The 71,846-nt window shown below is 43.2% G+C and overlaps 3 protein-coding genes across 3 annotated transcripts in view; 1 reads left to right on the forward strand and 2 right to left on the reverse strand.

Moving 5' to 3' along the window:
• The first annotated feature begins 27,447 nt into the window (after positions 1-27,447).
• SELENOP (selenoprotein P) lies at positions 27,448-36,772 on the forward strand. The gene is made up of 5 exons (XM_090276140.1): positions 27,448-27,479; positions 30,568-30,783; positions 31,563-31,775; positions 33,253-33,370; positions 35,914-36,772. Exons 2-5 carry the CDS (start codon positions 30,581-30,583, stop codon positions 36,514-36,516), a joined length of 1,137 nt encoding a protein of 378 aa, XP_090132266.1. The 5' UTR covers positions 27,448-27,479; positions 30,568-30,580; the 3' UTR covers positions 36,517-36,772.
• A 490-nt stretch (positions 36,773-37,262) lies between these two features.
• Positions 37,263-59,768, reverse strand: CCDC152 (coiled-coil domain containing 152). The gene is made up of 9 exons (XM_090276141.1): positions 59,715-59,768; positions 57,626-57,714; positions 54,194-54,299; positions 50,318-50,386; positions 44,591-44,655; positions 41,591-41,693; positions 39,951-40,078; positions 38,179-38,262; positions 37,263-37,624 (listed from the first exon to the last, which is right to left on the reverse strand). The coding sequence occupies exons 2-9, from the start codon at positions 57,710-57,712 to the stop codon at positions 37,502-37,504; spliced, it is 765 nt and encodes a 254-aa protein (XP_090132267.1). The 5' UTR covers positions 57,713-57,714; positions 59,715-59,768; the 3' UTR covers positions 37,263-37,501.
• An 11,475-nt stretch (positions 59,769-71,243) lies between these two features.
• The window catches only part of LOC150008146 (dnaJ homolog subfamily A member 1), a 2,744-nt gene continuing 2,141 nt past the window's right edge, over positions 71,244-71,846 (reverse strand). Inside the window, exon 2 of the mRNA XM_090278869.1 lies at positions 71,244-71,617. The gene's annotated coding sequence lies outside the window, so the exon portion shown is untranslated. The remainder of the gene's footprint in view (positions 71,618-71,846) is intronic.

Consider the following 71,846-nt stretch of genomic DNA (forward strand, 5'->3'; position numbering starts at 1 on the left):
ACCTATAGAAGGTTAGGGTTAGCACCTGAAAGTCTTGGCTTGCAGAGAAAAACCCGTTTTGGCTTGAGCTGAGGCTGTGGACGTGACTTCACTGCCCCCAGGAGAACTGGGAACTTGAGCAGAGGAAACTGGGCAGAGCGGCAGTCCTCAGTGGGGCGAGCGCTGAGGTGCAAAAGGGTGCAGGTCAGAGGTCAGGCAGAGACACCATGGCTGTTTCTGGCCCTGTCGACTGCAAATATTGACTAAATCTCTAGACAGTTTTTATCTCATAAGCAATACACCCTGGACTTTGAAACCAAATGGTTTTCATGGGGTAACCCAGCTTGTACAGTGTGTTTGCTATGATTTTTCAGATTATAGCAAAGCTTTTATTTGTAAGCGACTGTCTGAGTAGATATGCGTGAGGAACCTGCACCGAAGGGAGGTGCATTGGGGAGATAGGGTAAAGGTTACAATGTTAAGGCCTTGGCCCCCAACATGAAATTCTCCTACAGCCTCTCTGGCAAACCCAACAGCGTACATTCAGTTCCCGAGCCCACAAGGAAAGCACTTGCCACACTGCTCCGGCACCTCGGTGGGACCATGGGACCAGTTCGGGCCAACAGAACACTGGTGCAAGAGAACGCAGGTCCGGCTGCCCGCCGCGATGTGCCACCCGCTACAAAGGCCAATACTCAAGAGGCAGGTGCTTGTAAAGGAAAGTGGTTTATTTTCAGGTGCTGGCCACCTGGAAGGTGGGGGCTCTTGTTTGAAAGCCCCTCTCCACCTCTCAGTGGAGGCAGAGGGGAACAGAACAAAGAGATCAAAGGAAGGGGTCGCAAAGTTCTCTACATGCAGAGGATCACAGTCCATTCTGATCTGGCAAGTGACGGTCTGGTGTGCGTCATCCTGGGTTAGCCACCCTGGCTTCATGTCACTCTGGCTTCCCGTCATCCCGGCTCCACGGATGAGGGTCAGCACATCCCCCAGAGCTGGGATGCCTGAAGGTCGGAGTCTGTCTCTTTTGCAGTTAGTCCCTAGGATTCTTATACAAACATACCGTTCATCTACAAGCTACATAGTGGTCAGAGTCAGCACGTACAGAACAATGTCAAAGGGATGGTGGGGCGGGTTACAATTCCCCGCAGTTACAATTTTCCGCTGTTACAGTGGAAGTGATACAGGTCACCAGGATTTCCTGGATCTCCTATTCTGTTCCTCACCTTTCTAGGAGGCACAGCGCAGATGGAGGGGCCTGGATCCCTGGGTCAAAGCTTAGAAGGAACCCACCGGGGGAAGCCACCCACCCAGCATCAGAATGGGAAGCAGACTAGAAATAAAACAGCGTATGAAACCACTGAAATGTTAGGGATTTTTGTTGTTGTTGTAGAAACTAGCATTAATGACCCTGACTGGCAAAAATGACCGATGTTGAATCCTATTATTGGAGTAATGATGGCATTTCCAAGCTGTCATTTCTTTTGGGGAGTTCCTGTTAAAGGGTAACTAAGACATCTAATATGCTAAGTGATCAAAAGTCCCGATGACATTGGCTAAGGTTAGGGACACATGGAAATGCATAGATTCATTCATTCATTCATTCATTCATTTACTATTGAATGAGTTCAGTGGGCTAGATGCTAGAGGTACTGACAGTCTTTTTGACTGGTAGTTTGTGAAGGACTTGTTCGGGGGCATGGAGAATTTTTTAGATTTAAACGAGAAACTCCCACTTTCTGGGGTGCCTCCTCCCTAGTTTTTATTCCTCAGTCACACCCAGGAAGGACGAGGAAAGGGTTCCAGACTCTGACCATCTGAACTCACCCTTTCTGGCACAAGTGGACACGAAGCCTTGGCTGACAGGCCCGGGCTGCGGGAGGGGGTGAGAACAGGAAACCCTTACGCACCCAAGGAGGGTGGGCGCGAGAGGAGAGGTGACCCATTTCTGTGAAGAGAGGTACGATAGGAGCCAGGAGGCCTTATAGGTAGCTTAGGATTCCTTGCCGTTGAGATCTGTTAGAAGGTCTTGATGTCTAATAATGATCCCTGTGTATTAAAACAAACCAACAAAAACAATGCGATTTCTCCCACCTATAGGTAAATGTCCTTTGGAATTCTTACAGCTTTCTTAGTGTGATGGAGATTCCAAATAACAGGGTGAATGGCTGAAGCAGAATCTTAACATATATATATGTTTAAAGATTTTATTTATTTACTTTTAGAGAGAGGGGAAGGGAGGGAGAAAGAGAAGGAAAGAACATCGATGTGAGAGAGAAACATCGATCGGTTGCCTCCCGCATGCGCCCTGACGGGGACTGAACTGCAACCCAGGCTTGCTCCCTGACTGGGGGATCGAACCTGTGACCCTATGCTTTGCAGGAGGACACCCAACTGACTGGAGCCACACTGGTCAGGGCAGAATTTTAAAATATTATGTAGGCAAATTCCATATTTATAGAAAGAGATGATCATTTTAGCGTAGACATTGGTTTCACTTTCCTGGATGGGATCACTTGAGTGGCCTCCTGTCAACGATCAAAGGCGGACCGCAGGGCTCTCCTGGGTCAGGGGAGCAGGGCCTCTGTGCTGGATGACGAGAGCCCCTTTCCTGGGTGCAAGCGGCAGAGCTCTGCAGAGGGGGAGCCAGTGCGTAAGGAGATGAGGCCTAGCCGCAGACGAGGATCAGCACTGCCCAATTCCCGATCACGGTGAGGCGGGTCTGGATAACCTGTGAGGCTGAACTGGAGTCCTGAACAGGAGGGGACCGCGTGGAGCCCCAAGCAGACCTCCCCAGCAGGCCGAGAACACCAGGCTCAGTGCCGGCGCCTTCGGGTGTTGACCAAGGTCTGTTTTCAGGGCAGTGAGTTTCAGGCGGGACCATCTCCAGATGACGCACTTACCCAGGCGTAGTTCCAAGCTTCTGCAGGAAAAAAAAAAAAAAAGATGGCTGGGCATCAGAGGGTGGATTTGGGCCTGAAATGAAAGAGCTGGAACCTTGGAACTCTAACCCAGAGCAGGGAACAAGCAACGAGCAGATGGAGCGGAGCCAAGGGCTGTGCTAGAGGACTGGTGAAAATTTCCCGTGGTTCTCTCTCTTTCATCATCAGATTCTTGGGAGCCACGTGTGCTCGGGCCAGGGGGTCGGGGCATGTACTGTGTTGGGGGGAGGACATTCTGGACATGAGAGGCACAGGAAGCTTGGGACAATTAAGGAAAATAAAAGCAGACTATCTTGGCCTTGGGGATATATCTGAATGAAGAATGTGATGGGAGTTGAGCTCCTAAACATATATGCTAAAGGAGCACAGGGTCTGTGGCTGTGGGGAAACATACTTCAACAGCACAGGGGTGGTGGCTGCCTTTGAGCTTGGTCTGGCCTGAACGGGGGACCAAGACGAACAATACGTCCGTGGCACAATGAGATCTAGTCACCTGCCCAAGCTAGTTTTGAATCTACGAAAACCGAAATCAAACAGTTCCCATGGCTACAGTGGCTTAGAGGAGCAAAGCCATTCATTTAAAACGGGCCCTGCAAAACTTTATACAGACCTCGTTTCAGAGAAAATCCAAATTTCCATCATTCACTTAAATTAGTTTTACAGTGATGGGAAGTTCGCTCGCTCCTCTTTTGTCATTGATATTTTTATATTTTTGGGTATTGAGTTTCTGGTTTATTTTTAAACCAAATTTGAAAAATTTTTCATTATTTTAGTTCTTAAAATGTTTTTCTACCCTGACCCCACCCCACCCCAGTGAATCCAATGACACATATAGACAGGTCACTTGAAGTTCCACAGGGCTTCCCCACTTTCTCAGGGATTACTGTCCTGCACACCTGATGTACAATGTTTTAAAACCATTGGTACACATGCAGGGTAAAACTAGTCCCCAGTGCTCCATCTTGGCTGGAATGTGAACCCTCAGTGGTCACTGTCCAAACCTCTCTCAAAAGACTGAGGAAGCTTCTCTCTCCCAGAAACCCTCAGGAAATACCTTCTTTTGGTCCATCAGTCGTTAATGGTCACATGTTCACCCCGAACCCATAACTCTTGCAAGGAGAAGGGACTGTGATTTTTAAGCGAGGCCTGAACCACGTGCCTCATGGGTAGGAAAAGCAGTGGAGTTCATCTCTCTCAATGCTCGAGCTTCACACCCGCAGTGAGAGCGGCCTTTTGCCCCAGATGATTCTTTGATGTGAAGAGCTGTCCTGTGCTTTGGAGGCTGTTCAGAAGCATCCCTGGCCTCTGCTCATGAGTTGCCAGAAGCAGCTCTATCCCAGTTGTGACCATGGAAAATGTCTCCAGACACTTCTCAATGTCCCTGGGGTGGGGACAAAATTTCTCCAGGGAGGGAAGTACTGCTCTAAGAGTAGAGACTCCATGAGGCAGTGTGAGAACCAGATGAAGGAGGGAGTAGTTGCCAAAAAAGATGGGGCCACCACAGCGGTCCTTGTAATATACAAGCACCATGGCTTATAACACAGTAGATCTACAACTTGTTTGCCTATATATTAGGCGTAATGTGTGATCCTTAGGCACTAATGATAGGCAAGTTACAGATAAATTAGAGAATCACATTAGGTATATACATAGGCACAAGACAAAGGATAAAACCTTACACACATAGTGTGTGTGTGCTATTCTGTGTAGATCAAATCAGCACATATTTTGTTTCTCTTGTAAGATTTTCAATAACTGGACTCTGTTTCTGGCTTAGATTAGGGTAGATGCTAGTGAACAGAGCACCTGACACGTTTAGGGGACCGGAAAGACTGTTTTGGGGAACTTCATTATTTTCTAATAAGTATCACATGGTGCTCAGTCAGCACAGGTGTTCTCCCAGGTGCAAAGGCAGGCAGCTGGTGGGAAAATAGAAGATAAACTGCAGTGCATTTGGCTGAGGCCCTGAGAGGCCTGCCCACCTGCCCTCTCTCTGATCATAGACTCGCTGGCAGGTAAAGAAAGAAATGCAGAGCCCTGACTGCTGTGGCTCAGTGAATTGAGCGTCGGCCTGCGAACCAAGTGTCGCTGGTTTGATTCCCAGTCAGGGCACGTGACTAGGTTGCACGTCAGGTCCCCGGTTGGGGGCGCGAGTGAGAGGCAACCACACAGTGATGTTTCTCTCCCTCTCCTTCTCCTTTCCCCTCTCTCTAAAATGAATAAACAAACAAACAAATAAATTATAAAAAACAAAAAGAAAGAAATGCAGGTTGTCTTCTAAAGTACCGTTGCTGAAGCTTTGAAAGTTCAATGGAGATATTAGGATCTCTTTATTCCTTCCCTTTAAACTTCTATTTTTTAATAAAAGTATTACTTTCAGAACACGTATTTTACAAAAGCACATTTATCTATTTATATTGAGATATAAATGACATACAACATGGTGTAAGTTTAAGGTGCTGATTTGATACATTTACATATTGTAGTATGATTACCTCTGTCGTGTTAGCTAATGTCTCTGTTAGATCACATAATTATCATTTATTTTTTTGTAGTGGGAGAAAATAAGGTTTAGTTTCTTAGCAACTTTAAAGTACTGTTATATATCTTGATTTCTCTGGCCCTCTTTTTTTTTTTTTTTGTACATCGAAGAGATTAGACTGCTATTCAAGGACTCTTACTGCCCCTCAAAGCAAATGTACCTGTGGCCAGACTGTTAGGGCCATCATCTGTCTTTACACCAGCGATACGCTTGACTGTGATCATGCAGACACCCTGTGTATCGGTTAGTGAGGAACGCCCAGTTGGATCATGTGCATGATAAACACAGACCGAGAGACGTGGAAAGGACTTTGAATGGCTCCTTAAGATTACTCTTCTGGGATCATGTAAGGGATAACCTCAGACTAGCCCTGCAGGTCACTGTGACCTGGTGGGACAGGCAGGACACTTCCTATGAGCAGGACAGTCCTCAACACAGTTCCTATGTGTTCAAAGTTCAAATGCAAACAGGGACACTTTCCTTATCCTTACAAAAAGGGGGAGGAGCATAGCTCTATCTGCTTGGTAGGAGGTGAGGCCCTACTTTAGTGAAGGTTCAGTGATTGTGGCATCTGTGATCAATTAAAAGCATTAGAAGCTCTTTTTAAAATTTAATTGTAAAATATTTCAAAAATACAGAAAATATTACACCTATTAAATTAACAAATATTAATATTGTCATATTTCCTTTAGATCTTTCTTTTTCTCTATAGAAATTAATTATACTTAGTGATACCCTTTCTTATACTTACTTAGAACCATGATTTTAAAGTTCTTTCCCTTTGAAATTAGAGATTAAAATTTTATTCCTATAATGGTTATCCTTACATTAAATAATACTGTAAAAAGTAAAAACTGACCTCTCATCTTGAGTTCTTGTGACACTAAATTTTACTGTATGATTTAGTGTTTATTGTTTTAAATATTTTTCTGCACATCATTAATATCTTCCTGCATTTTGACTTCTGCACATTAATTTTTATTACTTTGCCTCTCTCCACCACACCCAACCCTGGTACAGTGTTGACATTCCAATAATGATTCATTAAGTTCTCTTCTTCATTGATTAGTGATAGATTAACTGATGTTTAACTTCCGAGTTGTCCTGGCTGGTTTGGCTCAGTGGATTGAGCGTCGGCCTGCGAGCTAAGTGTCGCTGGTTCGATCTTCCAGTCAGGGCACATCAGAGAAGGAAAACTCTGACTCCAAAAAACCTCCGCTGCCTTGCGGCATACCTCTTCAGGGGAAAGGCTAAGGGAGTAAACCCCGACAGAAAATCCGGAGCCGGAGTCCCTAAGGCGGTTTGACGTTGTAGTCAACACCGGCAACTCCTGCGGCGCACCTGAAGCCAAGCTGTATTGACTCCGTCTTTCCCTTGGACCCTTCAGCTGCGAAGAGAGGGGGGGTCTGCTGCATGGGCAACAGCAGACCCTCCATATCACCCTGCCCAGGCTCTGTAGCTTCAGCTTCACTGGAGAGGACACTCCAGCGTCATCGCAAGATGTCGATTCAACACGGGAGGAGACAGATACCGTGTCACTCCCGAGTCGGACTGCACAGCCATTCTCGGCGGTGCAGATAGACTCTTAAGAAGCTACACCATCGTCTCTCGAGACGGACGGCTGCCGACGACGAACTTCCGAGTAAAGTCATTGTATAGGTAACATTTACCTTCTTTGAGTTGAATACTGTCACGTGACATAGTTTTAAAGTTAGTGAGTGAATAAGAAGTACAAACTTTTAGTTATAAAATAAGTAAGTCATGGGGATATAACGTACGCCACAGGGAATGGCATCAATAATATCATAATAACTTTCTGTGGTGACAGATGGTTAATAGACTTATCGTGGTGATCACCTCATAAGGTATATAAATTAGACCCACTATGTTGTACACCTAAAACTAATGTCATATTGTACATCAACTATAATCAAAGTAAATGAGTGAGTACAGGTTAAATTCTCCTTTAAGTGTAACTATAGCAAACAACACATTATGCTGACTTGTTCTTAGAGACACAAAAGTACTAACTTAGAGGGTAGCTTCCTGTTCTTTAGGAACATGTGACCTTAATCTGCAAACCTTAGCACATTTGAAAATGGTCTATTATTTACTTATTGCACAATCTCAAATCCAGGGCCTTGGAAATGTTAATATTTTCTGGAAATGCCAACAGACTTTAAAAAGATAAGAGCTGCAAAAATAGTCAGAAGTTATCTACATTTTTGCAGATTGAATTCCATTGCACAAGAAAAGGCCAAGATGAAGAACTTGGAGTAGCGATAAATGAGCTGGGGGGACAGGAGCTTAGAGTTGTAGTGACACTGTGGTGCAGGCCAGCAGATCTCGGATATGGCTACAAATCTTGCTGGGTCTGCTGTGTCTCCTCTTTGAAACCAGATTTTTAGGACTTCTGGTCAAGATTGTGGTGTAGGCAGACATGGCTCACCTCTTCGCACAACCACATCAAAAGAAACTGCAGGCTAGAAGGGATTCACAAGAAATATTCAAAATCATGAAAAGCAGGCACCTGCAACCAAGATGGCTCTACCCAGCGAAGCTATCATTTAGAATCAAAGGGCAGATAAAGAGCTTCCCAGACAAGAAAAAACTAAAGGAGTTCATTGTTACCAAACCATTAAAGGTTAAAGCAAGTGATTTAAGAAAAAGATCAAAACTATTAACAATAAAATGGCAAAAATGCACATCTATTAACAAATGAATCTAAAAAACAAACTAAGCAACAAGAACAGACAGAACCATGGCTACAGAGAGGGATTTGATGCTTGCCAGATGGGAGGGGGTGTGGGGGATGGGTGAGGAGGTGAGGAGATTAAGAAGTACAAGTAGGTAGTTACAGAAGAACCATGGGATGTAAAGTACAGTACAGGAAATGGAGTCGCCGAAGAACTTATACGCACGACCATGGACATGAACAATTATGAGGGGATTGCCTGAGGGAGTGGAGGGTGCTGGGTGGATGGGAGGCAAAGGGGAAAACATTAGGACAACTGTAATAGCATAATCAATAAAAAATAATTAAAAATTAAACCAGATGATTACATTTTAGGTAATCTGTAATGGTGCTTCCAGTTCTAAGATTCTACTGTTCATTTACATCAACAACTATTCAGATAGAAAGAATATATAATGGTGATAGAAAATGTTAGCCCAGAAAGATGTTTACATGAAGAGGAATAAACTAGTGATTTTACTTATTTATATTTAGAAAGTAGGGAAGGGAGGAAGAGGAGAGAAACATGAATGTGTGGTTACCTCTCACACGCCCCCAGCTGCAGACCTGGCCTGCAACCCAGGCCTGTGCCCTGACCGGGAATTGAACCGGCACCTCTTTAGTTCACAGGCCAGTACTCAATCCACTGAGCCAACCACCCAGGGCCTAATGCTCTTTAGATAGAGGAAGGACTTAAACCTTCAACTTAAAAGCTTGAGTTTCACAGCTGACTATTTGGCTGAATCTGAACTGAATTGAATATTTATGTGATTATTTCATTGTTTAAAAAGACTTAGATGTCCACAGATATGTCGTATTAAACATTAAATAAGTGAGACCAAGATATAAGTAGATGGGTTTCCTAGAACTAGGAGCTCTTGCACAGTTCTCAATGAGCTGTTCTGTATTCTTCATGGTCTCTGTGCCCAAAACTCTACTGTGAAGGTGTCACCTCGTTGAGCCCAAAGTCGAATGGATATGGATGGCAGCTGTAGCTAAGAATGACAACAGTGGCTTTGTGACCCTGCCCTGGTGACCAGCTCACAAGCCTTTCCCCCTCCTTTGAGGTTGTAGGTGCTTGCTTTCTCTGCCGGTGTCTCACGTGGTCCTGGTCGGTATCGTGGGGTGAGTGGGCTTGTTAGCTCTTTTACTTAAACGATATCAAGACTTATTCTTGTTATAGAACAGAAAGAGTCTGTCCACCCGGCCCTGGCAGGGTCACACACTAAACACTGAGAGTTGCCGTGCAGAAAGACTGGCTATTTTATTATGAAAGGCGCCACCCAGGAAAGTGAGGAGCTAATGCTCAGAAGCCTGAACTCCCTGAACCAGGGTTTGGGGCAGCTTTTTAAGGGGCTGGGGAGACCGGTGTGTAGAACTTTTGGTGGGGCGAGTTTTAGGTGGACCTTGGAGCTTGGCTCTTTGTAGTAAAGGAACATCAACATGGAATCGCCCTGGAAAACTAATGCTTTGCTTCTGAAAGGATTCCAGTGTCCCAGTGCTGGTTCTGTCCCAGTCCTTGGGTTCCGCCGCAGGGCGCAGACCGTGGCTCCGGGTGCAGATGAAGGTCAGAGTCCTCTGCGTGACTTCAGGCTCTGGTCTGCTGTCTCTGAAAAGCTCCTGAGCATCTCCTTCCACAGGACAGGCCCGTTCCCAGCTGGCTCTGCGGTCACGCTCTGGCTGAGTGTGTGTGGGGAGGGTAAACCACATGTGGGGAGAATAAACTAACAATGTGGCTCTGAGGGACTTAGAAGATTCATGGAAAACTGGGAACGGCTGGGGGCGACACGTTTCAGGGAAAGAAGAACGACAGCGTCTGGGGAGCAGAAGCACCAGCAGGACCCTGGCAGCTGTCCTCTCGCTGGCTGTCCCAGCACCGGCGTTTGTCCCCTTCGCTAGAGCACTGCCGGGGTTGCATTTAGCCAAGCTCTTCTCTCTGCTTCTGGGTCTGGTCACTACACTCAGCGTCCGCACCTGAGGGTGTTCTTATTTCCCGCTCCAATACCCCAGCCAGAGATCCTAAGCCTCAGCTGCACTCCTCATCTCTGTTCTGGCTGAGTGCAGGGAAGAGTTAAATAGCAGGCCTGAGACTCTTACCTTCGGAAGGGCCTGCTGGTGAGGCCGGCCCTTGGCTGGTGTCTGGGTGTTCCTACCCTTCTCGGAACCGAGAAGGGTGGTTCTCTGCACCTACCCTGTCTATGCAAACAATGTGATTTATGACTTTGGTCGAGTTGGGACTTCCGTGAGCTTCCATTTCATCACCTGTAACATGGGGATGATAAGAACTTCCTTCCCTCCTTTTCATCAATAATATTAAGGTACGATGGCACTTAATGAAGTGCCTGGAACACAGTAATCAAAGAATAAGTGCACTGTATATTTTTATATAGCCTGTATTTTACCCAAATGGGATCATTCTGCATGTTATTTTTGCAATCCATTTTTTCATGTTTGGTACAGTTTCATCACTAGCTATTTATCAAGTCCTATCTCTGGGCCTCTAAGTGCCCCAATACACAACAATGTCTTTTCTGGTCTCATAGTGTTTTTATTTGAAGAAGACAGGGAGCTCTTCTTGTCCTTAAAATGGTTTTATCCTATCAATGCTCAATATATTGGTACTAAGTAAATGAATGAATGAATCTAAGATAATGGGGCCTTCACTTCGGGCACAGTTTCTGTATTGAGTACCTATTGCTGCATAACAAATGATCTTGAAATTAGTCATTTAACGTTGTTAATGGACATTTATTTTTCCACAGTTCCTGGAGTCAGGAGTACCTCTGCCTTATGGTGTTTCACGGGCCGCGGTCATAGTGGTGGTTGGGGCTGCAGTCCCATCTGAAGGCTCGACTGGGGAAGATGTAGCTCCAAGCTGACTCCTCTAGCTGCTGGGGAGGGTCATCCCTTTCCTGGCTGATGTGCTGAAGTGAGGGCCTCCCTCAGCTCCTGGCTGTATGGGCTTCTCCATAGGAAAGCCCACAGCAGAGCCGCTGGCTTCCTTCAGCCTTAGAGAGCTAATATTGGAAGTAACAGCCATCATTGTTGACATATGTCACTCCTCAGAAGTGAGTCACTATGTCCCGCCCACACCCCAGGAGAGGTAATTACAAAGGACGTGAGAACCAAAGGAAGGGGTCATTGTGGGCTTGATTAGGAGCTGCCTGCCACAGCCCCACTCTTAATCAGCATTTTTCTTGCTGCACTTGGTACTTTTCCCTCAAAGAAGTCAGTTATAACCCATCGGAACAGGCTTCTGGGGGCCCTAGTTCTGGGCTGGGTATAAACCCAAAAGCTGAATGATTGATTGTTGATATAACTTCATAAAGTCTCAGAAAGATTTTAACATGCATTCCTGCTCCTCTTTCATTTGTATTCCATTGATTGGGCTTCCACTTTTATTTTGAGTGATTATCCTGGATTTTCAGCTGTCTTTACGCCGTAGGCCAGACTAAAACTCTGAATTTCTTATCGATGCATTACCCACAAATACGACTCCTCCTCCTGTGTCTTTGAAGGTTATTCTGGTTTCACGTTGGTCAAACTCTCTAAGTCCATCCACAAACCAAAAGGAGAGAACTCTGATTTTGTAGAATGTTAATAGATAATCTTGATTTAGATTGAGGGATTTCTTAGAGCAGGGGTAAGAAATGTTTATTTAGATTCTTACCATTAGTTGTGAATTCAAAACTGAACAGGATGTGCCATATCAAGCAGGTGATATTCCTTTAGTGGAGACAGTGAGACTCTTACCCAGGAACTGGAGGTTGAAGGCCTGGCTCTGACTTGCTGTGTGATGGGGGGACAATTGTTGAAACCTCTGCTTGGCGTTTCTATAGCTGTAAAGTGAAATGAATAATAGTGACGTTACAGCATTATTTTAAATATCAAATCAAATCAAGTCAAATATCTCCATCAACACATTAAAAAACTACATTCTGTCATCATAACTAGGTAATCTATTTTTTAAAACTGACCATCATATGGACATTTTGGATATATAAAAATAATAACATGAATTAATGTTAAGTTTTTTCAAAAGTTAGCCAAAATATGGAGAGGCCCATTAGAGTTGTGGTTAAGACCAGAGTCAGCAGAGACCAGCTGTCAAGTTTGGAACAATTTATTTGTTGTATAACTTTGGGCAAATTACTCAACTCTTCTATGCTTCAATTTTTATCATCTGTAAATGGGTATAAAGTACCTGTCTCATATGATCAACAGAAATCAAATAAGTCAGTAGATATAAACATGCTTAAACTTGTAACTGGTACATAGTAAGTTCTCAGTAAAATTAGTTTTCTTTTGTGCTCATGAATTACAACAATATACGAGTGTAAGCCTTTAGGCACAGATGGCAGTACATTTGTCGGGGTATAGTTAGGCTAGATGACATTAGTTCTTTTTTATTTTCTGTAATACAAACAGCTAGCCCATACTAAACACTTATGTGAAGCTGAGCGCTTTATAAACACTATGTAAATCTCATGTCAATCTTATGAGGTATTTACTGTTCCCATTTCAGGATGTAGAAATGGGGGTGTAAATTGGTTAAGTAATTTTCCCAAATATAGTTTTGGACTAAAAATGTATCCTTAAATACATTTGCTAAATTCCCTTCTATAGTGATGTAATTTAATCAACAAATACTTATTGACTGTCTGCTCTGTGCCAGGCACTTTCCTAAATGCCAAAGCTATAGAAGTAAGTAAGACACCCCAGAACTCTGGTGTTAGTGGGAGAGGGAGATAATAAATATGTAAATAAATAAACACCCAGGAAACCCCATTATGGTGTGAGCTGTGCCGTGGACTGAAGTGAGAGGAGGTGGCAGAGTAACTGGACAACTGTTTTAGAAGCAAGTGAAGTCTCTGTGAGGAGGTGACACATGAGCTGAAGTCTGAATTACGGGATGGTGGAGAGGTTAAGAGCAGGGAGTTTGGAGTCTCTTGCTAGCTGAGTGGCTTTGGAGGAGTCTGCAGGGAGGGAAGACTGCCTGGACCAGGGAAGGCCTTCTCTCCAAGGCACTGGGAGAACCTGGTCTGAGGCCAGCCTCATTTGATTGCTCTGACCAAGGTCATGGCCTCCACTCCTGGGGACCCGGGTCTTGGAGTTCATGAGCCATTTCCCCAGGTGGCACCCTAGTGAGATCAAAGACGCTGGACATACCACTGTAATCCCCAACATCTAGCAGAGTGTGGCTGCTGGGCTGATGCTCAATACTTTATAAACAAATAAACAAAGGAAGGAATACAGCCAGATCTGTTGCTAAGCAACTTTTACCGTCTCATGTGGGCCCAGCTCACGTGGTGTTGGCATTGGACTAAACGATGCTTTTTGTGTAAGTACAAAGTGGCCACTGTGCACCTCCGTGGGCTCAGCAGGGTCACAGGGAGGGGACGCGTGGCTGCTTCCTGGAGCTTTCTTCAGCAAGGAAAGAAAAGGAAAAGAAACGCATTGTTCCCCTCCCTCTTGGCCTCTCACTGTGAGGCATCAATTTTGTCTTAAGCTTTCCAGAAACCTCACCCTTGGCTCAAGAACAAAAGAAGAAAATTCCGGGCTTTTTCTCAGAGTAAATGCAAACAAGATTTTGAGGAAAGTCTTTCGGACCCAGGGAGATGGAACCTGCTGGGATCTGCCCGAAAGCCAGTCGTGCAGCTGTTTCCCCCGGGCTGCCGTGCCAGCGTGGCTCCATCCTGTCCCAACCCAAACACGGGCCCTTCCCAAGACTCCTGACTCCTCCTGATCAGTCACTTCTTTGCTTTTCATAGTGACCTCAAATAGCATGACTTTAGGGGAAAAAAATGGACTCCCTTTTCTGAGGACAAGAAACCACAGACAATACGCAGTCCTGGTCACCAAGAGCACAAAGCATGAGTTTTGAGTCTCCCTTGACTGCGAGGAGGGTGGGCTGCAAAGGCTACAGACCGCGTCCCACTCTTGGCCCTCAGGAGTTCACAATTCGGAGGGGTGATAAAAAATACACAGATAGCTAGAGTAGAACGCATGTGATTAATACCGAGAGGGGAAGGGATCCCCAAAATGCTGTGAAGGGTCCAAGAAGGCAAGGACCTCTGGGCCCACCAATTCCTGTGTCGATCCTAGGACCGAGCGGCTGGGACCTGCTACTTCCCGGGCCGGGCAGGCCAATCTGGGCAAGTGACGAGGGGACAGGAGATGAAGAGGATCTTGAGCACAGCGCGTTCCCTCTTCCAGCCTTAGGTCCATTTCTGGTCCATTGCCTGGGTGTGGGTAGGTGGTTAAAACATTGTTTTGTTTAATAACTAAGAAATTTTGCATTTATATTATAGAGAGTACTAATGTTCAAACCTATGTTGGATTAGTAGCCTTTCAAAACTTGCCATTGTTAGGGTATCAGTTCCATGGTAGTCAAACGCTAAAGAAAAAGAAGTTGATCACCAAAATAATTTTATAAAAACTCTCAGCTATTTCATTCATCTAGAGAATTCCTCAGTTTTAAGGACCCTGACCCCCGAGCACAACAGGAAATGGGAGAACCCAACCTTTCAATGTTTCTGCGGCCCTCAAGTTCCCAAGCAAACGCTGTGTTTGCTGAGTAGCGTCCATGTGCAGAGAACTGGGCTCAGCGCTGTGGGGAGACCTGGAAGCGCTATGACGGAGGGGCCTCACACCCCCCAGGCTCGGTTGGAAGCTGCTCTGTCCAGCAGAGGCTTCGTGACCACGGCGGAACAAACTTTTACCCAGGACACTTTGTTATATCTAGGGGAAGGAAGGTGGCTGCCTCTCTAGTGGAGAACAGCGATTAGACCTTCCCTCATGTCTTTTATTGGGGATGATACACATGAGAGATACAAGGTCAAGATTCATGACTCATCAATAGTTTGGAGGCGTTAGGGTTATAGCTGACAATAACAGATTACATGTACGGGTACAGGGGGCACAGTGACCAGTCTGTGTTGATGGTTTATCAAACATCTTGGTGCCACACTGGCATTAGGTGCAAGGTTTCATACATTCCTATCTAGAGACTGTTTATGTTATACTACAGATAAAGAAAGCAGAGCAAGTTCTAAAGCATAAAAGCATAATAAGCAATTTTTCAAATCTAATTCCCGCGGCAACCCTCTGAGTGGTTGCCAGTCATGTTCCGTACGCAGCCTTCTGTTGAGACTTAGAGACAAGCGTGGCCAGGATGCTGGCGCCTCGTCATGCTCAGGTCGGGGTGACAATTCCCTAAACCAGGAGAAGTGGTCACCCACAAAGCACCACCATTGTCCCTACAGCTTCTTATCTGCCTGCAAAGTTAGGGAATGCAAGTTCAATAACAGCGACAGAAAATCACACAGCAGAAGAAGAGACTTCAGGCTTATATGTGGCCTTGAGTCGTGTAAAATGAAGTGTGACAGGCGCTATGAGGACAGAGGTCTCACGAGGGCTTTTGGGCTTCGGAGCCATTGGACTTAGTTGCGGTTTGAAATAATAACAACAGGTACTATTTTGTGCTGGGTGCTTCCACGTACAGTATTTTCTTTTTATTATGCTACCACTGCATTGGAAAAGCACTAAAGCACACTTGCACGCCTAAATAAATAGAATTCTATACCTAGCCCATGGGTTGGAAGAGTAAGTTTATAAAAATTAAGTTTTTTCTCGAGTTGATCTACAGATTCCATGCAAGTCCAATCAACACCACAAAAGGCTTTGTTAACACGTGTTTTCTTTGTCAGTCCTCACCACAGCCACACAGCTGTTAAGTGACTGCTGTAGCGTCAAGCAGAAGCTTATTTTTTCTCATAGAGTAAGAAGTCCAGCCCTGGCTGGTGTGGCTCAGAAGACTGAGTGCTGGCCTGCGACCCAAAGGGTCACTGGTTCGATTCCCAGTCAGGGCAGGTGCCTGGGCTGCGGGCCAGGTCCCTAGTTGGGGGTGAGTGAGAGGCAACTACACGTGGATGTTTCTCCCCTTCTCATTCTCTCTCCCTTCCCCTCTCTCTAAAAAAAATAAATAAATAAAGTCTTTTAAAAAAAAAAAGAGAGAGAGAGAGAGAGAGAGAAATCCAGGATAGGCAGTCTAGGTGGCTTCAGGCCTCACCCAGGGGCTGGGTCCTGCCGGATTCCTGCTGCACTGCCCCCAGGTGGTTTCCACCTTCATGCTGCACAATGGCTGACCCAGCACAGGTGCTGCCTTGACATCCCAGCAGGAAGTTGGAACCACAGTGCCGGTGAATGGAAAGAAAAACTTCCCTAGGTTTCCCAGCCGGGCTCCGACTTCCACGCCATCCCATTGGTTAGAACTGGGTCGTAGAGACACCCCAGCTGCAGGATTGGCTGAGAAATGGATGCTTTCTGTTTTTATTTATTAGTTTGAGCCAAGAGCTGCTTAAAAGCTCGGGAGCTGTGGAGTGAAGAGCATGGAAGGAAAAGGACGTCGGATGGCCACTAGTGGGGCCTCCACAGGGTTCTGCTGCTATGGTTCTCATTTTCCGCATGGAAAACCCACGCATTGAGAGTTAAGTAACTCGCTCAAAGTCATAGAGTTAATAAGCAGAGAAGCTGGACGCAGATGCAGGCAATCTGATTCCAGAGCCTGAACTTCTCACCGTGTGCTTAGACTTGAACTGGGGGATAGAGGGAGAGGCCTTCTGAGGCAGGGCCACGGCGGGGGCAGGGCCAAGTGCGGGTGAGGTGCTAAGGCCGGGAGAGGCAGCCACACCACGGGATGGTGGGAAATGAGGTGGGGAAGGTCATCTGGGTTCATTCCATCTGCCTGGCTATGCCTTCATGGTCATGAGCCTTGTCAGTCCTGGGACTGAAATAATGATGACATAACCAGGCGCATGTTGTCACAAAGTGACAACCTTGTCCAGAAGGCCAGAGCCGAGTCAGCTAATACTGTGAGCAGGGTTAGTCCATTAGGAGATGCCAAATGTGAGCAGAGCCAGGAACCCACAGTGTGTGGCAAGTCCAAGGTTGAAGGTGGAGCAGCCAAGTTTTGGTCCAGGCCTGTTTTGAGATGCAGATGCCTCCAACAACAGTCTTAAAGACACAGAAGCTGGAGGCCAGGGTCTGGGCCTGAGGTTTGGGGTCAGGAGGCGAAGAACTGAAACTGGAACATTACGTCCCTACGGCCTGACTGTTTTTCCAGCAGTCATCATCCCTCCAGCCCCTTTGGGACGTTCCCGGCACATTACGCAGCACCAGCTTTCAGCCTCTCCCGTCAAAGACTTAACATTGGAGAGGACATGATGGCCCCAGACCATCAGAGCCCTGAAGACACACAGGGAGCTGTTTCCCGCGGGAACTTACACTTTCATGTATCAGCTCTCCGTCGCCATCTCACGGGGTAACCGGGATGGGGACACAAAGCAGAAGGTCGAATTCACAAGGGGAAGCTATGCAGAATGTCTGGCCTCAGTGGTTTCAGATTACTGGCTGTTCTGGGCAGGCAGCTTCTGAGAGCAAGGCTTGTGCCATGTTCTTTAGGACGTGGGCAGCTCCGCAGGAGAAGGTACCACCTCTCTGAGGGGCGAGCTTGCCAGCTTAGCAGTGTCTGCGCAGAGCTGGGGACACTGTTCAGGAGCGAGGTTTCAGAACTGTTTTCTGCACGGAGTTTGAGGACTTCAAATCTGCATCTGAAATCAGCCTGAATTCAGGCTCCAAAGAGTCATCTGAGAGCCTTCTGTCCTCAGCTGGCTGAGCGGTAGGAGAGGTTCTGCAGAGGGTCTTCTCTCTTCAGTTGAAGAAGCCTAGCAACTAAGGTATTTTGGACAATAATAACGATGACCAATTTCCCCATCCAAGAGAATGGAATTCAACTGCTGATGCTAGGCATTTATTTCAATATACCAGGCCTCAGCATGCATGTGCCTTAGTCTTAGAAATAAAAACAACACCTACACACACATATATATGTGCATACACATTTATGGAGAAAAGTAAATTCGTGTATTTTGTAGCACTTGGACTCTGGAACTTTGAAACTCTTGAGTTTGAATCTCAGCTTCTCTACCTTCTACACTCAAATCCAGGCAACCTACCAGACATCTCTTCCTCTACAAAGCAAGAGTAACAGGCTGTTGTGAGGATTAAATGAGCTATTGCCTGTAAGACACTTAGGGTGGGGACTGGCACATGACAAATGGTAGCCATTATAGTTCTATCCATTTTATAAAAAACACCTGGGCCCAGGGAAGAACTAAAAATCACCCTCATACCAAAGGAGACCGCTGGCTACTTTTGAGAGTATCTTCCTAGTCTTTCTTCACATGCTGGTCTGCTGTTTACTCTCACGCTGGAGTCATGCTCCAGCATGTGTGTTCACACGCATGTACACATACACGCACATATGCTTTTTTATGGTTCTTGTAAAGGTTAGGATCTGTGCCGTAATGGTTAGATAATCCTGCACAAACACGTATTCAGAGTTAAGCACTGCAGTAAAAGTTAAAGCTTGCTCTGATAGTTATTGTGCAGTCATTTCTCAAAGGAACAAATATTTTGCCATTTGTCCATGAATTCTCTAATCACGGAAAGTATACAGGGTGGGGGCAGAAGTGGGTTTACAGTTGTGAGTACCTGAAACAGAGTTTATTCTTGTCTTATTATACACTAATTATTCCATTATTTTCCACATGAACAGCGGTAAGCCTACGTTCGCCCCATCCTGTATATTCCACTATTGGTTGCTTTGCTTAAATATTTCTCTTTCTCTGTTAGAGCAACACGGTAGCTCTTAGAACTGAAACGTGTGACTTACTGACACAGCCAGGGCTTCGTTTCCAGGCAAAACGAGGACGTACCTCATCACTAGCTCTAACTGTAAATTACTGACGAACGGCCAATTGTTTTCTAGTGGTTCCCAGGTCCCTTTACCCACCGTTATCTGCGTCTGCCTTCCTGTCCTTCCTCCCCCACGTGGAGAAGTCATTTTGTCGCACCTGGACCTCTGCTCCCTTGTTAGTCATTGAGGGGATGAACTGGTCTAGGGCAGCGAGGTTCAGCTGGTGGGTCACAAGGATTTTTACACCATGCACTGCCTGACTGTTTAGTCAGGGGCACTGACCTCTCTTCCCTAAGATTGTCAAATAAGAAAATGACGACAGCCCACACAACAGTTGTCTGGTGTGAAGGAATCAAAACTATGCCTATTTTTTTTGTCAGATCAACAGAAAATATACTTTCTGGAGTGCCACAGAACTTCAGGGATTAGCTTTTGTGTGCCGCGAGGTGAAAAAGGGTGAAAACTGCTGGCCTAGAGTGGTCTCTCTCCCTGCTCTGAGTTCATGATTCTAGGCTTTTTTTTTGTGGTTAAAAACCAGAGATAATGTTCTACAAATCAGAAAACTGTAAGTTTCCAGGGAGGGCTGTGGGGTCGTGTATCCCGTGTTTCTGCTCTGTCCTCCAGAAGGAACGTTTTGTCCCCAGTGTCTCCCCTTCATCACGTGATGGCCCCCACAGGCCTGGAGACCCTGCCTGTTGTTGGTGAGCCGCCAGGCCCAGGAAGCACACGGTAAATGGCGTGTGATGACGACAGTGTGACTCCTGGCAGTCTCCATGGTCCAAAGCTCGGAGTTTCATCATTTGACTCCCTGGGACCTCCTTTCCTTAGTTCCATGACCTCGTGTCCCTGAGCCACTGTGTGATGGCACCCTTCCCTCCTAGGAAAGCTTCCCTTCATCCCGGGGCTTTCCAGAGTCAAGGCCGATTCTACTGGCACACAGGAGGTGTCTACCTGTCTACACAGACCGCTGGGTCCACAAACAACTGCTGTTTTTCTTTATGTCTTTCAATATAATGACCATTGTAATGTCTCTTTGCATAGCACTATCGAGAAGGTTAATAACGGAGCCATAGAAGAGGGGAACCTAGCGCTACATAGGAGGGGGCTGGCTTCACATACGTCACAGCTAGGATGTCTTCCTGACACCAGCGTTACATTGAAACTAAGTTGTGAAAACCCCGCGAGAAGTCAGGCTGTCATGCTTCTACCTGGCATTGTGAAGGCACAAGAAGAGTAAAATCCCTTCTGCATGCAGGCTTACGCGGCTGATCAGCCAGAATTTAAAAGATGCATTTATGTAGATGGGTATATAAAACAGCAAAGAAAAACATACAGAGAAAGCATGATTTCCTTAATATACAAATAGAGTAGTCACCCCTTATCTGCGAGGGACTCTCAGAGTAGGCTCCGGTGGGCGCCTGAGACTGCAGATCGTACCAAACCCTGTACATACTGTATTTTTTCCTAGACTGCGTACATTTTATGGCTTCTCTTTGACGTACCCTAATAGCCAGAACCCCTTCTCTTAGGCTTGGAGGCCATTACTAAGGAAAACAGGGTGACCTGAACATGAGCACCGTGATGCCTGCACAATTGATCTGATAACCGAGACGGTTAAGTGACCAATTGGTAGGCGGTGTGTACGGCATGGTCACACTGGACAAAGGGGTGATTCATGTCCTGGGCTGTCTGAGTGGGACCCGTGATTCCATCAGCTGCTCAGACAGTGTGTGATTTAAAACTTGTGAATTATTTATTGCTGGAATTTTCTATTTGATATTCTGGAACCATGGTTGACCGTGGGTAACAGAAACCGTGGAAGGTGAAACTGCAGATCAAGGGGGCGGATGCCTGCAACGTGTGTAATAAATTTAAACAAGTGAACCAATCAACAGTTAAACAGTCAAACAGCATGAGCTGGTGTTTCACAGAAGAGGAAGTGCTACCAGCTGAGTTGTGTTCCCCCAATTCCGTATGTTGAAGTCCTAACCCCTCATACCTCAGCAGGTGACTGTGTTTGGACACAGGGCCTTTGAAGAGGTCATGGGGATTGGACTTCACTCATGACCGGTGTCCTCATAAGAAGCGATTAGGGCCCAGGCACACACATAGAATGAAATAATGTGCAATTTTTAAAGAGAATGAGGAAACTGTCTACACATTGACATAGAAAGACGTCTGTGGCTTGGAAAGATATATTATTAAATTAAAAATAGTTGTGAAACAGTATGTGGAGAATGACTATATTTATTTTTCCCCAGTGTATTCTTTTCCACTAGTTTGAGATACAAATTAAGACCATAATTCCTCTTTTGAGAAGTTGAACTGTCCTTAATGGCCATAATATAAATCTACCTGATCTGAAATTTTTACAGTTAATTGGTTATTCCATCAGAAAACTCATAACATTTACCTTAAGATTCGTATCAGAAAACACTTTTAACTAGAGAGAATTATGCTTAGTGAAATAAGCCAGGCAAAGAAAGAAAAATACCGTATGATATCACCTAATACAGGAAACTAAAGAACAACCCAGACAAAGGAACTAAATAGAACAAAGAGCAGAATAGCAGTCAATAGGGGGGAGAGGGAGGGAGAGAAGGGGGATAACTAAGGGGAAGATTTAGTCAAGGAATGTGTATAAATGACTCACGAACATGGACAACGGGGAGGGATATGATTGCGGGAGAGGGGGTGGGTTGGGTGGGGGAGAGAAATTGGGGGAAAAAGGGACAACTGTAATTGAAAAACCAAAAAAAAAAAAAAAGAAAACACTTGTTTTGAGAACTCATCAACACAAGTCCTGGAAGACTTTTTGGTGGTACCTACACCTGGAAAATAAAGTGGCAAATGAAGACCATCAGATAATTAATGTACCTTGTCTTGAAATATTTAATTGAGATGAGAGGAGTAGCTCTGAAGGAAATGTTTCAACTCTGTAAATTTACATCCATATAGCATGTTAGACACACAGCAGAGAGCTCTCTAAGTTTTAAGGAAAATGAGCGTGTTTTCAGCAGCTAGTCTGAGGCCTTATTTGTTTTGAGAAGGAATTCATTAGACAGACCTGTTTTCCATGTCTAAGATATGTGAGGAAAGAAATATTCACTGGAGTTTCATCAGCAAATATGGCAGCTCTGACCATGGGAAATGTCCGAGATAAAAAATAATTTCAAGCACATGATTTACTTTATTAGGGTTGGATCACTCTTTGGACTATAAGGAATTTCATAGAGATTTCAGTGGATTACATAACTCCAGAATTTAGATTTTTCATTTCATAAGTCTTGTGGAAAAATTATCACTTATTTACACATTCTCGCAAGCACTTATTAAGAATCAATAATTTGTATTAAGCTGCCCAGTGAATCTCCACTGTTGGGACTTAGAACCCCCAACGGTCTTGAAAACGGCTGTAACATGTTCCCAATGTTTATCAGGGACACCTGTCTCTGGTCCGTCTCACACTGCCCTGTTAAGCATGTAAGGGCGAGTTACCATCAACAAGGCCTGCCCAGGGATCCAACCAGGCATGGCTTCCAGACCATTCTTTTGATCCCAAACTCCCTGCTCTCCCTTGGTTCCTTTTTTCCCAGTTCCATGTCTGTTTTTTGGGGCCCCACTACTAGCTCCCCTTAGTTTGTTGACATGTTTGGGCTTTTACAAACGTCAGCTTCTGACTTAGATTTTAGCTTTTTGGGGTCCTTTGACTTCAGTGTCTCCTGAAACTTTGAGCCAGAGACAATCCGGTCCACCCTACCTTTAGGAAGGAGCTATGAACTGTCTACTGGGCTAGCCAATTCACTAGTGCTTGAAAAACATAATGGGTGAGGGTCGTTTATTAGAAAATACAAGAATAGGAACAAGAGTGAAATAAATGCATTTCCCTTTAGATTTCGGGAAAACTACATGAGACCCTTAGGGAGAAATTTTATAAAATCCACTCCAAATATCAATCTGAACAATGGCATATACTCTGCCAGAAGTTTCCTTTCTAGGAAAACCGTTTTCTAAAAACCATTAGGTTCCCAAAAAGAGTCCTTGATCGAAGCCACACATTTAATTTATGTTGAGTGCTGGCTAACTACGACATAATTTGCTTTTTCCTCCATGAAGCCTGGCGATCTAACTTACCTGTAGCACAGGGCAGATGGTACCAGTCAGGACGCCACTTTCCCACATTATCTCTGTCTAATGGGGCTGCACTTGACTGAGCCAATCCCCTTAGCCGCCCTCTAAGCTCAACAGCTGTGTGTGTTTGAGCTCAAATGCAGCTATAAAGTGTCAGGTGGATGCAGTTCTAATACAGGCAAAGATACTTCTTCAAGGCTTAAAAAACTAATGAGAAACTCCGGTACTGATAGACTTTTCATATTTTATTTTTTTCATAACCATTCAGTCCCCTTAAACTCCCTCCCCCCAGGAATCACTACCCTGTCGTCTGTGCCCATGAGTCCTTTTCCCTTTTTGCTCAATCCCTGCACCCCCTTAACTCCCCCATTACTAGCTGTCACCTGCTCTCCATCTATGAGTCTGTATCTGCTTTGCTTGTTAATTCAGTTTGTTCGTTAGGTTCCACGTATGAGTGAGACCATATGGTATTTGTCTTCTCTGCCTGGCCTATTTCACTGAGTATAATGTTCTCCAGGTCCATCCATGCTGTTGCAAAAGGTAAAATTTTCTTTTTTTATGGCTGTTTAGTATTCCATTGGGTAAATGTCCCCTAGTTGCTTTATCTACTTGGTACTGATATTTTTAAAGACAAGTTAGAAATGAATTAATAGAACATCAATTATTAAGAGTATACAGTTCTTAAAATATCATCATCATGTTAACAATTCAATTTAATTAAGATACTTAAAAATTACCTGAAATATTTTATTCTTTAGTTTTTCAAGCAAGGAACATTTTAGAAATCATTAATATTAACGTCATTGTTTAAAAATAAAGCTAACAGCTGTTTGAAATAACTGCCAACATCCTTCTGCCAATTAGCAAATGACTAAACTACTTACATGTGCACCAGGTTTTGCTGTAGGTCAGAGCGCAAATGGGACACTCTCCAAATGTGGGTGTTCGAGTAATTCAGGGGGTCCATGTCGTTTGGAGGTCATCCGAGGCCCCCCACCCCCCACTTTTTGTGCATTGATGTCAACACTGGGTCCCAGGAGGAGCTGCAGGCGCTCGCTTTGGACTTGCCTCCTTTGCAAACACCGGCAACACCCTGTTTGGAGCCAGCATCCTTCCGAGGCTTGTTCCTCTCCCACAGCCCAGCCGCACCTGACATCTGGCCGGGATGTAGTTCCCACCTTAATCGCACTGGCGTTTGGTCTGCCAACGGTTCTCAGATCTGTGAGCTTCTGCGCTTGGGAAAAAGCCCCCTTCAAAGCATATTTCAGTTTCCCGTGGGTCTCAGAGGATCCCGTGAGTCCTTCCTATCTGACCCAAGCTGCTGTCCCTGTTGCAGGAAGACAGATCTCTGGGTAGGGGCATTCTCGTGCCCCACCACCCAGGTGGCATCCCGTGACTCAGGAGACGATGAGCAACTCTCGTCTCCGCCTTCGGCTTTAGGCTGTCGAGGCCACTGAGTCGTGGAATCCTGGGTAAAACAGGTTCTGTTGTGTACTCCGTCTGCTTCCTTGTTAATGAAGTTTTAAAATGGAGCTGGCTTTGAAGATTAGAGTGTCTGCCTTGCTTCCCTGATAGGTGCTAGACATATCAATGATACTATCACTTGTAAAATTCTCCTGTTGTTGGCTGTAAAGCTCATACCCCCTGTTCTGTTTTTAGTAACTTTTGAAACCCTAATAAAAGGAGGATGAGGCTTCCCGCTCTCCGCTGATGGTCAGAGCGAGCCACAGCCCTCCGTTCGTTACTGGCCAATAATCCTGCCTGCCGGATTTATTTCAGCGTCCGAAACCACAACCAACACTACAGTCCCTGTGCCCTCCTCTGGCCACTGCTCTTGCTTCTCTCGCGCACTTTGATGACATCTTGCTTTTCCGTAGGCACCGCCTGCACATCTTTCAACACGGAGGCACCTTCTTGTGCGTGTGCAAGGGGAGGAAGCGCAAATCAGGTCAAAGGGCGCTCCTTCCCAAGAGTGCGAAAGTCTCCATTCCCCCTCGCGAGCAAGCGAGCTAAGGGGCTTAATATTTCACGGAGGCCCTCCAGGTAGCGGCAGGGCTCTTCCAGCTAATACTTTGAGATGTAAGTGTTTTACAAGTGCCAAGGCGTCGATGTCACGTTATCACCTGCTACAGCTAGTAAACTGATTTATAAAATCACCCTTCCTAGCCTTTCTTTCTTTTAAGTTCATCATGGACTTACATTTATAGGGGCCTGTTCTCCACCGTAGACCCATGCCAATGTATGAATGCTTATTAAAAACGTGGATTCAATATACGCATAAACACCCTGGGGGCAGATGATCAGGATGTGGAAGAATGAGGCAGTTTGAAGATAGAGATTCTTGGCTCCAGGGTTGGACGTGGTCAGAGATGAAGTCATTAAGCTAATGTTCAACTTCAACAGTCATGATCTTAAGGTTGGATTGCGTGGAAGTGGATAGAGCAACCTGCCAACAGATTTTAATCATTCACAAGGATGGACACAGGATAGCTTTCTAGACAGTGCTGTGGTCAGATCTGCAGGGAACCCTGAAGCTAGAGGGTAAAGCCTAAGATAAAGGGCCCGTAAACTTGCTGGAGAGTGTGCTCACCTGCCGTGCCGGCCCTGTCTCCAGGCCGGATAGACTAGTCGTTCCTGCTTCCATTGCCACAGTTCCATCAGTCATTCCGAAATCATCACACTTCACAGTGCGATGTTCTGTTCCTCATTTTGTCTACCCTGTTAGATTCTGAGATCCTTGAAAACAAGGGAATTTAGCATTTTGTCTAGCATAAGCACCTAATATGTATATTTGATATTGTTTGGTTTAATGTAATTTGATCTAACACCCAATAAAGGTTTGTTGGAAAATCATGCTCGCTTAGAAATGCTGGCTGCTCCTCTGTCCCCTGCCCAGAAGAGACTGTTCAGAATGGGTTCCCTTCAAACACCATCTTCTCCTTTGCCACCTGGGGGTCTTATTCACACACACTCCTGGCCCAGCGCTGGGAGGGAAACTTTCTGTGCAGAAGGCAGCGGCTAAGCTGTGGGGAAAGGGAGGCATGATGGTGAAATGACTCGGTTTCCTGCTGCAGACAGACCTAATGTGACCGTTCGCATTTGTCAAGAAAGTGAACTACAGGGGACACAATCTGTTTTTTACAAAAATTTTGTGCAAGATTCTTTTGAAAAGCAAGTATGTATATATGTGCTTTTTTTTTTCCCCCTGGGGAGAAATTAAGTATTTAATTGGATTCTCCAAGGGATTTAAGACCCCAAAAGTTACTGCTTAGTGTGAGTAAATAAGCTGCCTTCCAAATGTCAAGCTGCTACTTTGACGATGTATTTCTATAGAAACGATAATTTCTGAGCCTCTTTTTTTACTTCAGGCACCTGTACAACCCTTCCCAACACGCGGCCCTCCCTGGGGGTCTGGCTCCAACGGTGGGAGTGAGAGGCAGGGCTGACCCGAAGAGCCTTGCTCCCCAGGGAGGCCCGCGTTGTCACTGCTCTTAGCTTGCCTCCCCTGCAGGGCGCTCGTTTGCAGCCCTTTCTGAGAAAGCAGGGATTTTCCATTTTCTCTGTATGTGTGAAATGTCTCCTTTTCCATGTCCAGCTACTATCACTACTAACTTTTATTTGTAGAAAAGTGATATTTGTAAAGATTTCACATTAGATAAAAACTTCTGTGGGACGCGCAGGTCTTCCAGGGAGGAGCGCTTGTGTGAAAATGAAATGAGGCTTCGTTTCCGTCAGGTAGGAGGCCTAGGTCCTTATTCTTTTCCTTAAGTGAAGAAAGGGCAGAGGTCCCGTGGGATCCATTTTAAACGTAGCCAAACCCACCGAGGGTTGGTGAGTAACAGCAGGAGTCAGGGGGCGCTTGAAACAGCAGGTGATTTTTCTAAGAAAGTGCACACAGTAGGGTTAGGCCTGCCCACTACAAAGGAAAAGGGAAAAGAAAAAGGTTCTGCTGCTTCTTTTTTTTTAAAAGCAGCAGCTGACTTTGCTGGCTCAGCAAATGTTTTCCGTTATAGTTTGGAAAAAAATCATGCTTTGGATGCCTTCTTTCCCCTTAGCCCTTCCTCCCGCCCCCGACTGTACCATTAAACCCTAGATACTGGGGTGACTAAAAAGGCCGAGGAGTAGATCAGTAATTGCCACCCCCCACCCGCACCCCCTACCCTCTTACCCCCCCTACCCGCCCCCTGCGCAGGGCAGTCCGTGCCACTTTCTTCTGCGCGGACTGTCATAGTCGGGTCAGGGGGTCGCCCTGCTCACAAGGTCGCAGCCCGAGGCAGCGCTGGACTCCGGACCGCGGCTGCGGGGGGGAGGTGAGCACCAGGCCTATAAATACCCCGGGTCCGCGCCGCCCTCTGCGGGACAAGGACGCAGCCTCGTTCCAAGGGGTCGGCCGACGTGAGTAGGAGCTTTGTGTTCCCCAGTACTTGATTCTCTGGGGGTTCGGTAAATAAGGTGATTTTGAGCCTGGTAAAGCGTTTCTTTCCTTTTAGAACAGATTTTCAAAGAGGAGGGAGGTAGAGAAAATACAACGGATGCAGAAGAAAGAACAGACGACCTGTGAAATGGGGCGCGGCGGGTGCAGTGCTCCGGGGGGGCACAGGGACAGTCCGGGCGACTTCTGCCCTGCTTTCCGCATAGCCGAGCTTGGAGTTGGGAGCAGGGGAGGCCGGAGAAATGGAACCCCGGCTCTGCCAGGAGGGGCGATGTGACAGAGGCGATACTGCAGTACGCGCTGCGCTTCCCACTGAAACGCGGAGGGAGGACCCCGCGGGCAGACGCAGCCCGTGGACTGGAGGAGCGGAGACGAGACACGGCCATGCCGCAGGGATGCAGCCGTGTCCGGGCGCTTTGTGAGCAGTTTCAGAAAAAATAAAAAATAAAAAGGGAGAGCAGGTTTGGGCCACTGTGCAGAAAGGGTCACCCCCGAAATAGTGAAGACCCACGTCCAAATCCTGCGCTCTGGGATCAAGTGCAAAGTTTTGCAGTTTAAGTGGCGAGTGGGGAGTGGGTGCTTTCAGGGGAACGAGGAAGGACCCCCGGTCGCCCATGTGAAGTTCAAGGGGAGAGGTGGGGAAAGGCTCCGCACATCCTGCTTTTTAATGCGGAATTTAAGACAATATAGGTCTGTGTGTGGCCAACAAATCTAGGTGAGATTAGGGAAACTTGTCACTGCTTTCTGATTGTTACTGGGTCAGCCGTCAGTAAATCCAATTCTGTTCTTTAGCTTCATCATTTTTATGTAGCTGCCTGACAGCGGTCACTATAACTGAGTCTTATTATGTTAAAAAAAAAAAAATCTTAAACACAGTTGAACAGCCTGTCCGTTCCAACAAGAGGAAAAGCTGAAAGTGCGAATGAACTCCAATTCACTGCCCTCTACCGATGGTTTGAGTTATTTTTCCACCAACGAAATGAGTGAGGGAAAGGAGGGAAGTAGCCTTTTCACCATTTAGCCATTTGGAATATTCTGCTCTGTGGCAAACGGAGAGTACCAGGTGCTGGATTTGTGCTGACGGTCCTATTTATATTCTAGAAAGTAAGGGTAGATCTAGCCATTTCAGTAAGAAACAAAACAGCCTGAATAATTCCGATGTCTTCTCTGCCCTGCTAGGGCATAAACAGACAGAAAACCAAAACCCCTGTCTGCTATAGTTCTTACAGGCGACCCATCGAAATAAAAACTATTGACATGCTACCATTGCTCAGGGGTCATGTTCTGGAGTTAGCAGAGCTGGTTTGGATCCAGCCTGAGCTGTGGCTTACTCCCTGTGTGGACTTGGGCAAGTTGCCTCAACTTTCTCTTAGCCATAGAGTCCTCAGCTGCAAAAGAGGGTGATGCTCACATAGTTGTTAGGATTAACTGACTGATAGAAAAGATTGATTAGCCCCAGCTGCACATCGTTTTCTCAATGCTGAGTACATGGTAGCTATAAGAAGGATAATTATTATCATCAATACAAATACTATAAAGCAATTCCGTGGATTTCATCTAGAGACATCTCCTTTTTTTAAACATTAGGATTTTAAAAATATAATAGTTGGGATGGTCTTTATAAATTATTTAATTTATCCTCTCTTAACCAACCCCCTTCCCTTTAGTTAGGCTCTTATTATGATATATAAGTAGGAGTTTTGTGGTGTTAAATAGTGTGGAAGATAACCAGGTTCTATAAAGTTCCATCTATAACTAGCTGTACATTAGAGACAAAATCAATCTGGTGTCCACCTACTACCCTCTGAATTCTGAGCTTGCTTTAGGAAACTTATCATTAGCTTCCTGTCACCGCCACCCCCAAATAAAAAGTTTTTTTTTTTTTTAAATCTCACATCAGTGCCTGAAAAGATGCCAGCTTCCTAGCTCTGGAATTTTGTCCTGATACCTTTCCTTAGAGTCTTACATCAAAATGAGCCTGATTACTCACCCGTGTGGACTTTCCTTTCTCTGCTCAACTTGGCCGAGTGTGTTCCTTTCTTCACTATCTCTCTACAATTCCCCTATTTTATTTGTAGCTTCTTCTGAGACACCTAATTCCCGTTTGGGGAACGTTTCTGGTCGGGTATTTAACTTTCCTATTCAGAGAGGCTTTGCTTTATTTATTTATTTATTTATTTACCTAAGAATGTGCCACCTAGTACAGAAACTTCTGGAAAGTATTGGTCACCAATAGACTGATTGAATGTGAGTTTCATGGAGTTTTAAAATCACACAGGGGGTTGTGGAAATGTAGTATTTCTCCTTGGTAAGGTTTTTTCATTGGTCCCAATTTACCTTGGATGTGGTAGTAACATTTTGGCAAGTAGTTTTATAGCCAAAGAGATTCCGGTCCTTTACCATGGACATAGCACTGGACTTTCAAAAACAAGAGCGATTATAGGGAGCTGTGCCCGAGAGACTTATAAACACTGAAGGTTCGAGCCTGAAGAGCCAAGGGCTCACGTGAGCTGCCTTCGGACTGGAGGATTCTGCCCTCATTGCTGCCTCCTTTCGTCCCGGGTTCTCTTTCCACGCTGGCTCTTTTCACTTCTATGCAGAATCCCCGACTTACCCTTCCCTTGCCAAAACTGGTAAAGGAAGGAAAGAAACAATCGGACATGGTGTATCTCAAAAATCAAATCGTGTTTGCAGAATGTCACTTAGTTATAGCGACCACAGTGTCAAACTCTTTCTAAATATGTGTTGTCTCTCAGAGAAGTATTTGCTTTCTGTTCAGGCAAATCTCCGTAGTACGCTTACTGAAGCGCCTTGCTAAACTACACAGTTAGGAGGTGTTCTGACAACTGCCTTGCCTCTGGCTGATCCTTTCACCTTTAGGGGAATATTTGGTGCCTGGAGGGCCAACATCATGAGCCCAACAACATGAAGACAGGATCCACTGCCAGATATTTATAAGAAGGAGAATTACACCTGCTGGATTTATAGACACTTGTAGTTATGACCGTGACACCAGCTATGAAGGTGACAGAAGGCTTTCCTCTTTCACAGGACAACCCCAGCCATGTGGACCAGCCTGGGCTTTGCCCTGGCTCTCTGTCTCCTGCCCTGGGGAGGAGCAGAGAGCCAGGGGCAGAGTGCCTTCTGTGCACAGCCTCCAGCCTGGAGCATAGCAGACCAGGACCCGATGCGAAACTCCTACGGCTTCGTCACCGTGGTGGCCCTGCTCCAAGCCAGCTGATCCTTCTGCATTATGCAGGCTTCCAGGTGAGAGAGCCTTTCTGGGGTCTAGGATCCTTCTGGGAAATGCTACTAAATACATATATACATAGCATTCAAACAAATAGAAAATACATTTTTGGAAAAACTATGCATCTTTGCATAGGACAGATTAGAAGAAAAAAGACTAGGAAGATATACACCAAAATGTTTACAGTGGTTTTCCTGGGACTATGACATTTTCCCTTCTTTTTGTGGACCTATATTTTATAACGTCCTACTAAATATGTATTATTTGTGTAATGAAATGTTCTAAAATGCACCCTTGCAGATGCATTAGCTATTTCAATATAGCATACAAAGATGAAAGATTGACAGAGTAGGAAGAACACTAGCCTTGGCACATAGGTCTTGGGTCATTTAACAAATTTATACACATGAATTTGTAAATATATATATATTCATAAATTTGTTAAATATATAACAAATATGTGCAAAAACATTTGTTGTGTTCTTTGCCAGATATTTACTGGGTAGAATTCTCTGTAACTGTAAGATGGATTTGAAAATATACACTTCATATGATTAATTTGAGAACTAAGTGAGCTAATGTTTGTGCAAGCATTTAGCAGAAGTTTTTAACTGAGCACAGGGCTCACTAATTAAAAATAAAAAGTTTTAGTCCTTTAGAAAAATATAAAAGAGGGGTATGAGTATGTAAGAAGTAGAAATAGAGTTTCACGTAGAAAACAAAGAGGAGAAAGCGAAGTCACTAATAAAATTAAACGAGATTTTTCATTTCTTTGTATTTCCCCCAAATATTTTAGTTTGGAAAACCTGCGAGTAAAACTGGAGAAAGAAGGTTTTTCTAACATCTCCTACCTTATTGTCAATCATCAAGGAATCTCTTCTCGATCAAAATATATGCACCTTAAAAATCAGGTTTCAGAGCACATTCCTGTTTATCAACAAGAAGAAAACCAAACCGATGTCTGGACTCTCTTAAATGGAATGAAAGATGACTTCCTCATATACGACAGGTGCGTACACACACACATGCACACGCATGCGTACCACCAGAAGTTCAAATACACCTGCTTTGTATTTAATGTAATAGCAAGTGATTTACGATAAGACACCTGCTTTGGTTTTATTACCAGATACTGTTTCAAAGTGAGCCTGCTAAAATGTTTGGTTTTAATATTTTCGAAATGACTTCCTTTTACCTAAAAGAATTCACCATTCCAGTAAGGAAATAAAGAAGATGGACCATACTTTCCCATGTAAACTGGTGTCTGGTTGAACAAAAATGAGGATCAGTTTGTGTATCACATACGATTCTAACCTAAGAACTTGCTGGTGAACAACCACACTTTGGAGACCACTTGCTTATCTCTAAGCTAATGAGTAATTTTAAGGCTCCATTCCTGAATTTCTGAACTATAAAGTGTGTCAGTTATTTAGGTATAACCAGTACAAATCTGCTTTTGACTCCATGAACAAATAAAACATTTGTATTTAGGGAACCTCAATGCATATATTATTTGATATTATTAACATTCCTAGTGAGTACCCTGTTTTCTTTTGGCTCTTTAGACTCAACCTAGGCCTAAGTCCCCCTTGGTCCTACTGTAAATATATTTTTGTAAATATTTTATTGATTTATGTTTTAGAGAGAAGGGAAGGGAGAGAGAAAGAGAGGGAGAGAAACATCCATGTGTGGTTGCCTCTTGTGCGCCCTCCACTGGGGACCTGACCTGCAATCCAGGCACGTGCCCTCTCTGAGAATCGAACTGGCGACCTTTGGTTCGCAGGCCGGCGCTCAATCCACCGAGCCACACCAGCCAGGGCAAATATCTTTAATGTTAATATCATTCTTTTAGGACTGCAAAGTTCTTATATAGCCAGCCGCAAAGTGTAAACCTTTGATATTCACATAAAATCATATATACTGGGTAAAATATGGGCCAGGTTTTTTTCTGAGAGTTCCAGTATTCTAATTCTATTTATTTCTTCCATTGTGCTGAACTTCTGTTGCATCGGATATATTTTTAAGTAAGTGGGCTGTGGGCCAAGACTCCAGGATGCTTTGGTTATGCCGTGATTCCTTGCTGTCTGGACTTCATGCTGCCTTAGTGGCTAGGAAAAGCTCCCATGACTTGCAGAGCTTAATTTACAATGTCAGTGGTTTGAGCATCGGTAGAATTTTTAAGTCACTTACAGAATTGTATTTGACCAAGTCACAATGATTTTACTGCAGGGTTTTGGTATCATTTATGGTGATATATCCGTAACATTTCTAAATGCTGGTAGAGACTCACTGCAGTCTTGCTAGGCTCTGGCCTGGGCTGCAGCGTCAGGGGCTTGCTTGGGACCCCACTGGAGGACGTCTACGATGGGATGAGTGTGTCTTAGTTACGAGACCACTAAACTTACACCGTGCTGTTCTGCACCATGCTCAAGGAGGCTCCCGATACAGAAAACGTTGTAACAACCTTGTCTTTGTCCTTTTCCCAGATGTGGCCGCCTTGTGTACCACCTAGGCCTGCCTTACTCCATCCTGAGCTTCTCGTACGTGCAAGAGGCCATTAAGATCGCTTACTGTGAAGAGAAATGTGGGAACTGCTCTTTCACGGTACTTTTCTCAATTATTTTTACTGGAGGAAAGAGGAAATCTTTTAAGAGTTATCTAAACAAGTTAGTATTTCATAACCAATCAGCGAATCAGTGTTTCTGGTGTGTACAAAAATAAACTATGACAATAGTCTTTATAATTACACGCACTTCCTGTCATGTAACATACACTTTAAAATATCTTTGCAAGATCCATATTGCCACTTTTACCTAGAAGGATTTTAGGAAACAAAAAAAACATAGATCACATATTTCAGTTACTGCCAAATGATGCTGTGGGAGTATCAGTGCTCAGGAACTCAGCCAACATAAGATAACATGAGTGTAACATCCTGAGCGTGGGTCACACAAGAGCACAGTGGTAGCGAAGCTTAACTGTAGCATTACCTGGAGTGGAATCGGGGCCCAGGCAACTCCTTAATGTATCGGGGACACAGACTGTCAGCTGCTCTGTGAAGTCATTATGCTATCTGTCCATTCTGCAGTGGGATTACTGCATTTACTTCAAAGTGGGATAAGTCTTCTACTCATTACGGAGATTTCTAACATGAGCATATTTTTTCCTCATAATAAGAAGCACTATATTTAAATATTGCTTATTAAGAAAGAACTGAAGGAATTTTAATTTGTATTAACTAGACTTTCCCCCTTCATATTGAGAAGGGAAATAATTCCAAACAATGTTTGCTTGGTAGGGCAAATTGGCAAAATTTAAACTCAGGTTTAAAAACAACTATGAATTTTATTTGTAAGCTGTACTTCCTTCAGATTTTTCTCAGCTCTAAAAAAGTCATCTCAAATCTTAATGAATTATTTGATTAATTTGCTCAGGAGCACAACAGGTTAACCAGTCTGGTTTATGTCATTTTTCACATGTTAATCTTCATAATAATTGAAGAAAGGTTGCTTTCTGCTTTCAAGACAGGGAGACTGATATAATGCAAATAAATTATTAACTCAATGTCTAACTTATACTAAGTGCATAATTAATGCCAACTATATTGATTCCTCATATTTTGGGATTATTTCAGTATTTGACATTTTTGCAAATACCTAATGGTTATAAATACACCTACTTATATTAAAACAAGGCAGAAACATTCCTAAAACAATCTCAAATTTTACAAATCACCTGTAAAAAGGAACAATATACCAAATGTATCTGATATGCTAAATCAAGTCGGAGTTTTTCATTGTATACTAGATGCTGCCAATTATATGACATATTATTTTATTTACTATTAAGAATGCTGTCAGTTCAAGTGGGACACAAGGGTACAGCACCTTCAGTGGTAGGATGCATTCTGATTTTAAAGATATTAACATGTAAAAAAAATACATTGTAAACTCAATGAAATATCATAATTGGCTTCTGGAACCTAATTGGACTACTACTATAGATATTTGTATGTGTTTAATAATTTAACATTAAGAACATTACACAGTATATTTTAAAGATTGATCAACTTGTGCTTAAGTTTTAATCAAATATTTACCATTAACTTCTCAAAAATAATTCAGAAATAACAACCAAAAAAGTACCACTGACTAGTTGAATGCTAAAATCCAATGGAATTTATAACCATTCAAAAGCTTTACAACATCCAGCCACACCTCTTAGAGAGCCTCGGGCCTCTCCAGCTGGTTTTGTGACTTTATTTACAAGGGCCTTTAGGCCGAGGACTCACAGGACCTTACTTGCTGCACCTGTGAGCTCGGAGCCTGTGGTTTGGGGGCACACAAACAGTGCAGCCAGACTTCCGGGGAACTACAGACCTGGGTTCGGGCCCCGGGGAACACTCTGCGCGGTGGGCAGTGGGCAGTGGTCCGCGCTTCTCCGCCGCCTGTACCACGGCTGGGTGAAGTTCAAGACGCTGCCTGGCCCAGGCTGAGGACGCAAAGCTGCCAACTCGGAGCACCTGACTGGCATTTTTGAATCATCGGCGAGGAATTCGTTTGCCCCGGAAATAACAGCAGATCTGATGCGCTGCTGGCGGAGGCACGGCATGTCCCACGCGGGTCAGCTGATCTCAGGATCTGATATTTGGCTGGCTTGACCGCAGTCACGTCCAGCGGGTTGGCCTTCCTGTTAAGCCTGTGTACCTCTCCAGTTCTTCGTCAGAGTTCGTGAAGATTTAGGAGACGCTCTTGATAAGAAAAGGAAAGCTTTAATTCTGGTACTGCCGTAATCAGTACACAGCTGAGGCGAACTGCTGAACTGTAATTGTATTGCCCTCTATTTTATCCGTTTGCAGAACATTAATGCTAATTCGTTTGTAAGACGCGCGAAGATTCGCTGGTTAGACGCGAGCTTCCGTGCCAACAGCGCTTTACAGTCGGACAGGGACGGGAATCCGATGTTACTGAAACGCCGGGTGTTGAGAGTAACATCAGGTTCTCCGCCATTAGCATCAGGCAGGAACAAGGGCAGGGCCCTCCCAACTTAATTAGCCGGACTCCGTGGGTGTTCGCGCCGTAGCCCTCCGCACGCGTTCCTGCCGAGTCGGGTCACGTGTTGATCAGCGCTTGACAAATCTGTTTCAGACGCTGCACGATGAAGACTTCTGTAAGAACGTGTCCTTGGCCGCTGGGAGAAACGCCACCGCGACCGCGGAGCCCCGGCGCCACCCCCACCACGGGCACGCGCACACACACGCGCTCGCGCGCGGGCACACGCATGTGCACGTGCATGTGCGGCCCGGCCAGCCCTCCGAGGACCAGCCCACGGAAGCACCAACGGCGTCCGAGCAGCCCCCTTCTGCAGGCCTCCGTCATGGCCACGAGCTCAAGGGGCCCCCCGGAGAGGGCCCCCCGGGGCATTGAGATGTGCCAGGCAGTGACCCGTCCCCGCCCTCCCCCTCCCCCGCCCCCCCGCAAAGGAAGCCCTGAGGCAAGAGGTGCATAAACCAGTTACTCTGACGGTTGCCCGAGGACCCCGAGTCCGCGCCCGGCAGCTGATGCTGACACTGCCGACATCTGGTATTTGCGACAGCGGGGGCCGCCGTCCCCTGACGGTGCGGAGAGCGCCTGCCCTCTCTGTGCAGCTGACAGGGGCTGCGGGCCGAGGGGAGCGTCACTGAGTCCTGCCAGTGACGGCTGCCCCCCGCGGCCTGACAGCAGGGCCAGCCGCTCCAGCCCGCCCCCTGAAGCTGAAAAGCCGAGGCGGAAAGGTGAACATGACCTTCAAATTAAATATTTAAAGCAGGACACACTCCCAGGTCAGTCTAGGCACCATTTCACTTTCGGCATTTTAATAAGCGGCTTAATGAATAATGATCAAACGTTAGGAATTGGATTTGTGCAAACACGAAGAAATCTGTTATGCTGGCTTCCAAATTTTAAGATTGATGCCAAAGAAAATCTTGACCCAAACCATTTTTTTAAAAAATTGAAGGGCGACTGAAAGGTGCCTGCAGCATTTGGTTAGCATGACTTCTTTTCCTTTCTCCAGCTTTCTAATTGCCTTAATGAGAACAGGAACATAAACTATGACCTAGGGGTTTCTGTTGGATAGTTGGCAATTAGAACGGAGGAAGAACAACGAAGACATGTTTTCCATGTTTTCTTCTCAAAACAATATTACCTTTGTCTTTTTAATCTTATAGCTTTGATTGATTAAACCTTTAAAGGAAGAAGTGAATTCTGTCTTTTAAGACCCAGAAATACTTAACATATGAGTATTTTTCTATGACTACCTTTTAAATATCCATTTACATTTTTTTATATCTAAGACTCCAATCTTGATTTTTACTATCGCCTGTGAAAGATATCTGTTGTTTTCTTTACTTGGCATTGTATCACACTCTTTAGAACTTGGAAGATATAAGGGGAAAGGTAAAAGAATGTTGTCTGTCTGCTGATTGCTTAGAAAGTATTTCCACAGTCAATGATGGTTCAATAGGTAAACTAGGTCCTATGAACCTGAACTCCTTTGTGGTTAATACTATGAAGCAAGAACGCAGTACGCGGTTGGCCAAAGTGTGGATTTATTTCAATAAACTCAATTTTAAAAAGTTTAAAGCTGTCTCTTTCACTGTTATTACTTAGGCAGTATGTGATACTGACAACAGAAGTACAATTTTCAACTGCTTTTAAAGAAATAAAGTATCAGCGAATGAATTTACTGCTATACTTAAAACTGCCTGTGTTTCAGGTGAGAGCCTTTGCCCACAGAGAGGCGCTGCTCTAAGTCACGAATGGTGTCACGGAGAACAGCAATCTCCTTGTTCTTTTCTTCTTGAAGATGCTGGAGCTTCTAAATGGAGCAGAAAAATGTTGTTACTGCAACTCAGAAACAATAAAATTAAGTGCAAGGGACACCAAAAACAACACTTCTGGTTTAAGCAGAAGCAGACGTTGACAAAAGCCACGTTATTCTGAAGCGCATTTTACTCCGTGGGACCTGCTGGGGGTAAAACTGGGAGAAGGGTGCGGAACCACACACCAGCACCCGCGCTTTAGATGGTTCCCTTCGCCCTGCAGAGCTGGGAGCTGTCAAGCACGCAGGCGGGAGTGGGGCAAAGAGCAGTGCCCTGTGTGCCTGAGCAGCTTCCCGAGTTAGCCAGCCTTAGTTCCAAACACATTACGGAATTCCTTAGATGATCCAGACTTAGGGGACTTTCCTGGTGTTTTAATTAACTACTAAGACTTACTAGTTTAAATCGGAAGTGGCCTTTAAAGATGATTAAAACCGATCCTTCTGATTTGTGACGTATTTTAGGAAACAGTATTAGACGGTGTTTATGAAAGGACACCCGCCGAGAAAGTTTATTTCCCTAAGCAACAGCCACGGAAGGAAAACCGACGTACCCTTCTGTAGACGCTCGGAGGCAAAACGGTAGAATCTGGATACGGTTTGGCTTTAGTTTGAACTCTTGCAAGTTTGGCATCAAACTGAATCAAATTTAAAAAGAAAGTTATTGAGAACATTCTAGTTAAACCATTAGAAACAACTGTCTCCATAAATTATAAATGTAATCCATTTTATCATTTGGCATTTAACCTGTAATTTAAGTATATTCTCTATGTAAGAGAACACAGAAAAGTCTTTTTTTCGGAAAGAGCAAAGAACACCCAAACAAGATTAACCCTGCCTGCACGCTGAGGTTACCCGAGGAGGTTTTTACACGCACCAGTTACTGGGCACTACCTTAGAGACTCTGGGTGGGGCTAGCGTCATCTTTTTCTCAGGACAGCAGGTGTTTCTGTCATGCAGGGTTAATCTTCCCACGTTACTCTGAGTGTGCTTTTGTAAAGAAAATGTAGTGTAATTAACAGTCTGGGAAGAAAAACTCATACACCCTTCTGTATAGACTGTGAGGCTGAAGAGTAGAGTTTAGATATGCTTTTGTTGATCTAGGTTAAACTCTTTCTAGTTTGACATTGAACTCAATCAGGTTAAAAAATTCTCATAAAGCCATTCTTACAGGTCACATATTTTGCAAACTCTTTCATTGCAATTTCCCCCTTATAATTATAATTTAGGATAGCCTCCTTGAAGACTAGGAATAAACTCTGTGAGACTGTGTTCTAGTTTGGGGAGAGGCATGGGTAATTACAATGAAAACAAATAGCAAACAGAGTTTTGTATGTCAGCCGCTCCACAGACTCAGCTAACAGGGCTGGGTGGCAAATAAACGCACGTTCCCAGCGAAGGGCTTAGAAGGCAGTCCCTTAGAGGACAGGTCTTGAATCATGGCCTCTGTACCCCAGCTGGCCCTTCAGCACCTTCTGTGGTGTGTGAACACACCTGACCAGAGGCAGCAGCAGCGAAGAGCCTCTGAACTCAGCAAAGCCCCCGTTTGCTCAGTGATTACACGGTTTTCCACACTGGACCTCACCAAGAGTCCCAGGGATACCAAACTTCCAGGAACATGAAAAGTAAGTGATCTTAACTAATGGTGAATTATGGCAACGCAAGGTAACATGTCAGGCTGGGGGGATGTGCTAAAATAGGATGGAAAGGGAGATTGGTAAAATCTAGGGAAAAAATTTTAAAGAACAAATACATTGTCAAATATTAATATTTTTAGATTTTGACATCTGGTTAAACAACCCACTGAAAAGGCTTTCCAGCAAAGACCAGCAGCCTCAGCCTCTAAGATGCCCCATCTGAAGTCCCTTTAAAATTAAAAAAAGAGATCTGGTTTGTCTGCCCCTATGATAGTATCTTTGTACACATTTATTAGGGAGACATTTGTCTCTTTTTATCTCGAGTAAAGAGAAAGGAATTTCCAGCTGTTCACCAGGGCTGCACAGTCTCTGTCGGGGAGAGAGTGATGGTAAGGGTTAGGGACACGGCCCACGGCCACGGCCACGGCCATCCTATGAACACTGCGTGGGCTCGGCTGTAAGACGCAAGTAATCCCGGCGTTCGCTGACCCCGTCTGGAAACGAGGCCTCCCTGGAGCCCAGGACCAGGCGCTGAAAGGCGGCGTAGCTAACGGCTGGTGGCATGTGAGCGCTGCCTGTGACGGAGGAGGAGTGTGTGTGCGTGAAACTCACCTCCGTGTGACGGAAGGCCCGAGCTGTGGCCCAGCGGAAGGGATGCAGCCTCCCACTCGGTGGTCTTAACCACTTACCTCCAGCTGTAGCTTGATGATTTCATTTTGTTTATCCTTTTCCTGAATTTTTAACTTTGCCTTTAACTCTGAAATTTCCACCTCCATTTTCTCTATCAGTTCTTTATTCTTTTCTTCATTTAATTCAGCTGAATAAAACAAAAATAAATAAAATTAATTCACCTTAACATTTAAAAAATCTTATAAGCTTGTATTCTTCAGTATTTTAAGTGATTCACAAAGAACTAAGTTTTATTAATAAAAATATATGAGGTCTGTCCGGAAAAAGTCCAACCATTTTTAATACTCGTATATGAGAAGACAGCTGTGTGATTTTCTTGATCAAAATCCCCCTGAAAGTTTTTGTTATCAAGATTATGTTGGACTTATAAAGTGAACTGGAAAATGTTTCCTTCTTTTGTTTGTTAATCCTCTGAAAGAGTTTATGAAAGACTGGCATTACTTTTTCCTGGAATGTTGGTAGAATTTCACCAGGAAAGCCATCTGAGCCTAAGTTTTCTTTGTGGGAAAATATTTATAATGATTTAATTTCTGTAATAGAGATAGAAGAATTCAGATTTTCTGTTTCTTCTTGTGTGCGTTTTATCCTTCAAAGATGTCTAATTCATAAAAAATTTCAAATTCATTGGCAAAAAGATGTTTGCTTATGCAGTTAATTATGAGTTCATTCACTTTTTAAAGTTTAAAGTGATTTTCTCATTTCTGATATTGGTTAATTGTAACTTTATTATTTTTTTTGATCAGTCTTGATGGGTGTTAATCAGTTTTATTCGTTTTTTCAAAAAGTTTTGAATCTGATTCTTTATTATGTGTTTGTAATTTCATTAATACCCGACTTCCTTCTTTCTAATTTCTTTGATCTTAGTTTGATATGTCCCCCCATACTTCTTGATATAGGCATTTAGATAATTGACTTAAACACTTTTCAATATTTGTATTTAAGCCTATAAATGTACTCATAAACACAGCTTCATGTGTGTTCCACAGCTTTGATCTGTATAGTCTGTGTAATTCAGTTCAAAACTCTTTAGAATTTCTACTTTGATCCATAGGTTATTCAGAAATAATTTACAAACATATAGCGATTTCCTAATTATCTGCTTCTTAGAGGACCAGAAGGAACTGTAAATTCTTTTCTACAGTGGCTGTTTAATATTATCATCCCTCCAGTAAGGTATCAGAGATCCGGTTCTCCACATCTTCATTAACACTTGTTATTGACATGTTTTAAAAAACATTTTAGCAGTTATAATTTATATCACATAATTTAGGTGAAAACCTAAACTGAAATACATCAAGGCAGCGTTCATTCAAGAATACAGTAGTCCCTCTCTATATCGCGGTTCAGTTATCACAGGCCTCACTGTATCGCGGGATTTTAAAAAATATTATATTTAATTATTTATCACGGATTTTTCGCTATATCATGGGGTTTTGTGGTACTGTACAGTAAATACTAAAATAAATGTAAGGTTCCTACTTCGCGGATTTTCACCTATTGTGGGGGTGGGGTGGGGTCTAGGACGTAATACCCGCGATAAGTGAGGGATCACTGTACTGGCTATTACTGGAAAGGTTTATATATGCATTTGAATTGTTTTAGGATTGTCTTAGAATTCAGTAAATAAAAAAATACTTACTTTTTTTCTGGATATCTTGATAAAGTTTCGTTATTTCTATCTTATGTTGTTCTTCTTTGATTTTCATTTCAGTCATAAGTTTGGCAATGTTATTCTTATATTCCTAAAGATTAAAATATATGTTTAGTCTTCAATTTAAATATGTATGCACTACTTTTGAATAATTAGAAAGGTAAATTTTTCAAATATTATATTAATGTTTGATATGTAACCATATCTGTAAGGATAAGATATTGTTCATTGTTTGAATAATCAGCTTTGAGAAGGACCAATCTCTGGTCCAAGAAGACAGAGACCATTTAGAGACAATGTATTTTTATTTTTGCTTTCTGAATACTCATCACGAGTGTTTAGCATATCAGAGATGCTTAAATATTTTAATTATATGAATAAATGCCATGACAGCATTGAAGTATGTACAATAAAAGCCAAAGCTATACATCAGAGCCAATAGTAGTCACTATTCCATAGTCAGTAAGCTTATCCTAAAGTAGAGTGAATCCCTTTGAGTGTGGGCTGAACTTTCTATGTTTCTAAAAATTATATAAACATTTCTAACTCCCAGAAGGAGATTAAGCAGCACCCATTTTAAGGGTTAACTATGAGGCAGAGGCTAGAAAAGGGTGGACTTGGGATTTGAGAAGTGCTCGGCAGGGGCCTGAGATCAGTTTCTTAGGTTGCTGAAGCACAGAGATGAATTCTTATGCTAATGTGGAGAGGGCTGTTGAGAAGAGGGAGGAAGAAAAAGTCCCCAAAGGTAACATTTACGATTTTCTTGCTTAAAGAAACCACTCACAGGCCTATGATGTGGGCAGGAGAAAAGGAAGCAGAAAGAACAGTGAAGCAGGATAGTGAGAAAGAGCCACCAACGAAGGCAAGGGGTTGAGAGAAGCCTCTCGATACTATAAAAGGCAGGACTTTTTAGTCACTGCTCTTCTCCCAGCTCCTAGTGCATATCTTGTGATGTGTATTCGTTGAATGAATGAGAGTGTCCAAAAAACTTAAGGCAGAAGTTCTTAGCTTAGACCCAGTAAATGGGCTTTCAAGGATCCATTAACATCATGATATTGTATGCAAAATTATACACATATATGTGTGCATATGTACTGCTGAACATTTTTCTCAGAGAGGCTTCGGAACTTTTAATAGATACTCAGTGATATTGAGGAGGTAAAAAAGCCCAGATTCTCTGCCTTACAGAAGTTCAAGGGAATATAGTCCAGAATCGTACTGTGATACCCTGCCAGGCAACTTGCAGAATAGCCAAGCCTACCAACCACAGGCTTTAATTAAAGTTCTGCAGGTGAATTTTGGATGAATCTCATGTATCGCCATTCTTCATATGCATGTAGCTAGGATCCTAGATGGGCAGCTCCTAAGTGGCTTTCAGAAACCACTCCTGACTCAACTTTGTGCACCAAGCAGTTACTGCTCTGAGAAACGAGATAAATCGATGTCTCTTTTCGTTCCCCATTGACTTTGCTGCCTGAAGGTTCACCACTGAAGTGGAATGTAAGACCCAGACTTTTCATGGCAACCTTCAGGCACGAGGCTGTCCTAATGTCTGGGCTGCGGCTCCATCACATGAGTGTCTCTGCCCTACTTCAGCCTGGGCCAGCCCTTCTTCTTTCTGGGGGCACCAGCCCCAACAAGGAATAGTCTCTGGTTGTACTTTCGTTTTTATAAAACTTAAGGATTCTCTGTCTACACGTTATAAAACCTCTCCCAGTCCCACAGCATGGCTACTGAGGATCTCCTGAATTTGTTTCTGAGTAGTGGTTTTCCATACATTTTGGATGTGATTAGGTTTCTGGTTTCCGTATGTTTTTGATGTAATCAGGTATCTGGTTTTGCACTAGAGAATTCTTGCTGCATTAAGGCCATCTTTAGTTTGCTTTGGACAGCAGCTAATTAAGAAGTTCAGAATCTTGGGTTGTGGTGTTTTCTCACTGATTTTCACCCCTCTGGAAATCCGTATGCTATGCTAGCCAAAGCAGTATTCTATGGCTTGACATTTTGGAAAAGAGGCAAACATTACTCCGCCTTCTCTGCCCCAACTACACTGACGTCACCATCTACTGTTGAGCTCTGAAGGCAAGATAAGGGAAGGATGGGACAGAATAAAGGGAAGGGGTATTCCAGAGGCATTTAAATGGTCTCAAATTGGTGATGAGAAGCTACATTTTCAAAGAGCACAGCCAGATGCTATTTACTGCATCGGAGTGATATGCAGAAGCCCGGGCAGGGCTTTAGAATTAGATTGTGTTCCTTCAGAGGCTCCTCAGGTAAGGAACCTCATTGAATTTAGAGAAGGTCCTGCAAACTGAAGTTCTAAGTTTGATACCAAGCCAGCTGGAATTTTAGAAATCTTAGGTCAGAGTGTGACATATTGGCTCCTGGGAGATGAGGAGAATTAGCGTAATAAACCCCCCAAAGGGCAGAGGGGTGGGACCCGACATTTCCTCAGTATCTTTTATTTTCCAGTCACCGCATTTTATGTTCGAATTGCTGTCACTAGGCTCTTCTTATAGGAAAACAAAAGACAGTAACAGGTATGGTGGCCCCTGGAGAGAATTAATTGGTGATTAACTGCTCCCTTCACTTACATGGTGCAATAAAATGGTAATACGTTACTCAAATCATAATGATTAAAGACTCATACTTTACGGTAAAAAGGTTTAAAAGTGCTCATTAGAGTAAAACTCTATTAACATAATTTTAAAGTAAGTAGCAAAGTGGTTGCATCTGCTTTTAGTAGAAAGAAAAAGTCTGAGTGTTATATTAGTGCATTACAGTCTGTAAGAAGACTAGGTCCTCAAAATTTCTATTTCTTTGAAAAATTTTATTTATTAAAATCTCTGGCACACACATGTACACACATACATTTACTCTATAAATTTTGTCTGATTTTATAACAAAAACAACCACTTTCATTTTCTAACTTGATAAGACAAACACTCTACAGGGACTTGAGTGATATAAAGATTAGTACAGACTTACCTGTTGATGAGATTTTAACTTTTCTTGCATAAGATCAGCATTTCTTTTTAGTTGTTCATTTTCGCCTGTTTAAAAATCATCAGAGTATTCTAACACACAGCACTTCTCAACTGATATGGGACTATATTCAACATTCCAAGTTTTCATTCCTGTGTGTATTCAACACGGGCAAACAGCTCTACCTCAATGTCTACAAGGCAGGCAAAGGGGGCCCGAGACTGGAGTGTTGACACAAAATTATTATTGTTCTTCGAAGAACTTACAGTCTAGTGATGAGACAGATGCATAGGTAGTGATACGGCATAACTGCTCTGTAATGGTGTGTGTCTGAAATACCCTTGGGGCTGTGGAAGAAAAGCCTAGGTCAGCTTGAAGTTGGGAAAGGCAGAGAGAGAGAGGAGCCACTTGAGCTGAGACTTACTCCATGTTGGAGGGGGCATTTCAGATGCAGAAAACTGCACAGAAGACTTTGGGCTTGAGTTGAGGTGGCACGTTTGGGAAAATTACAACTCAGGTAGCATTCTGTTGGAGTGTAAACTGTGATGAAGGTGTGATAAACAGGCTGGGGCCATGTCCTAACAGGAGGCAGACACGCTCTACGTGAACGACTTTAAATGTTACTTTACAGAATCATCAAAAAACTTTTACAGAGTCATCAAAGGACTTTGAACAGTGAAGTGAAATGATTGGCCCCAGTTAAAAAGATTACCTGGCAGTGTGCACAGGATGAGTGCGAGGTTTGGAACCCAGAGGAGTGGGTACCAGGAAAGAGACCAGGTAAGAAATAACAGGGGCCTGTGTTAGGTCAGCGGCAGTAGGAGTCAGAAGGAGAGCGAAGATAACCAGATGACGGAATTACCAGGAGCTTTAGTGACTGATTAGACAGACAGCAGAGGCAAAAGAGAAGGGGGAAACTCGGCCTTTTAGGTTTCTGGTTCTATAACTGAAGAATCTCCAACAGTTTGGGAAAATGAAAAGGGGAAGACTTTTAGGAGAGAAGGAATAGATCTGAATCTTTACCATGCCGAATTTGGAATGGCTGCGGTACGCAGGAGGACATTGCTGGTGGGCTGAGAAGCATCTAAGGGCAGCTGAAGGGAGAACTTCCTACAGGGAGACCAAGAAGGAGTGTCCAGAGATGCAGCAGAGAACGGACGGCACAATGAAGGGATTAAAGGGGTTACAATCAATGACATTAAATGCGACACACTCACAACCATCAACAACTGAGTCTAAAACGTAAAAACAGAAACCACCTAAGCAAACAACCAGGACAGGAACAGAATCATAGGTATGGGGATCATTTGGAGGGTTATCAGCTGGGAGGGGGGAGGGGGAGAGATGGGGAAATGGCGCAGGGACTAAGAAGCATAATCGGAGCCCTGGCTGCTGTGGCTCAGTGGATTGAGCATCGGCCTGTGAGCCCAGTGTCGCTGGTTCGATTCCCAGTCAGGGCACATGACTAGGTTGCACGTCAGGTCCCCAGTTGGGGGCGCAAGTGAGAGGCAACCACACAGTGAAAAAAAAAAAAAGAAGCATAATCGGATGGTACAAGATAGACAGGGGAATGTTAATAATAATACAGGAAAGGGTGAAGCCGAAGAACTTAAATGCATGGACCATGGACATGAACTAAGGGGGGAGGGATTGCTGGAGGGAAGAGGGGTACTGAGAAGAGGGGAGCAAAGGGGAAAGAAATTGAAACATCTGTAACAGCACAATCAATAAAATATACTTTAAAAAAAAGGTCAAGTGAAAGAATGCTGAATGAAAACTTCGGGAGAAGCCCGACTGTTCTAAGTTAAAGATTAGGTGAAAGTGAATAAATGGAGACATTGATTGCAGACTATTAATCCCTTGAGGTTTGATCGTAAAAGAAAAGAGTGAGGGCAACCGAAGGGAATAAATCCAAAGTCAAGAGAACTTTGTCCTCTTGTATGTTTAAAAGATGAAAGATATTGTGTGTGTGAGGTGGGGGAGGTAGAGACAGAAGAGAGTATAGGGGACAAATGGTAATGGAAAAGACACAATAAAAGTAATGTACAATGTCTTGGCTGGTATGGCTCAGTGAATTAATTGAGTGCCGGCCTGCAAACCCAAAAGCTGCTGGTTTGATTCCTGGTCAGGGCACATGCCTGGGTTGCAGGCCAGGTCCCCAGTTAGGGGTGCGTGAGAGGCAACTGATCGATGTTTCTCTCTCACATCGACGTTTCTCTCTCTCTCTTTCTCCCTCCCTTCTGCTTCCCTTCTCTCAAAACACAAATAAATAAATAAAAAAATATTTAAAAAATAATGTAAAAAAATTCAGTATTTTAATTAAAATTGCACTGAATGTGTTTATTAACTTGAGGAAAATGGACATTTTAATAATGATGTCTTCCTTCTGCCAAAAAAATTGATCAATCCCTCTGTACATGTAAGTAGGCTAAATAGAACCACATGACTTATCTGTTGAGGAAAGCCATCTACTGAAGAAATAGATTGCCTTCTGAAAAGAGTATACGATACTTTGCTTGGCTCTAAGTTATCTTTCATCTGCAGAAAGGTCAACACACAATATTGTTAGCACTGCTTCTTCCATCATCCTACCAGACTCTGCAATGGATTTCCAAACACATGGCTACTTCTTTAAGGTATAAGGTTTTTGTTACTCTGGCTGGAGTAGTTATAAATTCAAATAGCATTTTGTATCATTGTAGAATCCACCTGATCCTGATATTTGACAAGTAATCTTTCTCTGACCTAGCCAAAATCTACTTTAATCTCTTGGATTCTAATAATTTTGTAATGTATTTTCATAAAACTGGTTGTTTTCCATTGCCATCAAATAGGGAGGAAAATCCTCAAGAATGTATTGTTTTCAGATTAATTATATACATATAGTGAGTTGGCTTTCTTTGGTATCATTGATGATTAAATTGCTTAGCTTTGTAAAAAGTTCATCCCATAATCTAAATATTTTTACATTAAAGGTTCTTGCTTGGTTACCTAAATAAAGGCTCTGTTGATTTAACTTGAGATCACCCACAAGTGGCATTTACTCAGATTCTGTAAAAGTTTTTGTCTTGTAATAAACTGAGTATTTTTATTTTATTTTTAAAAAAATCAGATATCAATAGTTATATAACTGACCAATTTTTGTCTTATTTTGTTTTGCCTTGTTTTCTACAAAACCTAGAGTGAATTTTTGTGCAGCATCGCACAAGCATTTGTAGCCACTCCTTAGCCTAAATAAGCAAATTAACCCCACAGCCTTGACAATCAAATGGATGAAGTGAAAGATGGGTAGTTTACATCTGTCACTGCCCAAGCCAAGGCCTAGAGAAGCATTGGGAAAATGAAATCAAGGAATCATGGAATATCCATTTTTAGGAAGAGCTACGTAAAAATGTGTACTACCATATCTGTACAAAGATGTTATTGTGACTATTGGTCAATGTTTGATACCCTTTTACAAATAAATACTATAGTCATTACCCTGGCTGGTTTGGCTCAGTGGATTGAGCGTCGGCCTGCGAGCTAAGTGTCGCTGGTTCGATCTTCCAGTCAGGGCACATCAGAGAAGGAAAACTCTGATTCCAAAAAACCTCCGCTGCCTTGCGGCATACCTCTTCAGGGGAAAGGCTAAGGGAGTAAACCCCGACAGAAAATCCGGAGCCGGAGTCCCTAAGGCGGTTTGACGTTGTAGTCAACACCAGCAACTCCTGCGGCGCACCTGAAGCCAAGCTGTATTGACTCCGTCTTTCCCTTGGATCCTTCAGCTGCGAAGAGAGGGGGGGTCTGCTGCATGGGCAACAGCAGAACCTCCATATCACCCTGCCCAGGCTCTGTAGCTTCAGCTTCACTGGAGAGGACACTCCAGCGTCATTGCAAGATGTCGATTCAACACGGGAGGAGACAGATACCGTGTCACTCCCGAGTCAGACTGCACAGCCATTCTCGGCGGTGCAGATAGACTCTTAAGAAGCTACACCATCGTCTCTCGAGACGGACGGCTGCCGACGACGACGACTATAGTCATTATTAAGTTGTAATTGACTTTCTGGAAATTCAAAAAATTAGCTGATTTATAGTAGATACTTTATTGAAACAAAATCCTGAAAATAGTTAAATACCATTTACATCCTAAAATAAGGAGACTGTATATAATTATGAACATTCACGTGGGATGGCAATGAAACACTGGAAAAAAAATCTATGGGCTACGTGGGGATCAGAAGCCTGCAGGAGTTAGCCGAAAAAAAAAAAAAAAGAAAAAGGCATTGGAGATGGTGCGGTTCCCCATCGATTGCCCTCCTTAGTCGCCAGAACCGCAGTTAGTGGAATATTGCTATGGCGGTAAGCCCTTTCTACACTACAGTTGCTTTTGACAGTGTCTGTGCAGAGTCTTCTAATACAATTTCTGTATTTGGTCTATGAGCACTTAAGGAAGTATTTTAAGGGAAAGCAATGGGGAGGATAAGAACTAACAATAATACTTAAAAAAAAAAAGAATCAACAAATCAACAAACAACTTGTGCTGGAGAGGATGTGTAGAAATGGGAACCCTGGTACGCTGCTGGTGGGAATGCAGATGGTGCGGCCGCTGTGGGAAACAGTATGGAATTTCCTCAAAAAACTAAAAATGGAACTGCCTTTTGAACCAGCAATTCCATTGCTAGGATTATACCCGAAAAATCCTGAAACCCCAATTCAAAAGAACCTGTGCACGCCAATGTTCACAGCAGCACTATTTATACAATAGCCAAGTGCTGGAAACAGCCTAAGTGCCTGTATGTAGGTGAGTGGGTCACAAAACTGTAGTACGTTTACACAATGGAGTACTATGTAGCAGAAAGAAAGAAGGAACTTCTACTATTTGCAACAACATGGATGGAACTAGAGAGGATTATGCTTAGCGAAATAAGCCAGGCAACAAAAGAAAAATACCTTATGCTATCATCCATTACAGGAAACTAATGAACAACACACACATACACACACAAAAAAGATAAATCTTAATTAGAACATTATGAAGATAGTAAAGAATAACATGCCAAATCAAATATTGCATTTAAGATCCCTATTATATTCTCACCTACAAATGTGAAGTATTTCATGATAAAAGCAGAAGACTAGAGTGAGGAGTTCGTATTTGACGTACGTTTTATGTTGGAAAGGACCCTGCAGGCAGTTTAGTTTAACCTCCAGTCCGGTAGAGGAAAACCCACAAACCTGCACCTGTGGCCAAGTCAGAACGGGACAGAACACTTGGTGGCCCTGTCGGTCCATCAGCGGTAGGCCTACTGGGTGAGCCTGCCTTGCACAGTAGGAAAGGCTGAATGTGTCAGCCCCATTCCCGCAAACGTGGCCTTCGTCTGCGACAAAAACGTGAACAGGGAGCGATCCCTGCAGTTTGACTCGGATGTTCATTCTGTAGCTATTCCATTAGAAACGCCTGCCCTTTGAGGCTGGGCCCATGTGGTTATTAAAGATGAAGAGTCCTATTGTGACAGATTATAAAACCCTGATGTCCCTGTCAGAATATGACTGAATTGTTCTGTTCAGCATGGAATTTTTTATTTCATAGTCATTATGGAAGGTATTAAGTACTAAGGAGTCCTTCCCTTAGCTGATAAATTTACAAGACCAAATGAAAAGAAACTTACTATCAACAATGTAAAAACTCTCTATCTTTAAAGGTGTTCAAATACATATATTTTTAGATTTTATTTTTTTCTAACTTACCTTTCAAATTATGTTGATATTCAATGGTCTGGTATAGCATTTTTACCATATTATGAAGGGCAGCATTCTCTAAAACAAAAAAGATAAATTTATTTGAAGATTACTTGCTTTTGTTTTGGAATTATTCTCTCAAAATTGAAATACATAAAATAATACTTAATTGATAATTATCAGGTCTTAATAAAGCAACCAGGCATCTCAGAGCAAATTATATAATAACGACTTTTTAATCACCCTTTAAGTCAAATGCAAGTCAGGAGTTAGTAGAGATTTCCGAAGGCACAATGAATTCAGCACGACCCGGAATTCCTCCTTGTGCCTTAGCAAGAGCTGCCCTACCAGTAAGGCACGCGTGGAACTGTCGGGGGGACTGTGAGGAGTGTATCCATACGAGTTTTCCATGAAAGAACATCCCAAGGATGGAGAGTCCAGGCACATTAAGTTTTGTTCAAAGGCAGAGAGCCAGGGCTGGGGAGGTGTCATTTGGGATAAGGTAAATGCCTTTCCTCCTCCCTGTCCTCCTACACTTTTATGCCTGAGTCCCAGGGCAAGGGAGTAGCAATGAAAGGAGGAAGGACTCGATGTGTGGCTACAGGGCGTCAGCACTTCGGTGCCAGTGACGCCCGCCTCAGTGGGAGATGGAGCCTTCCTTGCACGCCCTGGTGCCCAGATGCTGCATAAAGTTTTCAGTATCCCCGTGCATGTCACCAGCAATGGCTAAACCTCTGACGGGTAGCAACAGCGGGGAAACCTTCTGGGACTTTAATCAGTCCGCTCGGCTATGAGGTCCGGGGCGGCAGGGACTATTTTCTGTGTCGTTCGCCATATCTCCCTCGTACCCAGAGCAGGCGTGGTCCGTAACAGGCACTCCCTAAATATTCGTGAAGGGATTGGTGCACAGACAGGCAATACCACAGTAAGCAAGAAACGAGTCTTAGAATAATAATGTATATTATATTACTATTCTAAGGGCTTGGCAAATAGGACATCATTTAACCCTCTTGAGCCGATGAGGTAGGTCCTAGTATTTGCCTCGTGTTACATATGAGGAAACTGACACACAGAAGTTTAGTAAACTGCCCAAGGCCACACCCATAACTAGGAAGTGGGAGAGCCAGGACGGGAGCCCGGCAGCCCTGCACTAGTCGGGATACTGACCGCTTCGCTGCCGCCCAGAAGGCGCGCTCCGGAGACACTGGTCACAGTAACTCGCGTGGGCTGAGGTTCCGGAAAGGGAGCAAGAACAGGACCAGGGACTCTCTGTGACAGTTACGGCTGTCACGTTTTTACTGTAAGGTTAGGAAACGTAGGTTGCACTTCTCCAAGTTTGTAATTGTAGTAGCTAAATATCCAGTGATTAATAACTTCGCAAAATAACAATATTTTAAAAAGAAGCACAATTCTACAGTTGAAAGGCGATTTCACCGTTATGCACTTGGCTAACTGTCAGCAACTACTGAGCCTTGTTTCCGTGCCTCCGGTGCTACAGGCCCGTGACCAGTATCCAGCTGGTACGCACGCACTAGCAGGACACACTAACGAGCTGCCATTCTAACTGGGCATCTGTGCTGACGGTCAAATAGTAAATACCACATTTGTACCGAATAAGCTGCCTCCTTCCAGTAATAGTACCATTGATTGAAGGTTAGTCTGCCAGGCATTATACTGCGTGCATTCAAATCACCGCCTCGGAAGCTGGCAGCATTACCCTGATTTTACAAAAGCCGCAGATCACCCACGGAGGTCTGGGTCCTTGCCGAAGAGTCCCCAGGTAGGACGTCAAGGGTGGAGACAGGGACACAGCGTTGCCTCATTTCAGATCTGCGCTCCTATTCTGCTTTCCCGCCGCCCGCTCGGGGACTGCAGGGTCGGCCGGTCCCGGCGTGGCTTTTCCCAGTATCACGGACGCCGAAGCAGCTCCCCGGTTTGGAGCTCCTGAGTTACAATACTCAGCGCAGTTATAGGTGTTATTATTCCTCTCCTTTCTGCCCCTCAACAATTTGTGTACATCGCTTCGCCTCCTTTATCACACTGCATTTTAGTTATTCGCTTTTTCTCCCACCGGACAGTAAACTCTCTCAGGGAAAGAGACACCCTTTTACTTTGACATTCCTTGCTTCTCACGTGGTGACTGTTTCATAGGCGTTCAATATTTTTTATATTTATCGGCTAAATGAAGGCGCCCATGGGGCGAGGGGAGAACGTGGCACCCGGCTTCCAGGGCGCGGCCCTGCTGCCAGCACACACGGGCGCGTTCCGCAGAAGTTCAAAGCTTCCTGCAGTTCAAAGTCGCGACTGCGGTGGCTTTTCACGTCCCCCAGCACCCCCTCTATCATCCCCGCCGCCCGTTCAGACGACATTCCTACCACCCTCCGGTTTTCTCTCTCTCGCTGTTTCCCAGTAAGGAATGATGTTCAATTACATCTGACAACACCTACTTCATGTAACTGCAGCGTCTGCTACAATTTAAAACTGAAGGAGGCACAGGCTCAGCTCACACTTGCTCTGTGTGTCTTTTAGGGGCTTGAAACCAGCAGTTCATGGCATGAGGAGCCTGAAATTTCCTCGGAAATCAGCAAATTGAAAACAGAACCCGGGAATTGAAAGTAGATGAAAAGTTTTTAAAAATGTGCATTTCACAATGTAAACACAAGGTGGCTCTGGCAACACATTTTTTCTTTCTTTCTTTTTTAAAAACAAAGGAAACTGGCTCAAGAAGGAATTGTTCCTAAGGTAGAACACCGTTCATTATTTTAGAACAATGGCTTTTAAAGGTCTTTGCAAACATATACCCAATTGTTGTTTAGATTGAACTTTATGATGTAATTTGAAAAATTCTACAGTCCTATTCAATTCTTAAAAACTAGAGGTCAGAATATTAAACTGCTGTTTATATTATCTAATTTAGTAAATCAATGATAATTTTGAGCTCAAAGTTAGGCCCTACCATTAACTAGTAATTTATTCATTAACACCTATTTCACAAAGCAGTTGGAAACTTTAAAACAATTATGCATGAAAATAATTTTTACAGTACTCAGTCCTCAATACTAATATTATTTACCATGTTGGAATGGCGGCAAAGAAATTCTTTTTTCTGATGGCAAATGTGCAAAACAAAACATCACAATTTTATTCTTTACTGTTGAACAAATTCCATCATATATATAGTTTATTCTTCTCCTCTAAGTGAATTAATACACATTGAACTCTGTAAATTGTCACTTTTACTTGTTTGTTTGCTTCCACTGTGTATTATTCAGCAAAAGGGTATTTCAACTTAAAATAATTAGAATTAGATGTTCAAAAAGTATTTATTTTTTTCAATGTAAAATACACACGAAACATAAGTACAAAGTGACTACCTCTCCAATCCCCGCCCCCAAATTACCCAGGGTCCCTTGCCCCAAAGCAAGCCCCTCAGACACAGACTGGGCATGGGCACAGCTGGGAGCTGGCACCAGAGTCTCGGAAGAGGGTGGAGCGTGACAGCCTAGGGCAGCCCGTTTTTCACACTAAAATTTTTGACTTGTCTGAAATTTCTTTTGGAGTTTTTGTGAGGCAGGAACACAGCTGCATTTTTTTTCTCATGGTTTGGAAGGCCTGGGTTGATCCCTGGATTTGCCAGTTCCTAGCCAAGTGACCTCAGACAGAATATTTAACTTCTTTTATCTTACTTTCCCTCATTCCTGAGGTAGGGTAATAATACCAGCCCTACATGTCTTTCAGGGCTATATTAAGGATAAAATGATAGTCTCGAAAGTGCTATGTGAACTTAAAATACATTACAAATGTATGGGGCAATATTAACCACTGTTGTACCCAAACACGCTCTCATTAGAATTAGTATTTCCTTAGGTAGCCACGCAAACTAACCTTCTTTAAGTGAGGCCTCCTTTGTTTGCATTTCCTTCAATAAACAGTTACTTTTTTCCATTTGCACAGCCACTATATTGCTCTTTCCAATGACTTCCATCATTTTCTGTAGAAGAAACAATATATAACATTACCAAATCAATGCTGTGATTTTGGTTTTCTTACCTAAGTATATAAAGACTAATGAAAATACAAACCAATTAATACCTGAAAGTATAATGATTAAGCCTGACATAATTTGTACCCCCTTCTTTCCAACTGTTCAACCCTCAGTCCTATGGTTAACATTTCCTTATAGATGTTTCCAAAATATTTTACGATTATACAAATATAGGGAAGGATCGTGCTGTACTCTGTTCTGTACTTTGGATGTTGCCCTTGGCACTATTACCTTGGACATGATGTTATATGAGCACATGTAGGTCTGTCTCATTCTTTGAACAGCTACATTGAGTTTCATTTATGAATATTTTGCAATTTATTTAATTAGTTTCCTACTGAGGAAAATTTTTGTTGTTTCCACAGTTTGCTCTTGCAGGTGATTCATAAACATTCCTGAAGATATGCTTTTGTATCTTTGTGAATAGTATAAGAGCGGCCACATACCCAACTGAACACTTTCAAAAATCACCAATTCATGACCAGTCTTGCATTATCTATATCCACTTTCTTTTCTTTTTAAAGTATATTTTATTGATTATGTTGCTACGGTGGTCCCAATTTCTTTTCCTTTTGCTCCCCTCTTCTCAGTACCCCTCTTTCCTCCAGCAGCCCCACTCCCCTTAGTTCATGTCCATGGGTCATGCATATAAGTTCTTTGGCTTCCCCCTTTCCTATGTTATTCTTAACCTCCCCCTGTCTATTTTGTACCAACCAGCTATGCTTCTTAGTCCCTGCACCATTTCCCCATTTTTACCCCTTCCCTCTCCCAACTGATAACCCTCCACATGGTCCCAATACCTATGATTCTGTTCCTATTCTGGTTTGCTTCGTTGGATTTTGTTTTTATTTTTTAGATTCAGTTGTTGATAGCTTTGAGTTTGTTGTCATTTTAATGTTCAGTTTTGATCTTCTTTCTCTTAAAAAAGTTTTTTTAACATTTCATATAATAATGGCTTGGTGATGATGAACTCCTTTAGCTTTACCTTGTCTGGGAAGCACTTTATCTGCCCTTCCATTCAAAATGATAGCTTTGATGGATAGAGTAATCTTGGTTGTAGGCCCTTGCTTTTCATCATATTGAATACTTCTTGCCAGTCCCTTCTTGCCTGCAAAGTTTCTTTTGAGAAATCACCTGACAGTCTTATAGGTACCCCTTTGTAGGTAACTCTCTGCTTTTCTCTTGCTGCTTTTAAGATCCTCTCTTTATCTTGAAACTTTGGCATTTTAATTATGATGCGTCGTGGTGTGGTCCTTTTTGGGTCTAGCTTGTTTGGGACTCTCTGTGCTTCCTAGACTTGTATGTCTATTTCCTTTGCCAAATTTGGGAAGCTTTCCTTCACTATTTTTTCACATGAGCTTTCAATTTCTTGCTTTTCCTCTTTTCCTTTTGGCACCCCTATGATTAGGATGTTGCCACATTTAAAGTTGTCCCAGAGGTTCCTAAGCCTGTCCTCATTTTTTTCAGTTCTCATTTCCTCATTCTGTCCTGGTTGACTGTTTTTTCCCTTATATTCCAAGTCATTGATTTGAACTGAAGTTTCCTTCCCATCACCATTGGTTTTGTGTGGATTTTCTTTTGTTTCATTTAGCATAGCCTTCCCTTCTTCCCTTATGCATTTGCCGTACTCAAGCATATCTGTCAAGTCTGTGAGCATCCTTATCACCAGTGTTCTGAACTCTGTGTCTGTTAGGTTGGCTATCTCCTCATTGCTTAGTTCTCCCACTGGCACCTTGATCCATTCCCTCCTTTGGGCCATACTTCTCTGTCTCCTCATCTTGACAGTCTCCTGTGTTTGATTGCCTCTGTGTCATAGGTAGAACTGTCATACCTGTTATGTTGTAAGGGGTAAAGCCTTAGGTATTCATCAGTTTCACCACATTGTGGCGCTGTGTGGGGGGAAGGGTTTGAGAGGGAACAATGCCGATTGCTCAGCACCCGCCCCTTTTCCAGGCACTTCTCCCACTTCTGTATGGGTCTGGCACCTCTCTAGCTATTGCCCTAGCCGTCATTCCCAGAGTGGGTGGGTCTGCGGACAGACTAGGACCATGGGGACCCTTTAAACAAGGGGACTCTGCTGAGAGACCAGCAATTTCTGCCTCTGCCCCAACCCCCACTGGTTTGCACAGTCAGAAGCAATGAGGCTTTATTTTCCCCCGCGTTGGAACCATGAGCTGCACAGTCTGGTCTGGTGCTGGGAGTGCTCCCATGGTGTCCCTCCCGACTTTTTAAATGTTTGGCTGCACCTCCTGCCGGCCTGCCACCTCCGTCTATACTCGCTTTCTTATTTGTCACCACTTCTGAACTTATCTCAGAGAAACTGCCTGACATCAGATTATTTTATCCTTGAATATTACCATCTATGTGCACCTTTAAGAGAGAAGACTCAAACATATAATCACAATACCATTATCACAGCAAAAATGAACAATATTTCTTATTTACAATGTTTGAGAAGATTATAGATAATCACAAAACCAGTTCCAAAAACTACCAATTCCTCTCCCATCAGCAGTGCTCAATCTTGTTCTCTTATTTTGGTAAGTCACTTGGTTAAAAAAAACCCAGGCTCATTGTTATAAAAAAGCTCCTAATGGCACATCAAAATATCGATCATAATGAAAATTCTTTTATTATGATAATACTACACTGTGCAGGTGAGGAGGAATAGAGAGGGATGATAAGAAAAGGAGAGAAAAGAAAGGTGGGTATTATTTCCCCTCCCTCTTCTGCTTCACAGACCCACTCCCCACATCTTTAATTTATCCATCTACATTTTCTCCCAGGCCGAGGAGGGGGAAAATCTCTAATATATGCTTGTGGATTTGGTCTGCCATGTAACTTGTCCAGAGCTGTGGATGGAGGACTTCAAACGGGTCTCTTTTAGGTAAAAGAGAAGGAAAGGGAACAGAAAGAATAGGAAAGACTAAAAGAATGTTTGGAGTTAGTCATAATGGTAAGAGATTGAAAACTGCGTCTACTTCAATTCTCACTAAATCATTCCTGAGTTTATGGACATCTCAGGCACTTAAGTATGTGTTTTCCCTTTAAGTTTAGCAACAATATATCAATTATTCATCCCCTGGCCCCAGAAACATTTAGATGCATTAGTACAAATGAGCCAAAATCATAGATATTTTAAATACATATTTAAAATTATAAAGGGCTTAGCAAAGTATATTTCCATGATCTTTACCCTGCTCATTTTGGGGCTGTACATTTTTCTTTTTTCCAGCTCCTATACATGTCAACCGTTTGATAGCTTTACGTACCTTTTCTAGCTGTGAGAAGTCAAGTATAAGTTTGTCAAGATTCATACTGGTAATCTTTTTTACACACCCATCACTGCTCTGATTCATGTCTAAATCAGTGCAGAGGAAATAGTGTTAGAACAAACAACAAATAAAACCTAAAGCTCTACAATAGTATGAATGACTCAAACGCTCTGTTACACTCAGAGAATTTTTGTTATACCCATTAGCAATAGTCAAATGCATTACTGCTTCTCCACTCCTCTACACCTCTACCTTCCCCGAGTTTTCTTTAAAGAAATCTAAAATTAGTGCAACGATATATATATGTAAAAAGTATTTGTCCCTACCATACAAAAATTAATTATGCCCCTGTTCAACACTCATTTCTTTGCCATCAGCATGGCTGGACTTACAATCTGATGCGTTACTAAATCTGATGAGTGACCTTTAAATATAGGTCTTCTCAATTTAAGTTATTTAAAACATTTAACTATCATGCCACAAAGATTTTTTTTTTTTTGCTGTATTTCTTGGTACTGTGCTTATTGCTATGGAATGAATTGTGAATCCCCTTCAAATAAGTATGTTGAAGTGCTAACCCCCCATAGTGACTTGCACAAAGGAAAGGTCACATGAGCACAAGGTAAGGTGACCATCTGAGGAGGGGGCCCTCACCAGACACCAACCCTGCTGGCATCTTCATTTAGAAATTCTCAGCCTTCAGAACTGTGAGAAAATAAAACTCTGTTGTTTAAGCCCCCCAGTGTGTAGCATTGTTATAAAGTTATAGAGTAGGTGAACACACCGAATTTTCATATTTTGGTAATCTGGTAAACAAATGTAAATTAACATGCTCAAAGCTATCACTCTGTATTTCTGTTCTCTTATTTTGTGTAAGAATAACCACTGGGTGTAGCCAGCTGACTGCTGAAGAAGAGTTTCAGTTTTAGTCCTATGGAACCAATCATAAGAAATCCAGTAAGGATGGAAAAACTGACTTTTGCAATCCAGCCAGCACTTATATTTGGGGGTAGGAGAGTGTCTAGAAAAATCAAGATTAATACAGTCTAAAAGTATGAGACACTTATGTTCAGACTTTTCTCTAGCAAAGAGGAAGAAGAAAATACAATTTTGAAAGTTAGGCACTCTAGATTGAGGAAAGTGGCAGTGGCCAGTAGCCGGAAGTGAAAGGTAAGTAAAACCCCCGAAGTAATTACTCAAAGTAATTTTGGGGGGTGTATTATTGTTTAAAATAAGGTACTATATACCAAAACACAGACATTGTTTGACAATGTTATTTCATTAAAAAATCCCACTTCCATCCTCTTTTTAATATTGTATTCCTTTAACAACCATTAGTGGTTTTTAAATCTGAGAAAATTTTAGCTGAATACTTTAAGTTTATTGAATTACTATCTTGTGTATCAAATGTACAAGTAAAACTACATAAAATCCCTTAAGTAGTTAAAACTTGATTCTTAAGGCAGGAGAGTAATTGTAATAACATTCCAAGATAAATACAGTGACATCCCTCTTAGGGTAAAATGGAAAAATCACCCTATTTGATATACTGTTATTGTTTAATAGAACTCCATGATAATCGCTTTTTTGGGGGGCGGGGGGGGCGTTCCTAACATTTTCAATAAAAAAGGTTTGCTAGGGTTTTGTCTCAGAACGTGGCTCCCCGTTCTGAACAAACTTCATTTTAATTGGCGCTTCATTTTCTTCGGCCGCTGCCCCCTCCGGAGGAGGCCCGTGGGGGGGTTTTCCTTACAAAACCGTTACTGCCCCTCCCCGGCTGGGAGGGCACGCCCCGCCCCCAGCTCCTCCCTGCGGCCTGCCCCGCCCCTCCCCCGCGGCCAGTTGAGCGCTGGGCCTTGGACTTGGCCTGGGCTTCAGGGGGCTGCCACCTTCTTTGGGGAGAAGCAGAGACGGACTTGGCACCGCCGAGGCCCAGCTTCAGGCCCCCTCGCAGGCGCCGCCGGCCCCGCTGACGTCCCTGGCTTGGGGGCGGGCCCCTGTGTCCCCTCCGCAGCCCCGCGTGGGCGCACCCCACCCCCACCGCACCCGCACCCCGCGTCCTTAGGGGCCTGACGCCAACGCAGACCGAGCGGCTGGGCCCAGGGGACAACGAGGTGCGGAGGACAGAAACCCGCGGGAAAGCCGGGAACTCCGAATGCGCGGCGCAGGGGCCTGGACCCTGCACGGTTGCCGGGTCTCTTCCGCCCCGGTCCGTCGCCGATAGCGCTCCCCGCCCCGGTCCGTCGCCGATAGCGCTCCCCGCCCCGGGAAGCAGGTCCCCGCAACAATGGGCCCGCCCGGCGCCCGGCCCCACGTGCGCCCCGGCCCTCGCTCCGCCGTGCTCAGCGCTTCCTCGGCTTCTCGTGCGTTTCCGTAACGTGACTCAGCGCCGCGCTCTGCCGGGCACGGGTGTAAGTTCTGATGCCCGAGCTACCACCGTCGGGTAAAGAACGTTCCTCACTTACTCTAGGACCTGAGAAGCAGGCTTCTACAGCACAGCAGCCCTCTCCATGTCGCGGTTCACTTACCGCGGCCTCACTTATCGCGGGGTTTTAAAAAATATTATATGTAATTATTTATCGCGGGTTTTTCACTATCGTGGGATTTTGCGGTACTGTATACACATGCTGTTAAAGGGACGTAGGTTTAAGAGTGTAGAATGTTTAAGAACATAAGTAGTGTTTATAAAAATGTGGAAAAGGTTAATAAGGGACTGGGAATGGTTTTTAAGTGTGTGGGAAGGGTTTATAAAGCCTTAAAATATATATAAAGACTAAAATAAATGTAAGGCTGCTACTTTGCGGATTTTCACCTGTCGCGGGGGGAGGGTCTCGAATGTAATACTCAGGATGAGGGAGGGGTCCCTGTACCAGAGGCTGTGACAGTCACGTGATGGAGATGAGAGCGTGAATATGAGGCCGTCCTAGCGGCCCGCAGTCGGTTAATGGACATGGGCTTCCATCTAGAGAGCTTTGTCTTGGTAGCCCAGGGGTCCCGGGCATGAGCTCCGAGTGGATTCAAGGCCCCGCTTTACCAGGTGGGTGACTGTGGGCGAGTTCTGTTACACTTGCCTGAACTTCTGTACCCGTGAAACAGACGTTAATAGTGACGCCTACCTGATAGAATGGTTAGGACGATGAAATGAAATGTCACATTTTAGGAGTAATTAAATGCAGTTCCTGGTGTAAAGTAGGTGTTCAAAAATATGAATTATTATAATTTAAAAATCTTGCTCAAAAGGAATTTGAAAGTGTCCTAGCTACTCTTTTTGAGTGGGAGGTTCGTTTTTATTAATTTTTGTTATGAAATCCAAAGCTGGGCAAGCAAAAACATGTAAGCTGTACTAGGACAATCCACCTATTTTATGTGAAAGGTAGCATAGCATGGTGGCAAGAAAACTGGATCAAAGTGGGAAGTACGGGTGTAGTCCTCCCTGCTGTGTAACAGTTAATAAAATTGGAAAAGCTGATTAATCTTTTTTTTTTACTTTTAAAATAACAGCTAAAATTTTAAGATTTTAAACTGGTCTTATGATAAAACATTGCTGCTTATCAAAATGTTTTGAAAGTGCCATTTTGTCATGTTCTTTACCTCATTAATTTCACAAAATTCACACACATTTTAATTTTAAAAGATCATTATAATAGCATGCTCTATCTATCTGTGTAGCTATATGATCTTTTATGAGCTGAAACTTGAAACTTCTGGCTTCCCTAGTAAGCTTTCCTTGACGTTAGTAACAACACATAGGGATATTAAAAATGGCTGTTTGAGTTGCTGGTTCTACCCAATTAGCACATACAAAAATATTCCATGTCACTCATATTGTAATAGTTACTGAAACAAATCCATTTTAAGACTTACCTAAAATGCTACCTAATTTACTAATTACATCAATCAGCAATGATCTACTTTTCCTTGCTTTCTGCTTCTGTCTCACTTTGGACCATCCTGGCCTCTTGTGGCATTTCTTCAGGCTGTTTGACTGATATCTCTCCTGCTGTATTATCAGAGTCTTGGGGGAAGAGAAAACTCTAATACACACACACATATGTATATGTGTATGTATATACATAATGCTTAGCCTAGTCAGAATACATAGAGATAAACCCACACACCAGAAATAAATCAGGAAAATTTAGCTTGATATTCTAGTCTCAAATGAATTTCAAGCTTCTCTTCCAGTTTATAGATGTTAGCTTTTTTTTTTTTCAAAGAATCCTGGTGAGTTCAAAATATGTCTGTCAATAAGAAACCATATGAGTTTGCCATAATTTCATCTTTAAAAAGAAAATGACTTTTACAGTCGTACTCAGCTTTATTCATCAGATATCATCTGATTGAGAAACAAAGGATTTATTGAATATTTGCTCAGAAGCCACCTAGAAAACCATAAGAGAGAAATAACTTACATTATTCTGCCCCACTAACAAAGGGACTATAAGGAAGTAATCTTAGAATCCATTAACATGTACCTTGATTTGGAAAATAAAGCACCTGCACTTATACAATGGAAAACACATCAGAATCTCCTGATTTATGTATGCAATGACTTTAAGGTGAGCTACACATGGATGGTTTTTAAGTCACACACAACTTCATTTATTAATTTATTCAAAAGTGTTAAATGTTTGCTACTGGCTACTGAGGGTCTAGACCTTAAGAAGAAGATAAATAAGAAACTCTCCTGCTTTGGAGTGATAGTCTCATAGGATTGCCTTTTTAAGACCGTCGGCACTTACCCATCTGCTTTTTCAAGAAATGCAATACTTGTTGGGCACCAACCATTCTGGGATCTGTGAGAACACTAGGAATAAACACACAGATGTGGTTCCTGACCCCAGACAACTTACAATGCAGAGAGGAAAACAGTTAATAAACAAGTACATAACAGATAAGTAAAAGCTGTAATAGCTGCAAAGAAAGAAACACAAACCAATGATACTGATTTAAACACGTCCTGGGAGTTGCTTTTAACTTTTTCTCACATTGAGCCAAATTTCTAATTACACACGGTGCTCAAAGGTTTAATCCCTCTGTCTCTCTGATTCCCATATTTCAGTAACTGCTTCTGAGCCATACTGTTCTGGCTTCACCTGCAACTTCAGGTCCCTGTCCTGCGGCTCCCCCAGCTCTCAGCATCACGTGCAGTGATTAGGTGAAAGTCACCCTGTGCGCCAGGTCTGTGCCTCTATGAAACTATGCTGGTTGGACTCACTCACATCCTTCCCCACGTGGAGAGTGGAATTTGGACATGAAAAAGAAGTATTGGATTGGCTCTAGCTTAAAGCCTAGTTGAACACTGACAAGCTATCTTCCAAGTCCTTTTAGAGGGGGTTTGATTGAAAGACTTCATGGCTGGGCCTGGATTATAAAAACAGTTGATGAAGGAAGTCCTACATCGAATCTTTCCTTAGGGAAGGCTAAATGTGTCTGGAAGCGCCAGGCTCCAAACCTTCTGACCAGAACTGGCTGTATAACTTGTGGGGCCCTGTACAAAATGAAACTGTGGGGCTCCTGCTAAAAAAAAAAAATTCCACGCCTGGCTGCTGTGGCTCAGTGGATTGAGCGGTGGCCTGCGAACCCAAGGGTCGCTGGTTCGATTCCCAGTCAGGGCACATGCTTGGGTTGTGGGCCAGGTCCCCAGGTGGGGGCGCATGAGAGGCAACTACACATCGATGTTTCTCTCCCTTTCTCCCTCCCTTCCCCTCTCTCTAAAAATAAAAAATAAATAAATACAAAAAAATTATAAAGAAAAGCAGAATGTTAAACCAAGAGTGGGCGTTCTATGCGCAGGGCTCTGTGGTACCGCACACGTCCCACACCTGTGCAGCCATGCGGGTCTCTGACTCCCTCCCGCATTCTCACCCCAGCGCTTTTCATCTTCCTCCCTGTTGTTCGTTTGGGTGGCTTGGAAGTTTAGGAGCTTTCAGGTGTGCGATGGGGACGCTTGAGATGCAGGGAGGGCGGGGTGCAGCGCCCCCTGCTGACTGTACCCAGGCATTGCGCACCTGGGAAGAATGCAGGCATCCGCTAAGACCCTTCTTGTCCTTTGTCACCAACAGTCACTGTGAATCATTGTCGTCGTCGGCAGCCGTCCGTCTCGAGAGACGATGGTGTAGCTTCTTAAGAGTCTATCTGCACCGCCGAGAATGGTTGTGCAGTCCGACTCGGGAGTGACACGGTATCTGTCTCCTCCCGTGTTGAATCGACATCTTGCGATGACGCTGGAGTGTCCTCTCCAGTGGAGCTGAAGCTACAGAGCCTGGGCAGGGTGATATGGAGGGTCTGCTGTTGCCCATGCAGCAGACCCCCCTCTCTTCGCAGCTGAAGGGTCCAAGGGAAAGACGGAGTCAATACAGCTTGGCTTCAGGTGCGCCGCAGGAGTTGCCGGTGTTGACTACAACGTCAAACCGCCTTAGGGACTCCGGCTCCGGATTTTCTGTCGGGGTTTACTCCCTTAGCCTTTCACCTGAAGAGGTATGCCGCAAGGCAGCGGAGGTTTTTTGGAGTCAGAGTTTTCCTTCTCTGAGAATATTCTCTTATGAGAATATGTTTTGGTGTTGGCCATTCTGAGTTGATTTCCCCAGATATGTGATATGTCCTTTAGTATGGAGTTACACATATTTTTAAATTTCATACAAGTTCTTTTGAATTATTGTTTTTACTGTTGTTCTCCTGCTATGGTTTTCTTTTTTGTGGGGACTCCTTCTTGTTGGACACAGGAGTCCCAGCTTCTGTATCTTGTTTCTGTTGCCTTCTCTTTAATCCTTTTTATCTTTCTTACTTTATTCCTGTTCTGTAAAAGTTTCTTTTCATTGTCTGTTTCTGTTGAAGTAAATCCATTACGATGGTGGCTCATGTTCCTTCTGCCTTAGACTATATTTTGAAATGATTCATTTTCTGTCACTTTTCTGTGTTCCTTTACCTCATTTTTTAGTGTTTTCCATCCTGATTTATAATGTTTTTATCTACTGTATAATTTTCTTAAATGTTTTTAGAATTTGAAATATTAGATTTGAAGTTTCACCATTTTTAGTGTTTGTGCATGGTGGACTTGACTTCTGGCAAGGTTCCATCATTAATAGAAGTATGTTTGGTTCACAACCTCCTTGTGACCTTTCCAGACATAATCTGAAATTGTACCCCTTATGTGGAACACGGAGAGACTGAAGAAAGAGGCAGACCACTCCAGATTGGTAGGTGTAGGTTTGATAAGCAAGGGAATTTACATACGAAGCTGGTCTCCAGTGGCTGCAACAAAAGTAAGATCTTAAAAGTTTACATGGGGCCTTCACTAGGTTCAGTCATATACCCACATTTCTGTTTCAAGCCTCTATCCTTGGAGCAGGTTCTGGGAGCAGGGAAGGCCAGACGAATTCACACTCCAAGGACCAGGGTGGGGTGAGGGTCTTCCATGTGCCCAGGTCCAGCTCACAAGTCAACTGACAGTTACGTCTTCTTGATGATCTCCTTCAATAAAATGTTATTTTGTTTCTCTCTCTCCTTTTTTCTTATAATAACATTATGTGCTATTTGGCCTCCATCCTTTTCTGTTGCTCATCTTTCTCAAAATTTGTGTTTCCAGACCTTTAAAGAAAGTTTGATTTAAGATTTTCTAATTTATAGTTCTAGTGCTCCCTCTTCTGTTGTTTTGGGGGACTGTTTAAAAATGTGGCTGCTTATTTTGAGATTTCTTGCTTTTATTCTCCTCTCCTACTTTTATTTTATTATTTTTATTTTCAATTACAGTTAACATTCAATATTATTTTGTATTAGTTTCAGGTGTACAGCATAGTGGTTAGACAATCGTATTACAAAGTGTTCCTCCCAGTATTTCCAATACTCACCTAGCATCATAATAGTAATTACAATATTGTTGACTATATTTCTTATGCTGTCCTTTTTATCTCCATGACTATTTTGTGTCTACCAATATGTAGTTCTCAGTCCCTTCACCATTTTCACCCAGTCCAGCTGCCCTCCTTTCCTCTGGCAACCATCAGTCTGTTCTCTGTACCTATAGATGAGTATGTTTTCAGTTTTATTTGTTCGTTTATTTTGTTCTGTAGGTTCCACCTATAAGTGAGATCATATGGTGTATTTCTTTCTCTGACTGGCTTATTTCAGTTAGCATAATACCCCCTAGATCCATCTATGCTGTCACAAATGGTATTTTTCATTCTTTTTCATCCCCTCTTCCACTTTTAAAACTTATCCTTTTAAAGTGTACAAGGCAGTGGTTTTTAGTATATTTACCGAGTTTAGCAACTATTTACCACTGTTGGATGTTAGAGATTTTCATCATCCCCATAAAAATTACTGTACCCATTTATAGTCTCTCCCATTCCCCACTTATTTCGGCCCCTGGCAATCACTAATCTTTCTGTCACTATGTATTTCATATAAATGGAATCATACAAAATATGATCTTTGTGACTGGCTTCTTTACCTTAGCATAATGTTTCCAAAGTTTACCATTATTGTAACCAGCCCTGGCTGGTTTGGCTCAGTGGATTGAGCGTCAGCCTGCGAGCTAAGTGTCGCTGGTTCGATCTTCCAGTCAGGGCACATCAGAGAATCATTGTATACAGTTCTTTAAAGATAAGCCTAAGCCCTGGCTGCTGTGGCTCAGTGGATTGAGCGCCGGCCTGCGGACCAAGTGTTGCTGGTTCGATTCCCAGTCAGGGCACATTCCTAGATTGCAGGCCAGGTCCCCAGTTTGGGGCCCATGAGAGGCAACCACACACTGATATTTCTCTCCCTCTCTTTCTCCTTTCCCCTCTCTCTAAAAATAAATAAAAAATATATTTAAAAAATATATATATTAAAAAGAAATGATAAGCCTAGAAAGCACTGTGTCAATGGGCTATTCAGAAGGATTACAGGTGAATGTGGTTATTCAAAACATGTCTTTGTTCAGTCGAGGAGGTTGCTTGGCTCTTTCTGATGGAGTCAGGATCCAAGGCTGGGTTAAGATCAACAAGTCAATCACTGTGTCCTTTCCCTCTCAACAGTCTATGCCGGAGACCTATGCATGGGGTAGTGACTGACGCGTGCCCTCTCAAAGCTAGAATTCCTGCCTTTAAATTCTGGTCCTGCCATTTTTTTCAAGCTATGGGATCTTGAGCACTCGTTCCCACATTCAGGGACACTGTAATGGAGGTAACATACAGGGCTGAATAAGGATGACACCCACAAATAATAAATGGCCTGGCAAACAGCACGCGTTCAGTGACTGTTTGCTCGTCTTATTTCCCTTACCAAGTAGTTCATTGAATGTGGGGATGCTGTTATCATTATCATCTAGTTCATTGTCTCTGACCACTGGATGAATGAATCCCCCTTTCTGTCTGTGAGGTCCTTTGATGATCAACAACACACAGACACCTGTTCCCTGCCACACCATGGCTCCTTAGGAAGCTTTGTAAGAGTTTCTCAGAAGTCCACACAAGCAAGTAATACTGGCAAGCCACAGGTACCTGCTTACGTAGTTCCCCTGAATGATCCTGAATTGATCTCCAGAGGAGCTGCAGCAGTTTTTACCCCCAACTCACTGAGGCAGGAGGGCAATGGCTGGGACATGTTGGGCCAATGCAGGACCATGCGGCAGGGCCGACCCACACCCCTAAGCCTTTGTGGGGTCAGCCAAGGCTTCCCTGGGCCTGCCCTGTGTCTTAACCTCTTGCTCTGCCCACTCTTGATGCCTTCCTCTTGCCACAGATGCCACTCTTAAAGGGCACTCCCTAATAACTATTCTATACACTAAACTCTGCTTCCTAGAGGACCCAGCTGCAGACTCCATGCTGATTTTCAACCACATTTTAAAACACAAATAATAGAAAACATTTGGATTATGTTAAGTTATTGGAATGTTCCATCTCATGCAACATGCCAACGAGAAGGCAGCCTAACTGTGTGGCCCTGTTGAAATGGTTGTTTGTAGGAAAACACATTCTGTTTTTTATTTCGTTCCTCTGTCTCCATTAAAAAGAAATTAGTTACTTCTTCCCTGCAGCTTTATTAAAGAAAGTAAAATACTGAAGGGTAGCAGAATATACCACCCCAAAGGATGCCTCTTGGGCATAAGGGTTATTTTGAGCTGATTATTTTGAGGAAGTGTAGACACTAAAGAGCCCTGAAATCAGAGTAGACATTAACCTTTTCCTTTAAGTGTCACTGGAATTAGGATGGGGGCCTGGACCAGGGAGAGAGCTTTATCAGAGATCACTTCACCTCCGAGGCTTCTCTCCCCTGTGGGCAACCTTTGTCCACCAGAGGTTTCATTTTCTCTTTTCAAGTCCCTCAAACCTCCCTCCCTCCCCTTAGCAACCTCAGCGCCCTGTCCCTTTCCTTAGCCCAGGATGAACGATAAGCCTAAATCTCCAGGCTGCGTGAAGCGGGGTGCCTAAAAACCTAATTAAAATGTATTCTCTGTTCATCTGTTTGATGTCAATTTAATTCTTAGATCAGCCTTAACACTGATTTTTGGCTTCCGCAAAGGTACCTTATTTATGAAAACTAAAATTCATTATAAGGATTCACCTACAAGCCAATGAGTTATATTTCCCATACAGATCTAAAAGGAACCAGTCCGTTATTTAGACTCCGTAGGAATGCTAGTCAGAGAACAGTAGTGTAATGGAACTGAGGGATTATTAAATGTCATCTTGCAATGGAACCCATTTCAGAACCACTCAGAAATATGCCATATCTTACTGGGATACAAGAAATTTCAGACAATCGATTCACTTCTTAAGCTACTTTGGTGTTGTTAAAAGTTAAATTGAGGGATGTTAAAATTTTTAAGAGTTCATTTGGGCAAAAATCAATTCCACGAAATTGGTTAGGAGGGCTCAGCCAACAGGAGCTGCGGAGAGACTTTTATAGAGAAAAGGCCCAAGCAAACCAATGGAATTATTGATTAGCTGTAGCTCATAGCCTAGCTGACTGTCATTGGTGGTCTTTAGAGTTTGGTTCCATAACCTTGACACACTTATAGCTTAGATTTTCAGTTTGCTTACCTAGGCTACCGAGCCACATTTCTGAGCAGGGCTATTGATGCCATTTTCACTTCACAAAGGTACCTGCCATTATGAATAATTTTAGGTTTGTGTGCCAATCATTGTCCTGAACAATCACAATAATTGAAGTTGCTGGTATTCTGCCACACCCTGAATGTAACCCTTCAAAGCACTGCGCGTATGACCGAAGACAATAACTTAAATAAGTTTGCATATACTTCAAAGAAAATTAAACAAAATAATAGGGACAACAAAATATGAAACCCTTAACTAAGAAAAAATAACTCTCACAAACTAGAACTCTCAAGTTCATTTCCCTGCATTTTTACTTTTGGGAGAGAGATATGATAGAAAAATATTTTAATAGAAATCTAAAATCGTTATATATTATTTTGTAATTTTAAAATAATAATCCTCGCTTATAGAAAATGCAGGAAATTAAGTCAAATGAAAAATAAGAAAACTTAAACACCTGTATTCTTACCTGCCAGAGGTAACTTATTAACATTTTGATTTATACAGCATAAATCTTTCCTATAACACACACATACATACACACAAGTTCGTATAGTTTAAATGAGGAATGAACACAGAACTTTTCATGAAGGGATGTAAGTTTTAGTTCCAGGTATTCTAACTACTCGTGTGGCCCTAGGCAAGTTAATTAGGTTTTCTGTCTCAACCCTGATAGGAATATAATAACTCTTTAGCTACCTCTTAAGTAAACAGACAATAAACTATGTGAAAACAGTTGGTTAAAGTTAGTAAAGAAATGCAAATTAATGTTTCTGTGTAAGGTATTATCTTACTTTTGTCTTAATATCTGGTTGTCATTTAAAATAAACTTTCAGATGACATACTTTTAGGAATATGAAATTCAGTAGTCATATAATGTAAATTAAAATATTAAAGATGGTAACTAAAGGAATTTATTAACTGACTTATCACATATTGTAAAAAGGAACTTATGAGGGAGGACCCCCAAAAGACCAGAATTGTCTTCTGGAGGGTGGGCCCCTCATAGTACAGGCTTCGTCCGCTAGGGGAATGTTCTGGGAGCCCTTCTGTATCAGTGCACCAGCTGGTGTTGTTGTGAGAGGCTGCGTTTGCCTTCAGTGAAATTTTTTGAAGACTCTTTCAACGCTTTTGCCCACTGCATGATGGGTGATTCATGAGCACACCTGCCCACCCCACACTGAGTGTTCAGCCCTTTTTGACGGAAAATGGCATGACCCCTCTCTCTGTGCCCCACCCTCCCTATTCACCCACTCTCACCCTGAGCAATCTGTTTGTTTCCCTGGATGAAAAATGTCCTCACAGGGAAACATTTTGTCGATGTGGAAGAAGTGAAACAAAAAAAGGCAGAAGCACTAAAAGGCATCAAAATCAATGAGTTTAAAAACTGTTTTGAGCAGTGGAAAAAATGTCTTGATGGGTGTATTGCATCAAATGGAGAGGACCTTGAAGGTGATTGAAGTTTAAACATGTAAGAGTAAATACACGATTTTTTATAAATAAGTTCTGTTTTTTTGGTGCACCCCCTTGTATAAAAATACAGGTAAGATATCATAAAAATATTCGTACTTACTGTAGTTTAGGAGTTCTTGTGCACAGCAGCAAATTACCTGATATCAACCACCGCTTCCGGTACTCAGAGATTCAGACTGTTCATAGACTCTGTCAAAGACACCTGGCAGCCTGTCCATGTGCCAGTCATGCCATGAGACAGATTAAGCTTGTCACTCTCGTCATCTGTGATCACACCTAACGTCATCAGTCTGTGCCCTGCAAAGACGAGATGAGATGTAGGACACTCGAATTCCCTCACAGACACCCAAACCATCAAAAACAGTTATTTTCTACATGACATTTAGCCAAGAATCATCAACTTTTCCTTTGATTTTACTTGTCAGTTTGCTGATTGTGTAAGAATTCTGATTCCTTCTGAAACTTTCTTCTTGCCAAAGGCAGTGATGGCAGAGCACTTGGTAGGTAAGGAACTTACTATGGTAAATTAAACATAAATTAAGACGACCCTTAAGTAAATAATTTAACTCCTGGAGAGTTAATCAGGAAAAAGCCCGTTTTATCACATGCTTCAGCTGGCTAACACTGACCAGAGGCCAACAACGGCGCATGTTTGGATCAATGCTCTTTGGCGGTGCGGCCAGAGACAATCGGTGGGTTCTGTTTTCTAGGCTGGTGGTCTGGTCCCGACAGCCCAAATGTGGCAGGTGGCTGCCTCTTCTTCCCACATGCTGACCCTCGTAATAATCCCTTGCTCTTCCAACATGAATTCCTTCTGTAAATCTCGGTCAATTCAGAACGTAATAAACTTAAACGAACCTGGGCATAGAATTCAATTCTGTTTAATACCAAAAGGCACGAGGACAATAAAGAATGAAAATATAGAATAAAAAAAGAAGCTTCTTCACTTAGAAAAGACGACTTTATTTATTTATTTATTTATTTTTTTGCTTTGTAATCAGTATATTAAGGAGACATTCATACATTTCAAGAATTGCTTAAATTCTGGTATCCAGACTTAAGCTTGTGAACATGACTTTTAAACACACAATTAAAGCTATTCATAATTTGCTATACTACCAACATTTAATTACAGTTACTTTGGAGCATAAGTTAAATGGTTTAAAGTAAGCCTGTAACATACCTAAAAAAAAACAAAACAAAACCAAAAACACCTTCCTATCTCATACATGCAAATTACTTTTTCATGTAAAATTCTCATCACTCAATTTCTAAGTTAGGTTGCTCCAGAAGTCACTACTCTAAGGCTTATGGTCCAAAGAGAAGGAAAAAAAATGTAACCAAAGATCGATATAATTATATATAAAAAGATGGCACTGAAGAAGGGAATGCAATTCTACAGGTGCAAGCCCCTTCAAGAAGCAGCTTATTATGATAAACCCCTCCTTCAGAAAGGTATCATTTCTATCACTGATACCTCAGGTTAAATTAAGCCCTGGCTGGTTTGGCTCAGTGGATTGAGCGTCGGCCTGCGAGCTAAGTGTCGCTGTTTCGATCTTCCAGTCAGGGCACATCAGAGAAGGAAAACTCTGACTCCAAAAAACCTCCGCTGCCTTGCGGCATACCTCTTCAGGGGAAAGGCTAAGGGAGTAAACCCCGACAGAAAATCCGGAGCCGGAGTCCCTAAGGCGGTTTGACGTTGTAGT

Source organism: Furipterus horrens, unplaced genomic scaffold (genome assembly GCF_987537825.1).
Source record: "Furipterus horrens unplaced genomic scaffold, mFurHor1.1.pri manual_scaffold_5, whole genome shotgun sequence".
In the NCBI taxonomy this organism is placed as follows: domain Eukaryota; kingdom Metazoa; phylum Chordata; class Mammalia; order Chiroptera; family Furipteridae; genus Furipterus; species Furipterus horrens.

Coding starts and splice junctions, on each gene's coding strand:
- CCDC152 (XM_090276141.1), bottom strand. CDS start 57,712: ATGAATCAGAGCAGTGATGGGTGTGTAAAAAAGATTACCAGTATGAAT. Junction 41,694..44,590: donor AGTTAAAATCTCATCAACAG/GTAAGTCTGTAC, acceptor TTTAATCTTTAG/GAATATAAGAATAACATTGC. Junction 38,263..39,950: donor TCATCAAGCTACAGCTGGAG/GTAAGTGGTTAA, acceptor AATTTGATTCAG/TTTGATGCCAAACTTGCAAG.